Raw genomic sequence first — 72,089 nt, 5'->3', positions numbered from 1 at the left:
TCCTCGTTCGCCAAAATTTTTGAAGTAAGATGCATCGTCTCCCCCAACACCTAATGGTAAAAACTTGAATTATTCAAAAAAAAAAAAAAAGTGATGTTAAAGCAGGAAAAGATTACCTGCACGAGCTTATGAACGTGATGGTTCACCATCTCTTGGGAAGGCACAAGCGAAATCTCTTTCATCTTTTCAGGAGTTAGAAACTCGTTCGCCCGAGCCATGACGGTTTCAACGTCAGCCCAAATGCTGGAACCCATCTTCTCCTTACCCTTATACCCGTTCTTCTGTCTTTTAGGGCTCGAGACCTCCTCAATAGAAACCGCAGGAGAAGCTATCCGCCCTTCATCCAAAGTGGGGGTGGAAGAGCCCCTCTCAGCCATCTCTTTCTCTCTTTCTTTCTCCTTCTCTTTATTAGTAAACTTCAAAGTTCTCTGGCCAATGCTAGGGGCTCATTCTTCTTCCCCCTAATTTTTGCGTACATATCCTTATTAAACTTGCTCGTTATTTCTACACCAAGAAGTAAAGAAAGTCCAAGAGTTAAAATAGGAAAGTAAAGGAGAACAATCATGCATATCAAAGCTACTCACGTTTTCGCTATTCTCGGTCAAGTACTTTAAGGACGTAGAGTGAAAGCTCAGGCCCCAAACAATGATGAGCCAACGTGCGCGGATCAACCAGCTCGTCAAAGTCGTCGATCGTCCTCGCGTATTTAATTGCTTCCTGAACTCTTTCCTCAAACTGGCTCTCAAGTTAAGGACACTCCTTTACTGTATAATAGGGAAAATAATGCGAGGTTAGAAGGACGACCAAAAACAGCCACAATGCTAGAAAGAAGAGACATAAAAGGCAAACGCACTAAGACAAGGGGTCTCCTATCGGCACAGCAACCTAGGGAAATTTACCCAAAAGTCATTGGATAAAGTCTCCCAACCATCACCCGACACAAAAAAATATCTGGACTTCCAATAACGGAAGGACGAAGGAAGGTCAACTACAAGCCGAGATCTCTTATCCCAGGGAACAAGTTCGTAATACCCAAATTCCTTGGACTCTTTTAGGTGATAGAGATGGGTAAACTCGTTGAGAGTAATCATGTCTCCATCCGCTATGGTCGTCTAAATCACCATACAGCTTATGACAATTCTCCAAGAATTCGGCATAAGCTACTCGGGGGCAATATGCAGGTGATTTAGAAGCTCCATAATGAATGGATGAACGGGAAATCTTAGGCCACACAAGAAAGCTGCTTCATAAAAGCAAACCTCACCATGGGCGAAGGCACAAGCCTTTTCGCCTTTCCTGGTAAGACGAACCCTAGTTTCCTCAGGGAACTAAAACCTATCCCTAAATTTGTTAAAGACATCTACCTTTAAGTCACATTTTTCCTTAAGGGCATGAGAAGGACGAGGAGTGGCAACAGAAGTAGAAGGAAGAGTAGATAAAGGGGGAGGAATGGAGGTAGCTGTGTCCATAACAGCCCCGTCTGCAGCCGCGCCAGAAGATGAGCCCCTCCCTTGACCACTCGACCTCATAATAGAGCCTATATTTTCCCTTCTAAGGACCCCACGAATGGATTTGAACCAAGAAAAAGACTGTTGTAACAATGGATACAGGTCACCCAATGCTAAACCTAAGCCATTACCCATTACCACAAAATCCTCAATTTATGGGTACCGATCACCGGAAGAATTTAATAGTCCCCCTAAGCAAGCAAAAAGAAAAGCGATGAAGGGAGAAATATGCCTAAATTCAATGTAATCCACCATTAAGAAAAGATATTGTTAGAACATATGTGTTTTACTTGTTAAGAACATATGTCATTATTTTATGTAATTGGCTAATCCTTTGACAAAACGTACTCAACTTGTAATTGGGCAGTTCTAGATGTTTTTAATACTTCAAGAAAGAAGGTTTCAAGATCAAGTGTTGAAATCATCAAGTTTGTCCAAGAAACAAGCTGAAGAAGTGCACAATCATTAAATCTCGACACCTGCTCGACAGCTTCTCGACACCTTTTATCTGTCAAGGTTTATGAATTTTAGAATTTTGATCTAATTTTCTTTGGATTTGTGAATGTGTCTTTGGGCTTTCTTTTCTTCTAACCCTAAACATATAAAAGGATTGTTTTAAGGGCCGTCATAGTGTTCACAAGTTGCACAAGCATTGAGCATACTTTGTTCAAGCAAATTGGGACCGGAGACAAAGTTTTGACCTAGTTCATCACTATTGAAGAAGTTGCTATATATTTGCACCAAAGGGTTTTGTGACCAAGCATCTTCTTGATCGTCATCGTTGGGATGAATTAAAGAACTTTGCAACCAACAAACTTTCTCTAGTTTGTGATTGAAGGCGCGTACTGGGATCCAGGCAATTGGTTAGTCACGTACTTGGGAACCGTGCATCAAAAGGGAAAACTGTCACTATAGAATAAGTCCAATTGGGTATTGGGGTAAGGGTTCAATTGTAGGTTGGTAAGGTACTTGGGATTCTTGTACTTGTAACTAATAGTGGAGTTTCGGGAGTGGTGACCTGAAAATCACCCGGTATGGTTTTTGCCTTCAAGTCTTCCCCATTCGTAAACAAATCACCGTGTTATTTATTTTCCAATGCATAATTAGTTTATTGGTGATTTATTTGTGCTACCACGTGTTTGCATATTAAATTAATTAATTAATAACTTGGCTAATTAATTAATTTATTCACAAGGGGTCAATTCGTTTTGGCCTATCATATATGCATTTCGAAGAAGGAAAATAAGAATACGAAAAAAAGAAATAAAAAATAGCAAAAAAAGGAAAAGAGCATAAAGGAAGGGATACGCACCTAAAAAAAAAATGAAGAAAATCAAAAAGGCTAGATAGCAGCGGCAGTGAACTTAGAAAAACCAAACATAGAGAAGACAAAGAGAAAAGCTAAGAGTCAAAGAAGCCAAATGTAAAAGGAAGGTAAAGAGATGAAGGGAAAAGAAAAGCAAAGAGTTAAAGTTTGCCTTGGAAATCGCGGGAAACTGAAAAGGCACTCAATGGAAGCAAGACCTCCTCATCGATTAGAACTGGACATGTGGCCACGATGTGTGCCATGCCACCATAGGACAGTTAATGCGAAGAACACATCCCCAAGAGTCATAAAATAAATAAATAAATAAATAAATAACCTTTCACATTCCTAGGACCGTCCGAATTATGGACAACCTTGGAATAGGGGGGAAGCTGATAGTCCCAAAAAATATAATCATCCATATGAGAAGGACAAGGTACAAGGATGACTCCAACGCTAGCACAGTTCGAGAGGATTGCCTGACAACGACTTAACCGTCATCCTTCAATCAAAACAAAACGTTACGAAGATAGCAATGAATTTCAATACCGTTGGAGGTGTATTGTCAACTTAACACCCTGCACGGGCATTATAGATTCTGCAATAATGTTCCCATTATTACAGAACCAACAGCTAGAAGAGAAAGGAAATAGCCTATAAATATCCATAAACAAGAACCGAGAGAGGTACGCATACACACACACACACACAAATCTCACTTAATACGTCTACACTGTTTCCAAGCCATTCTAACTTTGGCATCGGAGGCTCTGTGACTGACGCCACATCGGTGATCACATTATTTGCAGTTTGACGTGTCTCAGGGTTTAGAGCAACTATGGACGACCCCACTCTGGACGAACATCTCTATTAGAGCAACTATGGACGACCCCACTCTGGACGAACATCTCTACTGACGATCAAAGCATCATCATAAACTGTATTTTACTATAAAAAAATAAAAAATAAAAAAATAAAAAAAATAACAAAAAGTAGAAGTATTAATAAACTTGCGTCGGGCTTTTGGCAATTTGGATTCCCTCCCAAAGCAGAACCATTGGGCGAGGAAAATTTTTTTTATAAAAAAAAAAATCACATCCAGATTGCAACCTTTTTTAACTTGGTTGCAAAGGTATTCAATATTGTTGGAGCATCATGCAAACGTCGTGATATTCTTCGCGAAAAACGTAATGCTGAAGTTATAGAAGCATTAAAAAATAATGAAATTTCAACTGGTCGTGGCTTGAATCAAGAAATGAGTCTAAAAAGACCTGGAGATACACGTTGGAGTTCTCATTATGGTGCACTTGTTAATCTTATTCACATGTTTTCTTCTGTAATTGATGTGATTGAAACTATTATAGAAGATGGTTTAGATTCTGATCAGGGAGCAGAAGCAAATATCTTAATTGGTTTACTCCAAACATTTGAATTCGTGTTTGATTTACATTTGATGAAAGGTGTGCTTGGCAAAAGTAATGAGTTGTCATAGGCATTACAACGAAAAGATCAAGATAATTTTGAATGCTATGAAGTTGGTTGACATTTCAAAGCAACGTTTATAGGTCATGAGAGATGATGGGTGGAACACTTTGCTAGAGGGGGTTTCTGCATTTTGTGCAAAAAATAATATTGATGTTCCTGATATGGATGATTTATATCAACCTCAGCCACAACGAAAAGCTCAAAACATGAAAAATTCACATCATTATCAAGTGGAGCTTTTTTATACTGTTATAGATATGCAACTTCAGGAACTTAATAGTCGTTTTGAAAATTCTGAATTATTAATTTGTGTTGTGTGTTTGAACCCAGATAACTTATTTTCAGCATTCAACAAGGAGAAATTGATTCGGCTTGCTCAGTTTTATCCAAGTGATTTTTCAACAATTCAAGTTTCTTTCTTGGATAACCAACTTGAGACATACATCCATGACATGGGGTCCATTGAAGAGTTTTCAGCACTTAAAGGAATTGGACAGCTTGCTGAAAAGATGGTAGAAATGAAAAAGAATGTTTCATATCCATTGGTTTACTCATTAGTGACTTTGGCATTGATCTTACCAGTTGCAACAGCTACTGTTGAAAGAGCTTTTTCAGCAATGAACATAATTAAAAATCGATTACGCAATCAAATAGGAGATCAATGGATGAATGATTGCCTAGTCACATATATTGAGAAAGATATATTCAAGACTATTGAGTATGAAGAAATCATGCAGCGGTTTCAAAATATGAAAAATCGTCGAGGGCAATTGAGTAAAAAAAGCTAGGTGTGAAAAAATAAATTAAAGTTTACATTTTATGTTAGATTCTGTATGACAATTACATTATCATATAGTTGTTTACTTATTTTGTTATTAATATTGATTAATTTTTTTAGATTAATTTTTTACTTCCAATCTTGTCTTTTAATCTTGCCCCCTGGCCTAAATTCCTGGCTCCGCCACTGACTACAGTGATAGTAGGATCTAGTGACTTGAATATATGAGTGCGATATTAATATTTTGTGAATTTTTCTATATCTGTAGCGGGACTTAAATATTTATTTTTTCTCCTATTGGTTAATTGACTTAGCTATTAGAGTTTTCTTGACCAACCATCGGATTGGTTAGGGCTAAACTGGGTTTTTTCTTCCTTAATAGGTTGTCGGCAGGTTGTAAGGATTTCTCATTGTTTGGCTGTATATTGTTGAAGTCCTTCTTGCGATTTTGTTTCTTCTATGAAATTTAACCCACCTACATGTGCAATTTTTTTTTTTTTTTACTTTTATGAATTTCGAAACATGTTTGTTAATTATTATTATTATTATTTTAATTCAAATGACTTATGTTGTTAAGTTGTTTGACTTGGATTTTTCATTGTTAGGGACCCATAATTAAAAGTTTGGTTTTGTTTGTTTTTTTGTTTTGGTCTTGCTAACACCAATTAGTTTTTTAGTTCAAAAAATAGTTGACATGTAATTAAATGATAAATATGACTTTTATTCAATTTGTGAATCATGGGGAACCTAGCTAGCTATAATATTTTATTTTCTTCAAAAGAAAATGAAAATAATTCAAAAACTTTTATTTTGTGTCTTTTCATTAACTAATTGGTCCAAGAAATTAATTTAGAATGATGCCACAAATTCTATAAATTTTACTACATATGACTTATAAACTAATGTATCAATTTATACAACTAAAATGTAATTAAGAAATTTATTTATAAGTTTGGTTAACGGGTGCCCTTAGGACATCTATTAATTGACAGTTTTAGAAAAATTTTAATACCACTTTTATGGAAAAAATAAAAAACTATAAAAAAAAAGTTAGTTTCTTTTTTCTTTTTCCATTAAAATTTTATAAAAAATTTTTCTAAAACTAATGACCTTAGGATACCAATAACTTTTTCCTTTATTTATTATGTTGTTGATGTGGAATTAATCACAATAATTTATTGTCATGTCAGCTAGCAAACATTTTGTAGCAATTTTTTTTTTAATAATCAATGGTTACAACAATTGAGGAGGGAGAATGTGAACCATGACCATACTATAACGCTGAGGTACAAAACTCTTAGCCATTTTTTTAATAAAATTGGTAACTTTGGTGTTATTTATTTATTATATTATTGATATGGCAATAATTATGTTTAATACCACATTAGTTTGTAAACTTTTAACAAAATTAGTTGTATTTTTTAAAATATATTATTAAATTCTAACTAAATAATACTAGTTTGTATAAATATGTTTTTTTGTACTTTTACGCCTATTAAAATATTATTCAGTCCGTGCGAAAGTGACAAATTATTATCCTGGCTCCTTAAAACAAAATGGCAATTGTCCTTAATGACTAACGGACAGATTAATAGCAAGTCTTCGTCCTTTCCTTATTATTTTTTTAGAAGTAATTAATAGCTAGTCTTTGTTTAACCTTTTTAGAGTCAAAGAAAAAGATAAGCATATGGAAACACTGGTCCCCAATTTTTCTATCGTGCACTGTTGCCTGATGTGACTAAACATTATTGCATGGTGATTAGGAGAGAAAGGGTGATTAACAATTTAATAGCAAGTCTTCCTTTAACCTTTTTAGAGTCAAATAAAACGATAAACATGTGGAAACACTGGTCCCCTATCGGCTATCGTGCACTGTTGCCCAATGTTACTAAACATTATTGTTTAGTGATTAGGAGAGAAAGGGTGATTAACGTTTGGGATTGTGACAGATCATGCCAACCTATGGATTAGGATCCGGTGCAATGCCCTAATTTTTCTATCGTGCACTGTTGCCCGATGTGACTAAACATTATTGCATGGTGATTAGGAGAGAAAGGGTGATTAACAAATTAATAGCAAGTCTTCATCTTTTCCTTTTTATTTTTTTTAGAAGAAATTAATAACAAGTCTTCCTTTAACCTTTTTAGAGTCAAATAAAACGATAAACATGTGGAAACACTGGTCCCCTATCGGCTATTGTGCATTGTTGCCCAACGTTACTAAACATTATTGCTTAGTGATTAGGAGAGAAAGGGTGATTGACGTTTGGGATTGTGACAAACCATGCCGGCCTAAGGATTAGGATCCGGTGCAATACCCCAATTTTTCTATCGTGCACTGTTGCCTGATGTGACTAAACATTATTGCATGGTGATTAGGAGAGAAAGGGTGATTGACAAATTAATAGCAAGTCTTCGTCTTTTCCTTTTTTATTTTTTTAGAAGAAATTAATAGCAAGTCTTCCTTTAACCTTTTTAGAGTCAAATAAAACGATAAACATGTGGAAACACTGGTCCCCTATCGGCTATCGTGCACTGTTGCCCAACATTACTAAACATTATTGCTTAGTGATTAGGAGAGAAAGGGTGATTAACTTTTGGGATTGTGATAGACCATGCCGGCCTACAGATTAGGATCCAGTGCAATACTTAGGGTATTGCACCGGGTGCAATTTACCCTCCTCTTTATTACAAAATGTTTTTACATTTCACTTTTTAAACTTTTACTTTTGTTAATTTTTTTCTTAACTTTTTTTAATAATCAATGGTTGAGATTAATAGTTGCAAACCTGATCTCATTCCCTGGCCTACTATATATAAGAGTGCAAGGGAAAGAGTGATGACGTCACGGTGCTGACCTGTGATGATGTTACTAGAGATGACATGGCAAATCCAAAGGCATGAGGCACATGAATGTGGTTGGTGGCACATGGGTGCATATGTTGCGATATTGAACCTTCTGGTGGTGCATGAGGGTGTGTTGAGCTTCGAATTGAGTTAATTCTAGTTGGGTTTTTCTCGGGATTGTCCAATCTATCAATTTATGCCTTTAGTTTGGCAATTTGATGAATAGAAGGACTAGATTTAAGAGTTGCAAAGGCTGTAAAGTTTGGCGGAGGTTTGGTAGTGGTAGCTCACTTCTGACAATGTGTACTGGATGAAGGCAAGGGCAGCAGGAGGACACTGGAGAAGACCACAGGTACCAGAAGGTCAGAGCAATGGCTCTGATACCATGTTAAAGATATAAAGTGAGAAATAGAGACTGAATAGTCTGTATATTGATGTATATTATGTGTATTTGACACCGTACAATGAAGAGCCTTATATAGGCATAGTATGTGTGTGATAGGCCAAGAATATATTGACCCTTTTGGTAAATTAATCAATTAATTAGCCAAGTGAAATTAATTAGATTCAATTACATGCAATAAGCGTGGTAGCACAAACAAATCACCAAATATACTAAATGCAGGGAAAAAATAAATTTGACACTGGTGATTTGTTTACAAATGGGGAAAACCACCAAGGCAAAACCCCACTGGGTGAATTTAAGGTCACCACTCCCGAGAATCCACTATTATCAAAACAAGCGGTTATAAGTAAAGGATTCCCAATACCTTATACCAACCTATAGCTAAACCTTACCCCAATACACAATTGGACTTGTAATGTAGTAACAATCTCTCCTTTGAATGCACGGCTCCAAGTACGTGACTAACCAATCAATGCACGAATCCTAGTACGTAACTAGCACACCAACTTGAGAAAGATGTTGGCTGCAAAGTTCTTCAGTTCATTCAGACAATGAAGATCAAGAAGCTCCCTGGTTACAAAACCCTTGGCGCAAAGACGCAACAGCTTCTTCAAAAGAAAGATGAACTAGGGCAAATTGTCTCTGGTCACCATTTGAGTGAATAATCACTTTGCATCAAGTTGCATCACCTTAGATGGCCCTTAAAATAATCCTTATATATTTCTAGGGTTGTGAGAAAAGAAACCCTACACAAATAGCTTTGATATGCATGAAAAACATATCTGGAAATCTGAATTCCATAATTCTCGATAAATATAGCTTCTGTCGAGGCTGTCGAGAATCACATATTAAATCTCGATAGATACATCTGTCGAATTTTAATGAACAACACTTCTTCACTTGATTTTGGAACAGACTTGCATGGTTTCAATACTAGACTTGAACTCTTGTTCTTTGAAGTATTAAACATATCCTAGATCTACCCAATTATAGGTAAAGTACGTTTTGTCAAAAGATTAGCCAATTCTATATGACATATGTTCTTAACAAGTTCTACATATGTCCTAACAATCTCCCCCTTTGGCAATCCATGACAAAATCACAACAAACAAATGAAGTATGAGAGAAGTCATAAATCACTCAACTCATAATCACTTGTTGAATACAATAAAATCTAATCCTAACACAAACTCTTGAAAAGCTCATGACATGATAGATTTTGACAACTAATATTTCTGAAACACTTTAAATAAAACTCATCAACGCATCTTAGTATGAAACAGAAATAAAAGATTGCATACATAAGATGAAACATGTGTGTAAAGAGAGAAAAGAAACAACACATGGAGAAATAGCTGAAAATGATAACAACATCATCATTATCATCATCATCATCATCATATATATATATATATATGAGTACAATGTTCGCTATCACTAAATGGTCACAAGACCGATATACAAAAAGATAATGTATCTAAAAAGAAAGAAAAGAAAGGATACATAAATCCTCACGACATCCCTCAAAAAAAAATAAACACTCCCCCTATCAAAAAGTCCTATGCTAACTCTCCTCCTAAGTACATGACTACTCTCATACCCAAAACTACTCCCCCTTTTTGTCACGAATGACAAAGGGCAAATCACTAAGAAGTAGTCATCTCCTTATCATTGGAAGAGCTAGCATCCTTATCTGCATCATCATCATCATCACCAGAACCATCATCGGTATCCTCATCCTCAAAAGCCTCGGGAGAAGGAGAGGGAGAAGCAACGAAGCCACCAAGGCGAGCCTGATGTCGTGTAATACGACCCACACGGATGGTCACCTAACTTATCTCATTAGTGAGAGTGTTAAGGTGAGCATCCATATGCTGAAACTATGCCATAATTGCCTCGTGAGTCACACCACCACTCGAAGAAGAGGAAAGAGCAAAGATGGATGGAGCGAAATGGGCTGGAGGAGTTGTCGTCTCGGTCCGTGGCTGCTTTGATTAAATCTAGGCCTCACTCTGTCGAACAGACGCCGCACTGATGGCATTTATGACGGTGAAATGAGCAGACTCGGGATAGGAGACAAAGGCATGACGAATGATTCTTGTGATAGCAGAAAGAAAGATAAGCTTATCATGGGTCGCCGTATCCTTATAGACATCTATAAGGGAGAGTATGAAATGAAAGATAAAGTCTATAGTAAGGTCCTTAATGAGGGAAAGCAAAAATCAAGCACGAGACTTTGTAATGGAGTTATAGTGAGACAAGAGATAGAGAACAAATGTCATCACCATATAAAGGAACCTTGGACATTTACAAAGCCCGAGCATGAGGTGTTTTGACGATCACCCCATGAAAAAGGCGTCTCACAAAAGAGAGACAGAAGTTCGTCTTTGGACACAATCCGTAGACATGGACATCAGGCTTAATCAGGATGCGATACCCTCGGAACATGTAGCACATCAGAGATAAGCTCCGAAGAGACTACTATATGTGTACCTCGAACAGAAGTAATAAATTGAGGCACAGAAGAATCAAAACCACGCATATTGGAGTAAAACTTCTGTATGATCATGGAGGGACAACTCACGGGTATCTCACATAGAGATTCCCAACCCAGACTATGAATGATAGTGGATAGAGTAGTATCGGAAAAATTCAATAGAATCACGTGGCGCTCCGAATGAACACCATGTCTAGAGAAGTTCTCCAAAGAAGTCCTAACGGGCCTTCTCATCACGGAACCTAACATGAAGAGGAGTAGAATCAGAAGATGATGCCCCGGAACGAAGAGGGTTCCTGGATGAAGTGGTTTTGCGCTTGGGTGCCATGCGCAGACTATCCGAAAGAGAGAGAGAGAGGGAGGCAAACAGAAAAGCACCATCAACAAAGAGTACCAAAAATGAGAGAGAAAAGGTACGTATGCATGAATAATGCATGAACATGTGATGTGCAAAGAAAAATTCATCATGGGCTCAGCCCAATCCAATCATACCAGCACATAAGTTTCCAACATATAAACACATATCTAAATGCATGAAACATTATAAAAAAGCAAATGTAATGCAATGCATGAGCATATAACAACATATAAGCAAAACCCAACCTAAAAATTTTATAAAATATTCAAAGATTTTCAAAAACCCCAAAAATTTTAGGAAAACCCAAAACCTAGGTCTAAATGCATGGAATGCATGAAGAATGAAGGAAAGAGAGATCATACCAAAGAAGAAATGATCACACTAGGCCAAAATCCAAGTGGATTTGAGGTTTAGAGAGAGTAGAGAGTGTTTGGGAGGTGAAAGGGAAGGTTTCTATTGAGAGAGATAAGAGAAAAATGAATCTAATTTCGTGCTAGATTTATTTAAAGAAATCACGTCTAGATGGATCGAGGACCTATTGAGATTCTGTCAAGCACTAATTCTCGATAGATAAATTTGTCGAGGTGCAGTCAAGAATCTGTCAATAGCAAAAAAACCTCGATGGATCGAGCAGCTATCAAGAAGCTATCTGCTAAATAGAAACTTTCTCGATGGATCAAGAATCTGTCGAGAAGCTATCGAGACTAATTCCACAAAGCTTCGATGGATCGAAGATGCAATAAGATCTATCGAGAAACGAAGTCCAAGGGTCTCGATAGATAGCTAGCTAGCTGTTGAGATCTGTCAAGAATTTGTCGAACTTGATAGAAAAGGTTTCTCAAAGAGAGGAAAAACATAGAAATGAATGCAATCAAGCAAGCTACTCAACCAAGGATCCAATCAACATATTAAGCTTTTAAAAACATCTCTTAACAAGAAAATGCAAAGCATTTAAGATCCACACACATACATACTCACACATACGCTAAACAAGTCTAATCAATTTTATATTTCAAAAACAAGTCAAGATAATTCAGTGAGCACACATTAACACATGTATCCCTTGTGATGGCCAAATCACATTGTACCTGCACGTGTATCAAAAGTAGTAAAGAATTTTGCGTGTTGTGTGTGAAAATATCACAAGATTGCATAAGTGTCTCATGTTATGACGATTTGAGATATGAGAAAATCAATTTAACTCACATACAATCATAACTACTTGATGGAGACTATCACCTTCGAAGTACATCCAATAACTCCCACAACTCCTAGAAACACACTTGCAACCATGTTTAAAAGCATTTTGATTCTTTTTGCTTTTGTTATTCTTTGCATATTTTTTCTTTTAAGCATATCATGCATGGGCATATAAGAGAGAGAAGAAACCCCCAATTATGTTAAGCTTAAACATCAGAATTTTGTTATATCGAAACACACAGATGTTATTCGTGATTGGCAAACTTTAGTGGTGAGATGGTTATTTATGACTTTCTCTTAGGATTTTTTAGTCATTCCAATAAAAAAAAGTAATATGAGTGTTAAGTATAAGAGATTACTTAATCGTACTCATCACAAACACAAGCCACAAAGCTCACTTGCTCAGTTGTGCATTGAGATGCTCATCTAAGCTACAAAAGATACAAAGTTTAGAAAACTTTGTTTCAATGGCCATCCAAAGTACACAAGTACCAATGTATACAAAACATACATTGTTTTTGTATTTTTCTAATTTTTCAATTTTTTTAATTTTTAATTTTTATGAAAAAAAAAATAAAGCGAAAAAGAAAACAAACAAACAAAAACATGTTAAGCAAAGCATAGCATAAAACTAGATTGACTCAAAACAAGAAAGCGAATCACACAAGTAATGCATAAACAAAAAGAGAGGGAGAGAGAGAAAAAGTGACTAAATCACTTTAAGCATTTTTCCTTCCACATCTTTAAAGAACCTTTCCGTTGAGCGAACCTTTGATCCGGCGGTAAAGGAAAAGAATTGAAACTGTTCAAGTTCGAAAGGAACATGAGGGCCTTAAGAAGATCTCCAAGATGAGCAAAAGAGGATAGAAACTGATTCTGGTTTCCAAATGAGATCATACTGTTGCACTGTTGAGTGGCTAACCACTTGTAGCAATTTGGATGAGTATGCCCTGAAGCTCCACGGTGATGACAGAGATGCTGCTTCTTCTGTTTAAACTTTTGGTTATTACCCTTCTTAGTCCTAGGGTTTCTAGTCTCTTCCTTGTCAAGTTTAAGGGGTGCTTCTAAAATTTATTTGCCTTTGTCTACGTTCTCACTAGCTATATCAATTTTACATTCATTGTTCTCAGAATTAACATTATTAGCAGGTGAGACAAATACAGTAGTAGTAGAAGAAGCAATATTAGGAGAAGAAAAATCATACCCCAAACCGGTTCTATCAGAAGTAGATTTCTGAAAGCTAAGCATCTCATCAAGCTTTGTACTATAAGTCCTCTCCAATTAAGCTCTAACTTGAAACAACTCCGCTTTAAGCTTCTTGGTCTTTTCAGCCAAGAAATTTTTCTCAAACCGCAGTGCTCCAATAGTTTGATTAGCTTCATCAAGCTTTGTGGAAAGCTCTTCTCGATAAAGTTCCACCTCAACTTCTTGGTGGGTAGCCTATATAGTTTCTCATGCTTCTCAGAAACCTTGTACAATTTTTCATAGGTTGTGTGGATGTCATCTTGATTGTCCATTTTCTCAAACTTAGAGTCCATCGAGTCCTCTTCATCATCTACTATTTTTGAAACCCCATCAGTAGGATCAACTATAGTAGTGAAGGCATTCAAGATTCCCTCATCATCATTGTCATTTGAATCATCTTCAGACTCGGTGTCACTCAAGGTACTAGCAAGGGCCTTGCTTTTCCCAATAGTCTTAAGGTAAGTTAGACATTCTTGTTTCATGTGTCCAAAACCTTGACATTCAAAGCATTTTGGTCCGGAGGGAATCGTGTACTAACTGCCTTCCTTAGCATCCTTCTTTCCTCTGTCTTGGTTCTTGAACTAAGACGAACTGGACTGCTTACGGTCTTTAACAAATCCCTTTGCATTGGCATTCTTCATGAACTTTTTGAACTGCCTTGTGATATAGGATTTCATTTTAGAATCTTCATCATCAGAAGACTCATCAGTATCACTGCTTTTGGCCTTCAAAGCAATGCTCTTGCTCTTGCTTGATTTCCCTATCCTAGTTAAACCAATTCATAGGTTTGCAAGTTGCCAACCAACTCTGTTAAAGGAATTTTGTCAATATCCTTCTATTCCTCAATAGCGGTGATCTTGGCATGAAATTTTTCAGGCAGAGACAACCTTGGGTTCGGGAATGGTTTCCCCAAGATTAAAGGCAGAGTTCACTATGTCCTTCAGCTTGACATAGAACTCATCAAACAACTCATTCTCCTTCATCTTAATTTCTTCAAAGCTCGTGGTAAGCCTTTGAATCTTTGAATCCTTGACAGCCTTAGTCCCTTCATAGGTTCTCTGGAGGATAGTCTATGCTTCCTTAGCAGTTTCAGTTGAGGATATCTTCTTCAACTCCTCATTTGTGATCGCACTGAATAAAGCATTAAATGCTCTACTATTGAAGTTTGCTACTTTGATCTTAGCATCATCTCAATCAGTCGGTACTTCCTTTGGCTTGGTCCGGCCTATTTCCACGGCCTGCCACACTTTTTCATCTAAAGACTGCAAGAAAAATCTCAAGCGTACTTTCCAATATGCATAGTTAGTGCCATCAAACAAAGGAAGGATAATAAAAGATTGTCCTCTATCCATGACAAACAGGGGTCAATGGATCACACAGTAAAGATTAATCCTAATCAGAGTGTGCCCGCTCTAATACCACTTGATAGGCCAAAAATGTATTGACCGCTTTGGTAAATTAATCAATTAATTAGCCAAGTGAAATTAATTAGATTCAATTACATGCAAAAAGCGTGGTAGCACAAACAAATCACCAAATATACTAAATGCAGCGGAAATATAAATTTGACATGGGTGATTTGTTTACGAATGGAAAAAACCATTGAGGCAAAACCCCACTGGGTGAATTTAAGGTCACCACTCCCAAGAATCCACTATTACCAAAACAAGCAGTTACAAGTAAGGAATCCTAGTACCTTATACCAACCTACAGTTAAACTCTTACCCCAATACACAATTGTACTTGTAATGTAGTGACAATATCTCCTTTCAATGCACAGCTCCAAGTACAGGACTAACCAATTGATGCACGGATCCTAGTATGTGATTAACACACTAACTTGAGAAAGATGTTGGCTGCAAAGTTCTTCAGTTCATTCACATGATAAAGATCAAGAAGCTCATTGGTTACAAAACCCTCGGCGCAAAGACGCAGCAGCTTTTTCAAGAGAAAGATGAACTAGGGCAAATTGTCTCCGGTCACAATTTAAGTGAATAATCACTTTGCATCAAGTTGCATCACCTTAGACGGCTCTTAAAATAATCCTTATATATGTCTAGGGTAGTGAGAAAAGAAACCCTACACAAATAGCTTGCATATGCATGAAAAACAGATCTAGAAATTTGAATTTCGTAATTCTCGAAAGATACAGCTTCTGTCGAGAGCTGTCGAGAATCACATATTAAATCTCGATAGATACATCTATTGAGCTATCTATCGAGGTTTAATGAACAACACTTCTTCGCTTGATTCTTGGACAGACTTGCATGACTTCAATACTATACTTGAACTCTTGTTATTTGAAGTATTAAACACATCCTAGATCTACTGAATTACAAGTAAAGTGCATTTTGTCAAAGGATTAGCTAATTCTATATGACATATGTTCTTAACAAGTTCTACATATGTCTTAACAGTGTGAAGTACAAGTAATATAAGTATACTACAAGTACAATATAATGGGCCAAGTACAAGCAATATGGGTGTACTACAAGCACGATATATACGTAATTTGAGACAGGAGAGAGGATAAAATGTCATTAGTGAGGAAGATTTCATTGTATAACTTGATGATTCTAGATAGTTGACAACTTGATGATTTTGATTATGTCTGTTTCAACTAAAATTGAATTTTGGAAATAGTTTTTGCATTGACAACTAAAATTATTGGTTATATGAAAATTATTTTTCAATTCATTGTAAAATAAAGGCACTTTTGGTAGAAATATATTTTACAATTTCATTTATAGTCCTTTCATTTTTTGCCTTATCCAAAACTCATCAAGCAAATCTTCGGCCCCAACCCCATTTTCAACCATCTAACTACCATCCACCACTAATGTACTTGGAAGATGAGATAATGCAAGAAAGTAGTAGAAAATATGTTTTTTAAAACATTTTCATGGAATGTGAGTCACATTTTATGAAAGGATCGTTTCCCCTTCAATCAAAAGACAATGACAAAGGTCCCTATAATCCTGACCAAATTTAGTAAATTAACTAGAAGTCTTCGTTTCACATTGTTGCAGCTGCAGCCAGGAGGACCAAGCCTTCCTTTATTCACATATTAATATTTAATGAAACAAACTGAGATAGAGAGGTGGGACTTGGAGCAAATTTCATTTGTGAGAGAGACAACATGGTACATATTGTAAGGTTGAATTTTATCAACCATCTTGTTTGTAAGGTTGAATTTAATCAACCATCTAATTGGCTTTATTCCGTGACCAATTTGCTTGTAATTTAGCACTTAGTAACCCTGTATTTAGGTGGAAAAATTGTAAGGGTAGTGTGTGAGAAGATGTGAAGAAAAGCTCAAGAGTGTGCAAGAAAAACAGAGATTCGCGGCTAGGACTCGCGGGTGTGTCGCGACTGGTAAGCCGCCAAACTCTGGCACGTGAGAGGCACACTGGGAAGCTGAAGGGTCGCGCCAGCTGTCACGCTACAGGACAAAAGTTCCAGGCTGGCCAGGCCGTTACGTCGCTACTGGAACTCGCGACTTGGACAAGCCGCGAGGTCAAGCCGCGAGTTAACCCTGTTTGGCAAAAACTGACGTTTTGCATTCCCTTCTCACCCTACTATATATACACCCTTATACCCACTAAATTGAGAGAGCTTCCAGAGAGAATTTTGTGAGAGAAACCCTAAAGAAAAACAAGATTGTCTCATCCCCAATCTTTACCTTAAAGACTCTACAAATTCCTCTACTCTCTCCCTCTCTATTGTTATACCCTTGAGAGGTTCTTAGCCAAATCCTATTCTCACCATACCCATATCCGTGAGAAGGTTTATTTGGTGCTTTGGGAAGCAGTTAGGAAGGAACTAATCTAATTGGTTGATGCTATGGGCTATAGCGGAATCCGGGAAGCTAAAGAAGAAATAGGTTCGGCGTAACCTCGTTGGAGCAAGAAGCTTGGAGGGTTTAGGTACTTGGGTAGATTAGGCTTGGAGGGTCTTCTGCTGTTCATGTATCCCAACTACATTCTTTAGTGGATTATTTGACCGCTTGGAGGGCGGCGGAGAGGTTTTTCGCCAAGGACTTCGGTTTCCTCTTCGATAACACATCGTGTGTTGTCCATGTGTTTGCATCTTCCTTCCCTTTATCTTTGTCTTATATTTACTACTGTGGATGTGTTTATATTTGGCTTAGATTGTTTATCAATTCTGTGTTTAGTTTATATTCATGTTCCGCACGTTAATCGTTTGATATTAAGCTTGAATTGGTAATTTTGTAATTTGGGGTCTAAACGTTCAAGGGTGTTTCATACCCATATTGAACTTTCATTGTTGGCTTTATTCCGTGCCAATTTGCCTGTAATTTAGCACTTAGTAACCCTATATTTAGGTGGGATTCATGTAAGGGTAGTATGTGAGAGAGTGTGAAGAATTGCTCAACAATGTGCAAAGAAGCAGGGACTCGCGGCTGACTTGTAACTTGCAAGCCGCCAACTACTGCACACGTGAGAAGCATGCGGGGAGGTGAAGGGCCACACCAGCTGTCGCACTATAGGACAAAAGTCCTAGGCTGGCTAGGCCGTTAGCTCGCGACTTAGACTAGTCGCAAGGCCAAGCCGCCAACTTGCCCTGTTTGGGAAAAACTGTCTCTTCGTATTCCAAACACACACCACTATATATAAACCCTTATACCTACGAAATGTAGAGAGCTTCTAGAGAGAATTTTGAGAGAGAAACCCTAGAGAAAATACAGATTGCTTCATCCCCAATCTTCACTAAAAGACTCTTCAAATTCCTCTACTCTCTTCCTCTCCATTAATACATCCTTGAGAGGTTATTGACCAAATCCTTTTCTCACCACACCCACGTCTGTGAGAAGGTCTTTTGGTGCTAAGGGAAGCAGTTTGGAAGGAACCAATGGTCATTGGTTGATGCTATGGGTTATAGCGGAATCCAGTAAGCTAAAGAAGAAAAAGATTCGGCGCAACCTCGTTGGAGCAGGAAGGTTGGAGGGCTTAGGTACCTGGATAGATTAGGCTTGGAGGGTCTATTGCTATTCATATATCCCAACTACATTTTCTAATGGATTATTGACCGCTTGGAGGGCGGCGGAGAGGTTTTACGCCGAGGGCTTCGGTTTCCTCTTCGATAACACATCGTGTGTTGTCCTTGTGTTTGCATCTCTCTTCCATTATCTTTGCCATTTATTTTCTATTGTGGATGTGATTATAATTGGCTTAGATTGTTTATCAATTCTGTGTTTGGCTTATGTTCATGTTCCGCACATTAATTGTTTGATAATAATCTTGAATTGATAATTTGTATTTTGGGGTCTAAACGTTCCAGGGTGTTTTACACACATATTAAACTTTCACATATAAAAATGTTTTACAAATGTATTTGAAAATATGATCTACCATTTTACTATTTTAGTTCAGCCTAGAATGAAATGTGTGATATCCATTGGGACTTGGTAGGAAAATTACTGCAAAAAAAATTTTCATATTTTTTTTTTTAGATAAGATCTAATTTTAATTTATAATATTTGCTCTATAACAATTGCTCTTTATTATTTGGCCAAAAAGATGTGGTTCAAACCTCAAATATTTTATTTGGCAATAAGAGATTCCAATTGAACTAAATAAAGTTCACACCTCTACATGGTGGTTGAAAAGACAATTTGCTTATACTTTTAATCATATAGCATTTTTTAATGTTCATGTAATTTTTATAAATAATACACGTAGATAATTAGAATCATCACTTAAATGGATTTGAGGAGATACCTCGAAACCAGTTTAAAGGAAAACTTTAACCTATTTAAAAGGCTAACTAGAATCATGAAGGATTCTCTTGAATACAAAAATGAATAATTTTAATATAGTCTATCACATAAAAAAGAAAAAAAAAATAGTTGAAAATTTTACTGGTACAAAAATTTCGGTTTTGTAAGCTTAGGACCAACTTATAGGCTATATAAACTTAATTCATAAGTAAAAATATCCCTAATGAGAACATATATATATATATATATATATAGTAAAAACTCAGAAAAAATTCAATTAGATTTTAAGTTTTGTAAGCTTAGGACCAACTTATAGGCTATATAAACTTAATTCATAAGTAAAAATATCCCTAATGAGAACATATATATATATATATATATATAGTAAAAACTCAGAAAAAATTCAATTAGATTTTAATTAGATTCTCAATTTTGCGCCATGTGTCCTATTTAATTTTTTTTTTTGTGCAAAGTGAGTTATTGAGTATAAAAATTGAAAAGTCCAACGTGTCCATTTATTTTTGTAATTTTTTTGGCAAGTGAATTATTGGGTGAAAAAACCGAAGAGTCTAAATCCAATTAAATTCTAAATCATATTTTAGAAAGGTATGGTTTAAAAAAAGTGTATGCTAATAGTATTTATAATTTGAATATCTTCTAAAAAAAATCTATAATTGTGATGGTTTTTAATTGTATTTGTGCATATGCACAAAACTACACATTAGTTCACTGAATAGGGACCTATCAAAGTCACACTCCATTAATAAGATAGCCAAGATTGATTAGGCTTTAAACAAGCTTAGTCCAACCAATTTGTAAAAGTTTAGAATTATTCATTTTATTTTATTTCAAACATGAGTGAGTTTGTGCTCATCAGCAATTAGATTATATTTTTAAATTTTGTTAATTTTCGTTTTGAACGAGTTCGAGCATGTTCACAAGCTTCTTAATTGATTTTTTTTTTTTTTTTTTTGGTGAAGCATGCAAGAAGTTAAAGGGTCAATACAGCTAGATCACTATAGAACAAAAAGTACAGTCTGGCCAGTCTTGTAACTAGCGACTGGAACTCACAACTCAGTTTAGTTGCCAAGTTGAGTCGCCAAGACACCCTGTTTTGCTGAAAACTGTCTTTTCACATTCCATCTCACACCTTACTAAATATACCTTTATACCCACGAAATGTAGAATAGAGAAGAGAGCTTCTAGAGAGAATTTTGAGAGATAAACCCTGGAGAAAAACGAGATTGATTAATTCACAATCTTATACATTTGATTCTCTAAATTCCTTTACTCTCACCCTTTCCATTGTTATATCCAAGAGAGGTCTATAATCCAAACCTTACCACACCCAATTTAAGTTGTGAGAAGGCATTGGAGCTTGGGAAGTAATTCAAGGAAGACCAATTTACATTGGTTGATGCAATGGGCTGATTGCGGGATCCGATAAGCTAGAGAATACAAGGTTAGGCGTAACTCTATCGGAGCAAGAAGCTTGGAGGGCTTAGGTGCATTGGGTAGATTAGGCTTGGAGGGTCTATTGCTTTTCATGTATCCCAACTGATTTTCTAGTTGATCATTTTACCACTTGGAGGGCGGCGGAGAGGTTTTTGCCAAGTTGTTCGGTTTCCTCTTTGATAACAGTGCCGGTGTTATCTTGTGTTTGCTTCTCTTTATCCCTTACTCTTTGCTTTTAATTACTGCTGTGCTGTGATTAAAATATGGCTTAGAGTAGTTGGCTTATTTGAGTATTGCTTATATTTCATATTCTGCACATACATAGTTTGAATATAAGCTTGCTTTGGAAATTTTGAATTTGGGGTCTAAACATTCACTAGTGTTTTTTACACACTAAGTGAGCTTTCAAAGGTATTCGGCCGAAGAGCTAGTGCACCTAGGGAAGCATGTATGTGGAACATTTCACCCAATACATAACACTAATCACAAGGGAATAACCTTAGCAACTGTCTCAGAAGGAAGAAATATGGGTCCATATATCGATTATCAGATAACGTTTTAATGTGTTAGAAGGAAGAAACATGGGTCCATTTATCGGATTATCAAATAACATGCCTAAACAGTAGACCATTGACATATCTCCACTATGATTCTAAAAAGGTAATTGAACTCGTGGCAAAGCACGGCCCACCCCTATCATTACATACTCATTATTGCACTAGGATAAAAGAAAAACAACCCCATTGTTTGAGTGGTTTAGAAAAATTATTGAGATAGATATATACACAAAGAGAAAGAAATAGTGTTGTAGAGACAATTTTGGGATCCTCCATTGTTGCATGTGTGTATTAGGAGAAGAATGCTGTTGGGTTTATGCATGTTGAACCATTGTTCTCAACTAATCCTCCACCCCCAATCATCTTTATTAGTCATGCAATCACCATCCCCCACTAACTTGCTTGGAAGATGAGACAATGCAAAAAAGTAGTAAAAAATATGTTTTCTATAACATTTTTAAGAACTCAACCAAACAAATAAAAATATTTTTCTTTTCTCAAAAAATAAAAATATTTTTTTGAGCATTTTCAAAACCACACAAAATATTTTCTTTCAAAAAAAATATTTTAACATATTTTCCCTCCAACCAAACACAGTTTTATGTTCACAAAAACAAAGAAGTCAATCCTTGCAATTGCAAAATATTGATGTGTGGCCCCTTATCTTATCTCTTTTAAGACATGTATCGCTCCTTTCATAGAACGTAAGTCACGTTTTGTGAAAGGAGCATTTCCCCTTCGATCAAATGACAATGACAAAGGTCCCTTAATTTGTAACCAAAATTGGAAGTCTTCGTTTCAAATTGTTGTAGTTGTAGTCAGTAGGACCGAGTTTTTGTTTCTTCATATGCATTTGAAAATGTGATCTACCATTTTTCTATTATTTTTCAGGCTAGAATGAAATGTGTGAAATCGGTTGGCAGGAAAATTCTTTCAACCAGATAGAGGTTTTATTTATTTATTTATATATTTTTTTTAAATAGATAAGATAGAATTTCAACTTATAATGCACGTTCCATTATGATTGTTCTCTATCATTAGGTCAAGAAGGTGGGATTAGAAAAATATATATCTTATTTGATGACAAAAGGTTTTACTAGTTAAACTAAATAGAGCCTACCCCTCTATGTGGTGGTTGAAAAGACAATCTGCGTGTTTTTTTAGTCATATAACATTTTTTTAATATTCATGTGACTTGTTTAAATAATACATGTAGAAGAATTTTAATTTTTTTTAATATTCATATGACTTGTTTAATATTCATGTGAAGGAAAAATTTAATCTAGAGTCATGAAGGATTCTCTCGAATACACAAAAGAAGAATTTAACTATAAAATCTATCATATGAAAAGAAAAAAAAAAGTTGAAAATTTTATTAATATGAAAATTTCAATTTTCGTTTTTAAGATTATGACCAACTTATATGTTATATAAACTTAATTCATAAGTAAAAATATTCCTAAGAATATATATCTTAAATATACTACAATATAAGAACCTTATTTTAACTTAAATAAAAACAAAAAACAATTAAAAATGGGTAAACAAAACCTAGAAATCCATAAAATTTTTAGTAAAAATATGTTTTCTATAACATTTTTAGGAACTCAATCAATCAAATGAAAATATTTTTTGGAACATTTTCAGAAACAGACAAAATATTTTTTTAAAAAAAATATATTTTTACATGCTTTCCATCCAACCAAACACAGTTTTATGTTCACAAAAACAAAGAAGTCAGTCCTTGCAATTGTAAAATTTTGACGCGTGGCCCCTTATCTTATCTCTTTCAAGAGATGAGGTGAGGGTTTGGATACAACTTAAACCTGCATCTGCGTTTCCTCAAAGCGCGTTTTTCTCCTTTTTTTTTTTATTTTGCCCGCATTTGTTGACTTTCAGCAACAATATTTACTGTTCATGAACAGTGTATGCACTGTTTACGCATTAAAAATATTGAAAATGGGTCTCACGACACTATTTATACATTTAAAAATTATTTTACTACAGTGTTTTCAGCAACAATAAGTTGTATCCAAACGGACCCGAAGCCTCCTTTCATTGAAAGTAAAAAAGTCACGTTTTGTGAAAGTAGTGTTTCCCCATCATTCCAACAAAAATGACAAAAGGTCCCTTAATTGATGAAACAAACTGACATGCTAGCATTTAATGAAACAAATTGACACATAGAGGTGGGAGCAAATTTCATTAATTTGTGAGGGAGACTACATGGTACATAACTACATGTATAAAAGTTTTACATATGTATTTGAAAATGTGAGCTACCATTCTACTATTTTAGTTCAGCCAAAAAAGAAATGTGTGAAATCAGTTAGCAGGAAAATTCCTCCAACTAGATAGAGTTTTTTTTTTTTTCTTTTTTTAAAATAGATAAGATAAAATTTCAACCTATAATGCATGTTTTTTTTACCATCAGGTCAGGAAGGTGGGGTTTGAACCCTATATCTCTTATTTGATGACAAAAGGCTTTACTAATTGAACTAAATGGAGCCTACCCCTCTATCTATGTGGTGGTTGAAAAGAGAATTTGCATGTACTTTTAGTCATATAACATTTTTTTTAATATTCATGTGATTTGTTTAAATAATACACATAGAATAATTTTAATATTTTTTTAATATTCATGTGACTTGTTTAGTATTCATGTGAAGGAAAAATTTGACCTTTAGAGTCATGAAGGATTCTCTTGAATACTCAAAAGAAGAATTTTACTATAAAATCTATCATATGAAAAAATAATAGTTGAAACATTAATTGATACAAAAATTTCAATTTTCATTTTTAAGCTTATGACCAACTTATATGTTATATAAACTTAATGGGTAAACTATGTATTTTGTCCCTATCATTTTCACCATATTTGAATTTGGTCATTAACCTTTCAATTGTGTCAATTTGATCCCTAAATTTTCAATGTCATGTCAATTTAGTCCCTTCCATTATCTCTTGGACAGAAATTACTGACATGGCAAACAGCCAAAATAAAAAAACTAGTTTATTGCCACATTGACGTCGTGAAAGTTTGAAAAAAACACACACGATGCTCTCTTTGATGGACAGAAAACAAACTGTTAGCTCCTGGGTAGTAAACCTCAAATTCATGAGGGGTTCCTTGAATCCACAATGTGATAAATCAGGAATTAATCCACCAGGGCCCACCCCTATCATTACATACTCATTACTACATTAGGATAAAATAAAAACAACCCCATTGTTTGAGTGGTTCAGAAAAATTATTGAGAGAGATATATACACAAAGAGAAAGAATAGTGTAATAGAGACAATTTTGGGACCCTCCATTATTGCACGTGTGTATTAGGAGAAGAATGTTGTTGGGTTTATGCATGTTGAACCATTGTTGTCAACTAATCCACCACCCCCAATCATCATTATTAGTCACGCAATGACCATCCCCCACTAACTTGCTTGGAAGATGAGACAATGCAGGAAGTAGTAAAAAATATGTTTTCTATAACATTTTTAAGAACTCAACCAAATAAATAAAAATATTTTTTGGAGCATTTTCAAAACTGCACAAGATATTTTCTTTAAAAAAAAAAAATATTTTAACATGTTTTCCATCCAACCAAACACAATTTTATGTTCACAAAAACAAAGAAGTCAATCCTTGCAATTGCAAAATATTGATGCATGGCTCCTTATCATATCTCTTTTAAGAGATGAATCACTCCGTTCATAGAACGTAAGTCACGTTTTTTGAAAGGAGCGTTTCCCCTTCGATCAAACGACAATGACAATGGTCCCTTAATTCATGACCAAATTGTTGCAGTTGTAGTCAGTAGGACCAAGTCTTTGTTTCTTCATATGTATTTGAAAATGTGATCTACCATTTTTCTATTATTGTTTAGGCTAAAATGAAATGTGTGAAATCAGTTGGCAGGAAAATTCCTTCAACTAAATTTTATTATTATTATTATTATTATTATTATTATTATTATTATTATTATTATTATATATATATATATTTTAACAGATAAGATAGAATTTCAACTTATAATGCACATTCCATGATGATTATTCTCTATCATCAAGTCAAGAAGGCGGGGTTCGAAACATAAATTTCTTATTTAACGACAAAAGGTTTTACCAGTTAAACTAAATAAAGCCCACCCCTCTATGTGGTGATTGAAAAGACAATCTGCATGTTCTTTTAGTCGTATAACATTTTTTTTAATATTCATGTGACTTGTTTGAATAAAACATGTAGAAGAATTTTAATATTTTTTTAATATTCATGTGAAGGAAAAATTTAATCTAGAGTCATGAAGGATTCTCTCGAATACACAAAAGAAGAATTTAACTATAAAATCTATCATATGAAAAGAAAAAAAAAGTTGAAAATTTTATTGATATGAAAATTTTAATTTTAATTTTTAAGATTATGACCAACTTATATGTTATATAAACTTAATTCATAAGTAAAAATATTCCTAAGAATATATATCTTAAATATACTACAATATAAGAACCTTATTTTAACTTAAATAAAAACTAAAAACAATTAAAAATGGGTAAATAAAACCTAAAAATCCATAAAAGTTTTAGTAAAAATATTTTTTCTATAACATTTTTAAGAACTCAATAAATCAAAAGAAAATTTTTTTTGCAGCATTTTCAGAAACACACAAAATATTTTCTTTAAAAAAAATATTTTTACATGCCTTCCATCCAACCAAACAGAGTTTTATGTTCACAAAAACAAAGAAGTCAATCCTTGCAATTGTAAAATATTGACATGTGGCCCCTTATCTTATCTCTTTCAAGAGATGAAGCCTCCTTTCATAGAAAGTAAAAAGTCATGTTTTGTGAAAGGAGTGTTTTCCCTTCATTCAAACGAAAATGACAAAGGTCCTTTAATTGATGAAACAAGCTGACATGCTAGCATTTAATGAAACAAATTGACATAGAGAGGTGGGAGCAAATTTCATTACTTTGTGAGGGAGACTACATGGTACATAACTAATAACTATATATATATATATATATATATATAAGTTTTACATATGTATTTGAAAATGTGATCTACGATTTTACTATTTTAGTCCATCCTCCCACCATTTTCTATCCTCTTATTATTCCACTCCTCCAACTAAATGGACCCTAAAAGTTATGTAATAAATAGAATATTTATACATAATCTTTTATCCATTAGCCTAAAAACAAACATGAAATTTGGCCTCAAACTTTTCTCTCCCAAAAAGTTGATGCTATCTTTCAGCCAGAACTATAAATTTTAACAACCCCATGGACAAGGATCTCAACTACCGTGACTATGATAGACTTGTATTCACGTTAAATTCTGCAATAAAGAATACACCTAACTTCCATTATCCCTTTTCCTCCAAAACAGGGGGAAAAAAAAATCCATTATCCCAACTAATGCTATTTACGATATTGGGTCCACCATTTTCCATATGCATCTCTTATAAGATTAGTTGGGTGTTGTTGATTAAAGTTTGCCTTGTGGGAACAAAATCATTTTTACAGAATCTGACGAGATAAAGATAAAATAAATTTATGGGCAAGAATGAGAAAAATATGATGTAATATTGTCCTATACAAAACAAGCTTATTGCCAAAAAATATTTACTCTATAAATAATATTGATGAACTCTACATTTAACCATTAAACGAGGATATAACATTGGTGATCAACAAAATAGAGGCAAATTATCAAGAAAATCTACAAATGATGAAAAAATATCAAGTCTTACAAGCAAAGGAATTAATGCTTGAAGAGGTTATAGAGCAGAAGATCAAGTGAATTGTATCGTACAAATAGATTAAACTACTGTATTTTAAATATCAAGAAATAATTATCTAATTTTTAAAATTAATTGTAAAAAAATATCATCTTATATTCCTATCCTTAACTAAGATATACTTGAACATTTTTAAATAATCTTATAGGTAAAATTGTTGAAACATTTTACATTAATTTATTTCTTTTATTATTAAAATTATTATTACATCATCACGGTTTGACTTTGGTTTTGGTGGAACTCCGATTTAATTTCAAAGACCTTGAACCTCTTCCTTTTTTGGTTCATTAAACAATTCAGTTTTAAAAACATGGCTGCCATGTCATTTGAAAAGGTGACCTTATTTCTCTGTTGGGTACATAAGTTAAAAAAAAAAAATTTAACCATATTATTTGGGATCATAAGTGTTCGATATTAAAACTTTAGGTACTAAAATCACTCATTTGAAACATCATCTACCAAAATCAATATTGAACTTCTCCCTTTTTATTTTTGTTTTTTAAACAGTTTAGATTTCAAAAGCATGGCTGCCATGTCATTAAAAAAGGTCATCTTATTGCTCTGTTGGCCACATACATAAAAAATAAAATAAAATAAAATTAACCAGATTATTTGGGATCATAAATGTTCGATATTGAAAATTTAGATGCTAAAATCAATCATTTGAAACAACAGGTACCAAAATTGCTTATTATGTAAACTTTAATAAGATTCAATCGTGTTTAAGGCCAAAATTTTAATTTTTTTACATTTTATTTTTAATTAAAATAAATTTATCCAAACGCAATCAATCAGATAATAGGAAGTGGATCTTATAATAGGATATGTAATATGATTTGTTGTGTTGTATATGTATTCTTAGGAAAGTCGGTCCTAGAAAAGGCAAGATTTTGAGGTGTGACCTTCTTTTCATCTCTTTTTGGTTTGCCAGCTAGATGAGAGCTACACTTTCTAAAGGAAAATGCTAAAGCAATTAATTGCTTGTATTCGGTAAAACGACTTGCCTAAGTCGATCTGACATGACCAAAGTGAATTACATGGTGATCATCAAAGAGAGTGAGAGAGTAAATTTTTTTTTTTTTTTTTTTTTTTGGTAAGACGATAAAATTTCAACTTATAGTGTCCGTTTTACGATTGCGCACTTTATTATCAAGTCAAAACACTATTTGATTTTAGGGACAAAAGGGGCTTCTGCCCTTTTCAGGAAAATTAAATAAGAAAATGCCCCCCTTCTCAAACTAATTAGGGAAATGTCCATCTTTTGAAAATCGAGTTTCTAAAAATCGATTTAGGCCCTATAGCGGCGTTTTTAGGGAGCCTATAGTGACGTTTTAAAGACCTACAGTGATGTTTTTAAACTCGACTTCAATAAAATCGAGTTATAGGCAATGAAATCAACCTATAGCGTTTTTTTTTACCTATAACTCGATTTCTTTAAAGTCGAGTTAAAAAACGCCACTATAGATCCTTAAAACGTCACTATAGGCTCCCTAAAAACGACGCTATAGAGCTTTAGAAAATTTTTTTTTTTCTAACTCGATTTTTAAAAACTCTATTTTCAAAAGAGGGGTATTTCCCTATTTAGTTTGAGAAGGGGGGCATTTTCCTATTTAATTTGCCCAAAAAGGGCAGAAGCCCCTTTTGTCCTTGATTTTAGGTGTAGATAAGGTTTAAACCACATATTTTGTTTTCAATGACAACAAAACCTTACTAATTGAGTTAACGGAAACTCACAAAGCAAATGTCATTTTTGAGAGTTACTCAATTTTATGTCATGATAGTAGACATGAATAAAAATATTATAATAAAGTACATTTTTAGTCCATGGGGATGCGTTTGTTTTATCCCTTTACATTTCAAACTTTTTCATTTCTACTCTTCATGTTCGACTCCATTTTCATATTTGTCTTGCCATCCATTTGTTTTAGTAATCTAACCATTAAGTGTCATTCATGTTAAAATAATTAATATATCACTAGACGTAAAATGCTGTGAAATCCAAGAATTCCATTGTTGTAGGAGTGAACACACACACACACAAACAGAAAAAGAAAAAACGATAATATGAACTGTTAGATTACTAACAGAAATGGATTTAAGAGGCAGTATAAAATTGAAATTAAACACACAATGTCAAAATGAAAATTTGAAACATAAAGGACCAAAATGAAAGCAACATCAAACTCGATGGAGCAAAAGTGTACTTTAGTCGAAAATCTTATATGTATTTAAGAGAGAATTACCAAACTGAAGAGCTGAAGACTAGAGAGCAAAAATCCACTTGTTTTCTCTATCTTTTACCTCCCCAATTGTCAATTAAAACCATCACACAGAAATAATCCTTCAATATTTTTTGTGTTGTTTGGTGCTTGGAAATCATTAGAGAATAATCTCAAATCTTCAAGTGGTCTTAAAGTGACCAAGGAGACTTGAATGTGCGGTTGATGGCTTAACTTGTGGATCGAGCGGCTATCAAGAAGAAATGATTCTAGGAATTAGTTGCTAGCTAGAATAACTTAAGTATGTAGTCATTACTTAGTTTAAGGTGTTTTGTAGGTAATACATATTGCTACTATTCTTGATTAGCGATTTTTTTTTTTTTGGTTTGGAATTGTAAGCTTACATAAATAGTCATTACTTAGTTTAAGGGGATTTGTAGGTAATATCATGATTTTAAAATTGGAACGGTCAAAGAATTGAAAATGGGTAAAGTTTTCGGTTTTTACCAATTGAACCGCCGGTTTTATGGTTGAACCATCGTTTTTTCCAATTTTTACTAGAACAATTCCATGTTCGGTTCCCGATTGAACCAAGAAAATCGATCAATCCGGTCCGATTCTTAAACCATGGGTAATATGTATTGCATCTATTCCTGATTAGTGGATTTTTTTTTGGGTGTTATAGCCATTAGAGAGTTTTTTTCTACTTGGTTCTTCAGTTTTTCTTTTTGTGAACACTTTTTTGGTTCTCATGGGTGCTTGATTGTTGATTGGGATTGTTATGTTGTTTATCTATCTATGCATATATCAATTGGTTAATTATATTAGCAATCAGACTTAAATTCTATAAATATTTTAAAATGGACGTAAGTCATAAAATCAAGTTCTGAATTCTTCTATTACTTTTCTTAGCATATGCCCATTGATTGTAGTTTATATCCAACAAGAATCAAAGAGACTGACTGTGTGTTGTCATTTTGATTCATTTATAATACTCTAATGTAGAAATGAATGGCAAATTCAAATTCTATGCAAACACCTCAAACATCTCAATAGTCTATAGTGGGTAAAAAGTGGCTGGTCACTGCTAATGCCACTTGCTGACATCATCTGCTTACAACATTGATGATATCACATGCCAGCGATACTATAGTTGTTCTATAATCTCAAATTTATTCACAACCTCTTTGTAACAATTATGAGTGATTATTTACCACTTACACAAAGACTTATAATTTTTATGGGACAAAATTTGGTTTTTGATTCCATCACTCTGTGTGAATAAGATGTAAGTAAATCATTCTATTAAAAAAAAAAGGAAAAAAAAAAAAAGAAAATAGGAAGAAGAAGAAGAAAAAGAACACAATAGTGCAAGTCTTCATTTTACACCATAACAATAATACTACGTATTATTCACAAACCTTCCATAAATTTTGCTTTCGCAAATCAATTGTAAATTTAAAGCTGGAAAAGGTGAGAATTAAGCTGGTATGTTCTTTCGTAAATTTGTGTGAATGACGTCATCATAGCATGGTGTGTTCTGTGCTTATTTTCCCGAGAGATAGAGGAAAAAGAAAAAAGAAAGATTTTCTCTGTTTCCAGTCATGCCCATTTAATTTATTTAATGATATAGATTAAATTTGACAAATTTAAAAGTATATAGACTATCATACCATTCAAAATTTTAGGATAAATTTCATTCACATCCTCGGGGGTTTGGGTTAATATCAACTAGATTCAAGACTTTTCAAAACTAATCAATTTGATTCCTAAAACTAATTTAGTCCCTAAAACAGTTAAGGAAAAAAAAAACTAATTGTTTAAGAACTAAGTTGGCTTTAAAGACCAAATTGGCTAGTTTTGAAAAGTCTTAAACTTAGTTAGCATTAGCCGAAACCTCAAGATATGTTAGTGGAATTTACCCAAAATTTTAAAATGACGTGATAATTTGTACATTTCTAGATTTAAAAAGTCAATTATTTTAGAAACACACTATTTGTCCCAATTTGCTAAAGTAGTTGTGAGTGGTGAACCACTCACACATTAACCCACTACTTTTTGATTTGTCCTTATACTATGTCTTCAAAAATAAAATCTGAACCACTTGAAATGGTTGGGGGGGTGGGGTGTGGGGAGGGGAGGGAGTTTACACTATAAATAGGAGCACAAAAGATATTGAGGAACCATCAAGTGCACAATATATTTTCTTTTATAATTGAGTTTTAGTTATGAGCGGAGAGAAAATGAATTAAAGCTTGCTTCAACAACCACCATCTCTAGCCAACTGTTCTGTCCCTTGGAATTAACAAGCATTCTCTTCAAAAGAAAATTCGCAGGTTCTTTAGTCCATCCTTTCTCTTTATTTTTGTTCTTCAATATAAAGTTTGCCAAAAATTGAGCATTTACTAATTTAATTGAGTTCATATTCGGTAACGTGTACTTCGGAATTTTACTAAAAATTTACCTTATAAGTTGGGTTCTAAATGTTTGTATACTATGTCTGCGACACTGTCCACCACCACAATAGAACTTAACCGAGGAACAATAAACCACCACACACTGCCGCAAATAAGTCAAGACCTGCTCTTCTCTCTTATGACCCCGTATGTAGACCTAGCAAAATAGGTCAAGCCTTTAGTAATAAAGTTAAACTTATTTTTAATTGACTCATTTTCAATAAATGTTTGTATAATAAATTTTTATTAAATTTTTATGTTGTAGATGAAAATACAAATGATATCACTTGTCAATTTGACAAGTAGTTCTCATACATAAAATGTTTTCACCATTGGATCTACTACTAACATTAGGTAGTTTCTTTTCTTTTTCTTTTTTTCCATTTTTTTTCATAAGTTCATTTTATATTTTCCTCCAATTTTTTGTTCTTTACCTAACATGTTATTGTTGTTCTTAGAGATATATATATATATATATAGTATAAGGAAGGGCAATGGCAATGGTCCTTAATGAATGACTAATGAACAAATTAATAGCAATTTTTTTTTTTAACAAGAAGAAATTAATTCCAAGTCTAACACTTACTTTTAGAGGTGATATTAATCTTTTTTTTTTTTTTTAAATTTCATGTACAACATGTATAAGTTTTTTTTTTTCTTCTTTTGTGAAATTTGTTAGTTTGTTTAGACCCTGTAAACTTAGATTGTTTAACCTAATTAATTAACCAAGTTGATACTTATGTTTATTATTTAGATCTAAGTTAAACACATAAAATCATATCACTTAATTCAAAAAATTAAAGAAAACTAGCAATATGATTACCAAAGAAAACCAATGAAACTAACAATTTCAAGGTAAAAACTTGAGGAGGATTTAACCTAATCTATCCTCAAGACAACAAATTCACTATGATAGAATGGAAGCTTTACAATAGATTTTTCCCTAAATGTAAAGCTACCTCTTGTAGTACTTACTCATATGACCACATGCAGCTTTGAATCTATGGACTCTTCTATTTGAATTTGTCACACACAAACACTCACGTTTATGACTTTGAGATCCCATTCAAAGTTTTAAATCATCAGCTATGTATGATCTTGTAGTGGCAACTTCATACCTACCAATTCTAATAATGTGTAGATGGAATTCTAGTAGTGACTTTGAAAGATGAAGACACAGTATCTTTTAGATCTCACAAGAGCACCTCCAAAGTCTCTTCAAAATGTGCCTTAAGATTTCCTTTAAATACTAGGAGAATTAGATATGAAACCCTAATCACTAATGGGCTTAACGAGCTATTGGGCTTTAATTAAATTCTGTAGAAACACATCTTGATCAATCGAACCTGTTCTCTCGATCAATTGAACTTGGCGAGTTTCCAATTTCCTGAACTTGCAGCTTTCTTGTTCTTGTGTTTTGACTTGTAACACCTTAAGCATTGTCCAAAAAAACCTATAGACATAGGAATCTATATCTAGACAAATTTATATTCACAGTTTGCAAATTGTTCTAAACTTTTAGAACCTAACAAAATTAATTATCAAAGTAATAGACCATCAGAACTGATTATTGGATTCTAAACTATTAGGTTTTAGATCCCTATAAACTAAATTGTTTAACCTAATTAATAAACCATGTGAATACTTAGGTTTATTATTCAGATCTAGGTTAAAACAAAACAATCATATCATGCAAAGCAGCGGAATAGTAAATAACATAACGATATGATGACCTAAGAAAAAACTTGGGGAAGATTTAACCTAAATATTATACAAACCGGTAAAAAACCTAGAGAAGATTTAACCTAGATATCTTCAAGGTAAAAAGAAAATCTATTAGAAAGAATTGAAGTTTACAATAAGACTTAGACTACTAACCATCCTATTAGACTACTAACCATCCTATTGCTACTACACATAGAACATACTTAGGTTTATTATTAATAAATCATATCAAATACTAATAAATAATAAATATTTTGTATATATTTCTCAAACATTGGTTATTCAATAAATAGGGAACTACCATAGTCACATTCCATTGTTTAAATAAAATTTTGTTGACACTAATGTGAATGCTCTTATAGATTGATGTATCACTTTATAAAACACAACTAAAAAGTAATTAAGAAATTTATTTATGTGTCCGGTTAACAGGTGCTCTTAGAGCATTTGTTAATAGACAATTTTAGAAAAGTTTTAATACAACTTTTACGAGAAATAAATATATATATATATATATATATTGAAAAAGTTAGTTTCTTTTTTTATTTTCCCATAAAAGGTTTCTAAAAATATTTTCTAAACTGATGTCCTTAAAACATTCGTTTACTTTTCCATTTATTTATTATGTTGTTGATGTAAAATTAATCACATTGATTTATTGTCTCGTTAGCTTGTAAACATTATGTAGCAATTTAAAAAAAATAAAAAAAAATCAATAGTTACAACAATAAGGAAGGGCAATGGCAATGGTCCTTAATGAATGACTAATGAACAAATTAATAGCAAGTTTTTTTTTTTTAGATAAAAGATGGAAAAGGGGATAGGATGTAGGGATGTTTAAATTAACCTTATATATATATATATATATGTTCCTTAAATAAATAGGGAAGAGATTTGGAGCCAAACCGTTTATTTTTAATCTCAAAAATTGGGGAAGAGTAGAGGTTTCACTTATATTAAAAAATATATATTAAATTGTCGATTTTACACTTATAATTGAGCATAAAGAGTTATATATACTTCTCTTATCATTTTCTTTCTTTCCCATTTTATTTTATTTTATTTTTGAAAAACAAGCACGCACGCACACACTGAGGAAAATGAATGAGATTCTAACAAAAAGACATAACATAAAAAAGATGCATACTTGTCCCATTTTAATTTTTAAAACATCTAAATATAAGAGATAGATATTTATTCTCCTACCCTCTAGTAATTAATTTCTAAAACATCCAAACAAGGGAAGAGATAACCATTCATCTCCCCTTTTCTCTCATCTTCTCTACTTTCTAGTTGCTCTAGAGTTCAAACTTTCAAACATACTATTAATTAATAAAAAAATATTTTAAATGAGTAATTACTTGATATTTTTGAAACAATATTCCTCAACAATAATAGGTTTGATAAGAGATATTCTAATATGATCTACGTACAACTTATGAAAGAGAAGAAGAGATTGGTAGGTAGTGGAGAAAAAGGAGATGAAATTCAAATCAAAGAAATGGGGCAACACATATTCCCTATTATTATGAATATAGAATAATAGTTTTATTGAAGAAAGAGAAGTGCTACTATGTTACAACATCACTAATGAACATATAAATATTATCTCGACTGAAAAAAAATAAAAATAAAATAAAAATAAACCATGTACCATGGCCATATATGAAAACATATGTGGATACTTTTTCTTTTCTTTTCATTTACTATATAGATATAATAGAAATTTAATTTATTGTGACTACTCCTTGATAATTAGTTTTTTGTATAGGCGGGGTTTGAATCTCAAATCTCTTATTCAACGACAAGAACTTTACTAGTTAAGCTTATCGGAACCCACTAGATGCTTTTCTTTAAATGTTCATAAACCATTTATATTCATGATAAGAAACAACCAAATTTATATTAATGTCTTTAGCAAACAAACAAACATTTAACCTAATTTCGAGTTTGATTATTTGTCGAGTTATGCTTATACAAAATAATGTATTTATGAATAAGTTAGTTTGCATGAAGCTTCATTTTAATTATATATATATATATATATATATGAGACAATCAATTTCTTTTTTCTTTATTTTTTCCCCTTCTATACAAAATTTCTTTTATGGGTTTGTATTATGGGTTTTGCTACCAAATAAAGCAAAGGATGAGGTACTACTGTTGCCAACCTTTAGATTTTGCAATACTAATACAATTATTACATACATACAAACAGTTGGTGCATGTGCCTGTGTTTTCCCTCTTTGGTGCTGAGTAAGAAGAAGGACTACCAAGGGTCAATCATGAGATTTATGAGAATCTAGGTTTGAAATTTCTAACAAACATTTTCAAGCCATCTCAAAGGATCATTCTAGTAATTACCAGGTGCAGTGGTGTAGGGAGAGGACCCAAAACCACCCCTCTCCCCCCATGCCACCCCACTTTTTTAAAATATATTTTATTTTGTCTAATTTTCCTTAATGGCCTCTCATATTTTTAAAATTTTGTACAAATATTAATTTGAAGTACAATAACTCTTTTTTATTTTAATATTTATTATTTTACGGTTTTTACCATATATAACTCATTAATTCTCTGTACTTTTTAAAAGCAAATTCCTTTTCATTTTGTCTTTAAATAAATATTGAGGATACAAGAATGCATTGATTTTTTTTTTTCATTTTCCATTAAAAAAAATGATACTATGATTTTTAAAATTAAAATTTTAGTATAGGTTATATTTTTTCATCCATAAAAAAAGTAAAATATTTTTTATATTTAATTATTATTATATATGTTAAGGCATATAAAAGTAATATTTATTAATTAATGCATTTGAATTAATTTATTTGATACATTTCATGTTTTCTAAAACTATTATTATACGTTAATGTGTAATCTCTAATTTATTCAACACAAAATTATTTAAAATATTCAAAGTATCAATTATAATTAATTTAAAGGATAACTATACAACTTAGTGAAAAACAAAAATTCTCTTAAATTGTATAAAATTAACTTGATCAAATTTTTATATATACATAAAAATAATATATATATATATATATATATATCTGTGTGTGTGTGTATATACACACTCAATCATGTAATAGACACGTTTTAAGTATAATTGATATGTGCGGGTATAAATTATAGATATATTTTGCTTGGCCCTACTGGAAAATATTGTTGCCTTGTTGGCTTCGCCACCAATCTAGTATATGTGAGACAAGGAATTACACTCATTTGAGAGAATAGTGAGGTGCTTAAATCTCAAAGGGCTCTATGTACTCTTGTTAGAAGAAGAAGAAGCTCTATGTAGGGTGGGAGAGGGTCGATCATTCACAAAAAACACCTACCTCTGAATATTACTTCTCCTTTTTTGTTGGGTGGGTGTCTTTACAATCCTCAGATTTATTATCCCTCTTCCTTTTTCTTTTCTTTTGTCTCTTATCTCCTCTTGTGTAAAGCTTTCTAGGTTTTCCTTATTTGGTCAGATTTCCTTATTCCCTCTTTAAACTCTTTTTCCCCCTTTTTCAAACACCTTTTTGGATTATTGAGAACCATTTGAGTTAAAAAGATGATTAAGATTTATTTTGTCTAATGGCATTCAAATTAATTATTCACAAAACCTACATTTATTACATCTTTATGAAGTCTTTTAGGTCATTGCTCAAAAAGCCAAGGGTTTCTTTGTTCTTTTACCTTTCTTAGTTTTTTCCTTTCTCTCTCGCATCAAAAGCTTTCAGTGTTATGTCCTATTTTGTTTAAGAAATCCTTTCTCACACGAACAAGGTTTAGTTACAAACCTAATTGGAGGAGAGGTGCCATCCACCTTCTTCCCTTTTTTTTTTTTTTTTTAAAAATAGAAAAAAAAAAAAATGAAGGCGGGAGAGGGTCAATCATCCATAAAAAACACCTACCTCTTAATATACTTCGGGTCCTTTTATGTTGGGTTGGGTGTCTTTACAATCCTCAGATTTATTGTCCCTCTTCCTTTTTCTTTTCTTTTTGACTCTTATCTCCTCTTGTGTAAAGCTTTCTAGGTTTTGCTTATTTGATCAAATTTCCTTATTCCCTCTTTAAACTCTTTTTCCCCCTTTTTCAAACACCTTTTTGGATTGTTGAGAACCATTTGAGTTAAAAAGATGATTAAGATTTATTTTGTCTAATGGTATTCAAGTTAATTATTCACAAAACCTACCTTTATTACATCTTTATGAAGTCTTTTAGGTCATTGCTCAGAAAGCCAAGGGTTTCTTTGTTCTTTTACCTTTCTTAGTTTCTTCCTTTTTCTCTCGCATCAAAAGCTTTCAGTGTTATGTCCTATTTTGTTTAAGAAATCCTTTCTCACACAGAAAAGGTTAAGTTACAAACCCGATTGGAGGAGAGGTGACATCCACCCTTTTTTTCTTTTTCTTTTTCTTTTATTTTTATTTTTTTATACAAGATAGAAATTTTACTTTAGCCAATTTAAATATATATGTTTGAAGCTCCCTCTTAGAGACTTGAACCTTGGCCCTTGCCCTCCACACCCTATAAACACTTATACTTATAGAGTGACCATCGCACTAAGAGTGTGTAGTGGTGACATCCTCATAAATCAAACAAGTGTCTTGTCATATGAATCTCACATGATGACCTTAAGTCATTTAATGGACCCATTATGGTATGTTATGAGAGGCTTGGTTGAGTGGGTTTTAGCTAGATATGTGTGGTGGTTGATTATTTGACTGGCAATTGGTGGCTAATTAGGTAAGGGAGTAATCGGATTTTGTGTGGGTCATTCTAGTCATGGGTCAAATTGGATGTAGTAGATGTCTTTGAAAAATGATATTCATTCAGTAATGTGGTGACACTATGGAGGTGAAGGGAGTGGGGATAGGGAATGGCAAAGAAAGACAAGGGATCAGGAGTGCCAATGGAGTGAGAGAAAGCAGTCGAGGGTTGAGAGAGAGAGAGAGAGAGAGAGGGAAGGGAGAGTAACGAATTAAGTTTTGAATGGGTTCGTTAAATGACTTAAGAAGGTTGGGTGAGATGGCATGTACTCCAACTTGGTTAATTTGTAATTAAACTTTGTTCTTGTTACCATTTCAATTTTTTTTTTTTTTCTGTGCATATTAATGTATGAATGTATGTGCAACAAGTTTTTGCCTATTGAGAGGTGAGACTTGCCCCTACTAGTTAATGTTGTTTTTGCGGCTAGAAAGAAAAGAGCCGGATAGGCGGAAAACCAAAGAAATCATAATGTGTTTTTTGAGAAAAAACACATTATGATTTCTTTGGTTGAATTTGTTCGTTTCGGCGATAATATTTTCTAAAAAAATGAGTTATTTTCTAAAAAGTATTTTCAATAAAACTATCTCATTTTCCAATATTTGGTAGCAACCTTAAATGAGTTGGAAAAACAATCTCGTAACTTCCTTTATTTAAGTTGTTGTGAGATAGAGTCATTTTCCAAAAAAATTAGTGGAAAACAATCTTTAAAAATAAGCCACTCTTTTCTTATTTACCAAAGATAATTTTTCTTTTACTCATTTTTTTTACACTATCAAATACTGGAAAATATGGAAAACTGTCTTTACACAAGATTTTCTATTGAAACAAAGTTAATTGATTTTGAAAGATTTTAGGACTCAGTTACATTAGTGGGCTCAAGACAATTCACATATCATAATGTTGTAATTATTACTAAATTGGACAAAATCGGGATACAAACCAATTTGTAGCAAAAGACTACAACTCCATTAAATATATTTTTATTATATGTAAATTTTGACAAATTCAAATTTGAATTACATTTTCTTTTTATATTCTCTATCATTACAAAATTTTATCAATAGTTATGTCATCAATCAAATGTTGAAAGTTTAACTTTTTATAGTTTTATTATGTATAAAAAAAGTTTATAGATCAAGTAATAAATAAAATTTGATTTGCGCTAATTTGGACTTGCATGCTAAGAATATAAAGAACATGCATACAATCTAACAATTTGATTTTCAAATTATGTAGCCTATGTTAATCTTTTTAGTGGGAGTTGTAATCATTGATTATAACCAAGTTTCTAATGAAACTTTCTCTTGAAATACTTTATTCACAATTGTGATGCCTAAGTGTTAGTGTTTAATGAATATCACATTCAACACTTGTTGATTTCTTTGGTTGACTAAAATCAATGAATATTAATCGTCCTTGAATTTATTCTTATCATAGGATTCTCCTAATAAGTTAACCTTAGTTCCAATATACATTATATTTTAGGTTCATTGTAAAATAACAATTCAAAAAAAAAAATAGATATATATATATATATAGCTACTAAGAGTTTTTTTTTTTTTTTTTTTAAGACATAAATCACAGGCCGAATTATGTAAATCCTTCCCTTTCTCTCAAAATCCTTTTATCTTTATACACACACACACACACAATAAGCACAATTAATAAATCAACTAAAAATTTTACACTTTTTTAAGGAGGATTCATTATCCACTTAATCTTGATTGTTAAAATAAATTGTTGTTGTTGTTATATATATATATATATATAGATGCACAATTAAGGTTAGGTTTAAGACATTAAATTTTTGTTTATTGTTTTCTTAAAAAATATTCAATTGTCTATTTATTTATCTTTCAATCTTGCCCCAGTGTTCGGATGATTATGCGATAATTTCAAAAGAAAAAACCTAATAAAAGTCCTGATGAAGATATGTATATAGGGTTGGGTTGGGGCCTGGAGCCTGGAGCAAGTAATGCCTCATGGATTAAATTCTGGAAGGATTGTATTCTAGTGCTAATGATTGTTGTTTATCTATCACAGGAAAAAGGAAGCTAACGATTGAAAAACATGGCCATGCCTATTTGTGAAAAAAATGATACTATCATTGACGTTAGGGAGCCTAACTGGGACCCCAAGTGTTGCATCTACAGTGTCCCCAAAAGACTTCGTAATGTAAATAAAAAAGCCTACACTCCAAAGTTAATTTCAATAGGCCCTGTTCATCACAACAATTGCGAACTAAAGGACATGCAAGAGCTGAAAAAAGAATATTTAGAGGTGTTCTTTCGGCGGACTGGCAAATCCCGGGAGGATTTTGAAAAAATCATTAACAAAAATGAAGTTGATATCTGCGGTTGTTATGCGAAAGTGATTTCTCTACCCAAAGAGAAAGATTTCGTGAATATGATTCTATTGGATTCCATCTTTATCATTGAGCTCTTCTTGAGGAATTATGAGGATCCAAAAGATGAAAAGGATTATATTTTAACTAAACCATGCCTAAAAGATGGCATAATGCAAGACTTGATATTACTTGAGAATCAGCTTCCATTTTTTATTCTCGACCGCTTATATGATCTAAGTGGGTTTACAGGCATTCCTAAGGGCTTTCTTACGCTTGCCTGTAAATACTTTTTTGATCGCAAGAAATTGCCCGATGACAAGGAATTATCCACTGATGAGATGAAAGGCGTAAAACATTTCACTGATTTGCACAGACGTTTCTACCATCCACCCGAATATGGAATTGGAGATCATAATACTGATCAGCAACCACATAGTGCAACAAAGCTGGACAACGCAGGACTGATATTCGAGAAGTGGGAACCTCCTGGTCAGAAGCAGAAGAAATATTCATTAGAAGAAAAAAGACGTTTACTAGACATACAATTCGAGCCTAACTCGGCCTGTTGTCGGTGCATCAATTGCTCATGGCCCACAGTTTGCTTGAAAAAATTTCCATGCTTGAAGCAATTTCAAATTCGCTTGGTAATCCCAGAGTTTGTGGTACATGACCGAATTGAAGAAATTTTTCGAAACCTCATGGCCCTAGAGCAGTGTCATTATCCAGATGAAGCTTACATATGCAATTATATCAAACTATTGGATTTTCTTATCAACAGGGAGGAAGACGTTGAGTTGCTTGTTGACAAAAAGATTATTGTTAACTCATTGGGCAGCAACCTTGCAGTTGCCAAAATGATTAACAACCTTTGCCGTGAAATTGTGGGAACAAAATCCTATTACAGTAAAGTCACTGAAGACCTTGATAAGTACTACAATAGCAGTTGGAACAAAAATATGGCATCCTTGAGAAATGTATATTTCCGGGATATTTGGAGAAGCACGGCAACTGTTGCTGGGTTCGTGGTCCTGCTCGTCACTATCTTGAATTTCCTTAGACCTTTTGTGTTCACGAATATCTAACTTTCTTTTCATTGTGATATTTTAATATGTATTAGAAGTTTGGCATTGCTAGCTAGTAGTTGTATTCGAAATCCAGCTTGTTATATCCTTTCCTTTTCTAAAAAATATGAAGCATATTTGTATCCTCTGTTCCCTAATAAAAGAGTGACATCCATTTCCGTTTCAATTTATATAACACCATGTTGTATTATTACATTATTAATTGCATTCTTTATAGTGCTGGTAATAAATAAATTTAATATAGACTCGGTATAAAGGCCCTTGTATTTAACCCTCCCATAATTCAGTGTCACGCCAGAGTTTTTTCAAACACATAAATCACAATCCATTAAAACCCTTTTTTCTTTCTTTCTTTTTTTCGATTTCGAGAAGAAAAAACCATGCTCTTGAACCCATGTATTCCAAAGGGCAATGCCTTAGATGCAATACATTAGGGGCAATATATTATATTTTTTAATTAAATTCAAACACCTGGTTGTATTGACCAATAAAATACAAATAGTGTTATTATTATTAAATTCAAAGGTAAAATGCAATTACTCCCTAAACTTTTATAGGGCTGCACTTGTTGGGAAATTGCCTCAGATTCTTATTGTGACTTGGAAAACTAATTGGGTTTTCTACTTGAAAAAAAGAAATATTAATTTGGTTATTTTTTGGGTTTTCTTTGTGTGGAAGGAAAGGCTATTCCTCAAAATAGAACATAAGGTTATGTTTTGTAACAATTTTTGTTTTCTATTTTCAAAAACTTGTTTTTGGGAATATAAAGAAAAAACAATTTTCTTGTATTTTTAAAATCAAAAACATGTTTGGTTAGTTGAAATTAAAAAATAGTTTTTTTTGAAAAAAAAATAGAAAATACTAAAATATATTGTTACTAGGATTTGAATTTTAATACGAACTCATTGAATGAGACAGATTCATTAAAGTAAATGCATATTTTCATTGACTTTTGAAAATTAGAAACTGAAAACAGCCTTTTGCATGTTTTCAGTTTCCTTCATAAATTGAGTTTTGAAAACAGTTTTTATTTTTTGTCCATTTTGGGTTGCCAAACAACTTTTTTAGTTTCAAAAATAGAAAATTGTTTTTGTAAACAAAAAATAAGGGGGAAAAGCCATTATCAAACATACCCTAAGCTTCTTCCTTGTCAAAGACATAATGTATTTCTGCTTGTCTACCATGTTTAGGAATTAAAGTCTTATAAATAGATAGTGTAGCAAATGATTTGAAAACTTTGGTCCAAGGGACCTCCCCTGTGGGGAGAGGAGACAATCTTAAAATTGAGCATGAAATCAAAAGAAAGGTAGATAAATTTTAGGTTTTCTCTAGGGAAATATTTTTGGGGTGCTACAACCATAAAAATTGTTGTATCCAAGGTGAGTGATTCTTAAGTGAGTTCTATTATTTTCTAAAGAGAAGGTGCATTGTATTTGGTGTAGATCTCAAGTTAGGCATAATCTTGAGAAGATATTGTAATTTATTTTATAATAGTGAATTTATTTGGAATTTGTCCCATGATTTTCCTTTTGAGAATAAATGATTTTCCTAATTCTATGATTATGTGTGTGATTGACATCTTGACACAGTAATTGTTGTGATAAAGTTTTTGATTGATTAAAATTATTAGTTGAATTTATTAATTCAAGTAAGACTAAATTAGGATTCAACAAGTGGTATCAAAGTTTAGTTGATTTATTGGATTATTTCTTGTGTGAATTATGAGATATCTAGGACCGGTAGGTCCTAATGGAATTTGAGAGAATATTATATTCGGTACAAGTTTGCAAGAGTATGGATTAAGCTACATAAGTAGTGATTTTTTTTTGAGGAAAAGTTTGCTTTGATTAAGTTGGAGCTATCTCAAAAGGAAAAAAAAGGTGATAGAATTTGAGTTAGAGTAGAGATTTTTGTGAAATGCCTTAAATTCCTATTGTGACTTGAAAAGTTAATTGGTTTTTTTGTTAAAGAAAGAAAAACTAAATTGGTTTTTTTTTTTTTTTTATATTATTTATTTATTTTTACTTTATTTTATATCATTTTTGTTTAACTATCATATTACAATAGTAAAATAATTACTAAAAATTGATACAATAGTACAATAATTACTAAAAATTGACCCATCGAAAGATAAAAATTCATATAAGTTCAAACTTTAAAATATAGAATATACAAAGAAATCCTGAAATTAAACCTTGTTTTAAACTTAAACAACTAGAATTATGACAAGATCTATATTAGTCTTCCTCGGAGTCACCCTTCAAGCTGTTTTGACCTCCTTGTCATTGTTTGAGTTGTCCTCTTCATCTCTGCTATTACCATCCTTAAAAAAAATAAAAATAAAAAAATAAATAAAGCATTAAACATGAGTTAAAATGAAACAGTTAAAGTGAATTTGTATTTGTATTAATGCTTCAATAAATAAGTATACATATTTCTATATCAAATCTAATCATATAATAATATATCATAAACAACAATAATAACTTTTTTTTAAAAATTTAACAACGATAATAGCTTAATTTGATTACTTAAACCACTATCAAAATTAAATATAAATTAAAAAAATATAACAATTCTGGATTTATGTGCAACAGCCAACAAGGTCTTCTACACAATCCAAAGCTTGAAGTCAGGAAAAATATATCTTGGCCCTTGAAGTTAACAAAAGTGAAACTTCAAGTCCTAGCCACCGGTTACAACAGATTCACCCAATGCAAACCTTGGCCAATACTATTAATTATCAAATTGCTATTTTTGTGAATCAAAGTGAATTGGTAGCTAGCTGGCTATTTGCAAATCTCCGTACGAATCTCGCATGCAAATCAAAAGCAGGCCAAAAAGGTTATCAGAGAATCAATGCCATCACTCATCAGATCAGACCCAGAATCCCAGGCAAGGTTGAAGCTTGTAAGCAACTAGCCAAGTACTGGAATTCTGGGTCTCTCAAGGAACACAGTACAAAATAATTCATTTCAAAACCGTTTACATAGTTCAGAACAAACAGGCCGTTTTCTGTGAATTTCCCTTCCAAATTTTTGTTATAATGCAACTTTAGTAACATTTTAAAGCTTATTTAAAACCAAAAAAAAAACGCTAATTGCATAGAAATATTGTTTCTATTCAAATCCTCACCCATCTCTAAATTAGCTAGAATGAACAATATGCATTGTGCTATGACAAAACAATTACAATAAGACTGTCCAAATTAGCAATTGATTGTGCCAATTACAATATTCATATTCCTAAAAACAACGATAATACCATAGTAAAAACTAATGTGTGACATATTTGAATTCAATTTTGATGTTTTACCCCACTGATTATGAAAACAGCTACAAAAGTTATTCAATTGTCTAAGACACACGCAACCTATTTTACCAAAGTTGACAAACTTCCATCAATTACAACTTGCCACCCCAACATATTATCGAAAGAATGTAATTTTTTACTGTAAACTTAAATTTATGTAAACTAACTTTATTTCAACTCTAATCACCTCAAGCATTCATATTTCTACTGATAACAACTTATCAACTCAACAATATTATTAAGGGTTTTACTAATGTGTGAAATGTGTTACTGCTCAAAATGGTAATAATGTGGTTTAAGTCACCATAGTGACATTAAACGTTAATTGTGTACAAGTCATAGTCCAGTCTTTTTTTTTTTTTTTTTTGGTAGAAATGATGATTTTATAAACTAAGAAACAGGAACCGGCGCAATACAGCGCTCATACAAAACTCCAGCAGCGTCAAGCCTTAACAACAGAGCAATGTCTGCTGGAGGAGAATCAAAAACAACAAAATCAGATGAAAGCATAGCTCCCCTCCTAGCTAGTGCATCTGCACAATTATTCGCTTCTCTAAAATAGTGCTTAATTTGAACTCTAGGGATTCTAGACATACCTTTCCTGCAATCAGCTACAATATTATTATTTCCATTCGGGCTATGATTGGTATTTTTTACCGTATCAACAACAAGCATTGCATCCAATTCTATTATCACCACAGGAAGATTCAGCTCTAGGCATAATTGGATGCCATCTCTCAAAGCCCACAATTCAGCAGCAACGCTCGTTGTGTTGCCAATAGCTCTTGCGTATCCCCTTACCCAACTGCCCTCAACATTCCTAATGATACCTCCTCCACCCGCACGCCTCGGATTGCCCATTGAAGACCCATCTGAGTTAAGTTTGAACCATTGAGCCGGGGGCGGTATCCATTTCACCTGAATCGTGGTTTTCACCCTGGCAACCTTGCCATTCACACCCAAACAAGCAAATTCAGCTGCCTTAGCAATCACCCCGTCTTTATTCAGCTTTGGGGGATTAGACTCTCCGAAAATAACATTGTTTCTGTGCAGCCAAATGCTTCAAACACCAAATGGAAAGATAACATTCCAAGGGATTCTCAAATGAGAAGACGCATGAGAGTTGCAGTTGCTATGCAGCCAATCCACCAGGTTAGAAACATAGAAAGATCCTAAAACAGCTGGAGGAGAAAGGGAATCCCAAACCTGACAAGCCATAGAGCAGTCCCTTAGCATGTGAATAATAGATTTAGAACCACAATTGCACATGGGGCATAGCTGAGAGATATTCATACCTCTGGCAACAAGAATATCTCTGACAGGAATACTGAGGTGACAACATTGCCAAAGAAAACACCTAATTTTTGGAAGAGTAGGAATCCTCCAAATCCAATGACCAGTGTTCACATCAAAGGAGTTGCTTTGATCCTCAAGACAAGCAAGCTTGTAGGAATCCTTCAAAACAAATTCCCCACTTGGGGACAAAGACCAAGAGATACGATCTGCACTAGATGTTAACAGCGGCATTGGGTTAGCTTTAATCTCCTGAAAAAGGGTTGGAGGAAAAACAAAGGAGATGCACCCCAAATCCCATCGGCCCTGCTTGAACACATCTTTGAGTTGGAGGTGTTCTTCATCTCTGTTAAAAGGGCCAGCGATGAGCTCCCGCAAAATCCCTTTATTGAGCCACTTATTGTACTAGAATGACAACTTGCTCTCATAGCCTACAATCCATTTTGTGCCTTTTTTAAAAATGGTTTCCCCTTCCTTAATACCTTTCCAAATGGTAAAGCAGCCTTTAATTCTTCCCCAATTGACCTGGTTCCCAAAGTTCCTCCTACGATTGATGTATTTGTGAGTCAACACCCAAGCCCATAAGGAGTCCTTTTCATAATGCATTCGCCAGTTCAGCTTAGCAAGCAAGGCAATATTTTTCTCCTTGGCTGCCTGCAATCCATGACCTCCATCCTTCTTTGGTTTTGTCACCTTCTTCCAGCTTACCATATGCATTTTCTTTTTATTCTCAGACGACCCCCATAAGAAATCTCGGTTAATCTTGTCCACACACCTGATGATTTTTGGGGGAAGGACAGCACATTGCATGGTGTAGGTGGGAATGGCTGCGGTAACAGATTGTGTGAGCACAAGCCTTCCAGCAAAGGAGAGCAAGTGTGCTTTCCAGCCAGCTAAACGACTTTGAACTCGCTCAACAACGAAGCCAAAATCATGAGGGTCCGAGGTATGCTTAATAGGAAATCCTAAATACCTCCCTAAAGCTGTGGTGGAACGGAACCCAAGCGTGCTGCATAAATCCTCTCAAGTTTCTCTAGAGATATTGGGGGAAAAGAAGACTCGGGATTTTTCTTCACTTACCTTCTGCCCAGAAAGCGCACAAAAGGTCTCTAAGGCATCCTTGATTGCAACACAATTGCAATCATACCCAATAATAGGAACACTATGAAGCACATGATTCACAAACAAACAAATAAAACAAACATGAATAAACTCAAAGCAGTAATCAAAACGTGACATACCGATCTGCATTATACGAAGATGACCTCTTCAAATTTGGAACCTCCACATCTTTCTTATATCTGAAAGCTTATTCAAAGATGCTATAACCATATATAAAACCCATTAAAAATAAAATATAAACCATAAATTAGATATTGAAAAAAAATAATAATAATCACTCTAGCTAGTCAGACACCAAGAAGGAAGGGGTTAGAGGAAAAACCCTGTGGTGTGGTGTGTGCTATGCAAACCCATCAAAGCACGATCCCAGCAAACCCATACCCACCACCATGGCAACCCTCTACCACCACCATGAACCTGACCACCCATACCCATGGCCAAAACCCATCACCAAAACTACTAGACCATCAACCCCACGCCGATCTCACAAGCAAACCACCAGACACACAGCCAAAACAACCCATACCCATGGCCAAAACCCATCACCAAAACTACTAGACCATCAGCCCCACGCTAGTCTCGCCAGCAACCCGTTAGACCCACGCCGATCTTGCAAGAAAATCACCAGACCCATGCCCAAAATGACACATACCCACGACCAAAACCCATCACCAAAACTACTAGACCATCAGCCCCATGCCGATCTCGCAAGCAACCTTATAGACCCACGCCAATCTCGCAAGCAAATCATCAGACCCACAGCCAAAACCCATCACCAAAACTACCAGACCATCAGATCCTCGCCGATCTTGCAAGCAAACCACTAGATCCACACAAATATCACCACAAAAAATCACCCAAAAAAACACCAGTACCACCGTGAGATAGAGAGTGAGGACTGAATGAGAGAGACTCTCTCTCTCTCTCTCTCTCTCTCTCTCTCTCTCTCTCTCTCTCTCTCAGGCTTGGTCAGAGATGAGCTATGGAGAGAGAGAAAGGGGATGAGAGACTGTGAAGAGAGATATTTTGGAATTAAAATACATTAGATGTTTTTTTTTTTTTGAAGCAATACATTAGAATTTTTAGAACGATGGCACTATGGCAAAATTTTTTACAAGTTTACATGTTTAGCATTCCGACTGCTGAGCTCCTTTGGTCCTCACATGCTAAATTTTCCTTACATTTGACATATACTATATTAATTGTGAATGCTCTTATTTATTATTATATTTTTAACTTATAGATATGCCAAGTTTTGGGAATAGATGCATATATATATATATATATATTATATTAAGGTAAAGATATCATTTACCTTTCTCCAATATATATATATCATTTGCCTCATGATATATATACATAGGCAATTGTAGATGTACACGAGTTAAATTTGCCAAAGAAATAGATATACAACATGTTTATTTAGAAGGGACTATCTTTCAAAATAATTTATGGTTTGAAGTATTTAAAGTCCATCTTATTTATACTTTTATTTTTAGAAGAAATATTATTTATACTTTTTTCTATGAGAGAGCATCAATCTTATTTATACTTTTTTTTTTTAGCATTAATCTTATTACCAAGTATTTGCGAGAGTTTTATTTTGCCATCACAAATAAGATTTTTTGAGAGGGCTTTTTGGGTCCGTCACAAATTCTTGGTCGCTAATAGGCATTTTTTTTTTGTCGTATTAGGAATTAAAGTCTTATAAGTAGATAGTGTAGTAAATGATTTGATAACTTTGGCCCCAAGGATAGAGGACCTCCCTTGTGGGGAGAGGAGAAAATCTTAAAATTGAGCATGAAACCAAAAGAAAGGTAGATAAAATTTAGATTTTCTCTAGGGAAATATTTTTGGGGTGCTACAACCATAAAAATTGTTGTATCCAAGGCGAGTGATTCTTAAGTGAGTTCTATTATTTTGTAAAGAGAAGGTGCATTGTATTTGGCATAGATCTCAAGTTATGCATAATCTTGAGAAGATATTGTAATTTGTTTTATAATAGTGAATTTATTTAGAGTTTGTCCCATGATTTTTCCTTTTGAGAATAAATCATTTTCCTAAATCTATGATTATGTGTGTGATTGACATCTTGACAGAATAATTGTTGTGATAAAGTTTTTGATTGATTAAAATTGTTAGTTGATTTTCTTAATTCAAGTAAGACTAGATTAGGATTCAACAAGTGGTATCAGAGTTTAGTTGATTTTTGGATTATTTCTTGTATGAATTATGAGATATATAGGATTGGTAGGTCCTGATGGAATTTGAGAGAAGATAATATTTGGTACAAGTTTGCAGTCCAAGTGTACATGAGTATGGGTTAAGCTATATAAGTGGTGATTTTTTTTTTCAAGAAAAGGCTTTCTTTGATTAAGTTGGAGCTTTCTAAAAAGGAAAAAAAATGTTGATAGAATTTGAGATAAAGTAGAGGTTTTTGTGAAATGCCTTAAATTCCTATTTTGACTTGAAAAGTTAATTGGTTTTTTTATTAAAGAAAGAAAAACGAAATTGGTTATTTTCTTTTTTTGGTTTCCTTGGTGTGGAGAAAAAGGCTATTCCTTAGAATAGAAAAAAAAAGACTATTCCTTATCAAATAAGTTATGAAATAGGAAGTCTTACAAATAGACAATGATGCAAAGGATGTTTTGGCCCAGGAGTTCTTTCCTTAAAATTGAGGGTGAAATGAAGAGAGAGGGAAAGGTGGAAAAAGAAAAACACAAAACTACGTTATTTTAGAGAGAGCTGACTAAATTAAACGAATTTGAAATTACACAACAGAATTGAAATTTAGACAAAATTAGATAGTGCAATTTTTAATCGATAGGGTTGATGGGTTTTAGGTACTTTTGTGAGTTAATGGGCTGGTTGTTTTATAATGTAGATGGTGTCATTATCATACCCACACATTAATTCATCTATGTAAAGCCCATTAACACCCGGTTGAAAACCCAACAAAAAGACAGACCCCATCCCCCAACAGGTACAAAGCCCAAGTAAAGCCCATACAAAGAAAGGGAAATCAAAGAATGTACAACACAGAATTTAGATAGATTGAAAAGAAAGTGGGAAGAGCAAGACTGCAACTGTAAGAGCTAAAGCTGGAGAGGCCAAAGTTGAAGTTGGATCGCAGATGGAGGAGAACGAAGGCGGCGGTGCCGGTGGTGGTGGTGGTGGTGTTGGTGTGACTGGGACTGGAAACTACAGCCACATCTGGTGGGCCCTAGCTAGTGCTGCCCAGTTGGGGTGGGCCATATCTTCCTTCAAAAGAGGCCACGCCGGCGACTCCCACTTCATGCCTTTCAAAGCCTTCTCCGTCGCCTCCCTCTTCGTCGGCGCCACCGCCACCGCCGCCGTTTCCGTCCTTCACGTTTCCGGCATCCACAAGGTCAGCTTCTCTCTCTCTCTGGCATTTTAGGGGCTTTTTAGTCTTTCCAATATCAAGTCAAGGCTGTGAAATAGTGTCGAACAACTTAAGTACATAATTCATGTACTATTTATGAGAAAAAAAGAACAACATAAACTATATTTTTTTTTTTTTTTTTTTTTTTAATTTGATTGTTGTTGTTGTTTTTTTTTTTATGAACTGATTGTTATTGTTGTTGTTGTTGTTGTGTTGTTGCCGGAATTTGCTGCCGAAAAATAGCATTTTCCTAATAGAACCAAACACATGAAAATATTTTCCACAACAATTTTCATAATTCAACCAAACACTTAAAAATATTTTCCTTTTTCGGAAAATAGCATTTCCGGAAAATATGTATTTTCCGGAAAATGTTTTACACAAAACAAACACAGCCTAAGTAATGAAATAGGAAGTCTTACAAATAGACAATGATGCAAAGGATGTTTTGCCCAGAAGTTCTTTCCTTAAAATTGAGGGTGAAATGAAGAGAGAGGGAAAGGTGGAAAAAGAAAAACACAAGACTACATTGTTTTAGAGAGAGCTGACTGAATTAAACGAATTTGAAATTACACAACATAATTGAAATTTAGGCAAAATTAGATAGTTCAATTTTTAATCGGTGGGGTTGATGGGTTTTAGGTACTTTTGTGAGTTAATGGGCTGGTTTTTTTTTTTTTTTTTGTGCTGAATTAATGGGCTGGTTGTTTTACAATGTAGATGGTGTCATTATCATACCCACACATTAATTCATCTATGTAAAAAGCCCATTAACACCCGGTTGAAAACCCAACAAAAAGAGAGACCCCATCCCCCAACATGTATAAAGCCCAAGTTAAGCCCATACAAAGAAAGGGGAAATCAAAGAATGTACAACAAATTTTAGATAGACTGAAAAGAGAGGGGCAGAGCAAGACTCTGCAACTGCAAGAGCTAAAGCTGGAGAGGGCAAAGTCGAAGTTGGATCGCAGATGGAGGAGAACGAAGGCGGCGGTGCCGGTGGTGGTGGGACTGGGACTAGGACCTACGGCCACATCTGGTGGGCCCTAGCTAGTGCTGCCCAGTTGGGGTGGGCCATATCTTCCTTCAAAAGAGGCCACGCCGGCGACTCTCACTTCATGCCTTTCAAAGCCTTCTCCGTCGCCTCCCTCTTCGTCGGCGCCACCGCCACCGCCGCCATTTCCGTCCTCCACGTCTCCGGCATCCACAAGGCCCGCTTCTCTCTCTCTGGCATTTTAGGGGCTTTTTAGTCTTTTCAATATCAAGTCAAGGCTGTGAAATAGTGTTGAACAACTTAAGTAAATAATTCAAACACAAGGCTGCAGATTTATGAGAAAAAAAAATCATAGGAAACTGCAACATAAACCATTTTCATTACGAACAACTAAGGAGTATTGGTCGTTGCTTAAACTGTGTGTCTTTTTTTTGTAGTTCATCTGACATGATTGAATATGTTATCTGCAGATTTACTTTGCTACTTGTGTAAGATGGGTCTTAAACAATCTTCGATGTGTCTCCTTCAAAATTCATATGATAGAAACCCGGATTAGGCTGCTTCGGAGTCCTTAGGTAATTCAATGATAGGTTTCGTAAAAAGGCAAAACTTAGGAACAGTTACTTTTGTGCACCACATTAGGTTCCTCAATTAAATTCAAACACAAGGCAGTATTGACTAATGAAGCATAACTAGTGTAATGTGTTTTAATTTAATTGGGAAACATAATGTACCTAAGTTTTACCCTTCACAAAATCTTTTTATATCTATTTTGAAATGGTTTGTTTGCTACGGCGTCAATTATTTAAATCGAACTAAAATGGTGATAGTCAACGTTTGTTTAAATGTTGCTAACATGACGAAATTTAGTTCACTTATTTCAATATTGATGGATAGGATTTCAGAAATTTTATGGTGGAGTTCCCTAAAGAACTCTAGAGGATGGATCCGTAGAAACACAGCCTGAGAACGAAATTAAATGAACTTATCTGTTCATTTGTCAACACTGTTAAATTTGAGTATGTTGATCATTGAATAAATTGAAAGAGGAAAAAGAAAAAAATTTGACGTGATTTTGGTCTTCTGTTAGTTGCAAAAAGTGTTTATCAATAACTTCTAGGGTTCTAGTTCTATTACAGGCTTTAGTTAAAAAAGGTTGGCAGTGCTTCCTGGTGGTAACTTGCCCATGCCATGATAAGCATTGAACAAAACAGATATTCTTTCCTCATATTTTCTGGAAATATAATTTCTTTGTTTAGTGTCTACCTATTGTTTGATATTTAGTTGTTAACCAGTATCTGGTGATGATGGTAACAGAATGAGTCATCTAATTCGTTATTGGAAGTTGAGTTGAGTCCTTTCCCCCAACTTGATTTTTTTTCAAATATGAGTGATTTTAGCTGGGGTGTACTGAGAGCATTAATGCTTGAAAAGTTTTCCAACACATGTGAGCTCTATTTTACCTTTATTGGTTCTGAATTTTGAACCTCCTAACTGGAATATAAAAACTGAGCTATACTTCGTTTACTTGGAAGGGATTGTGTTTCAATTATTCTTGGCTTCATTGCTTTGAGTTAAATTTATCAGCTATGATAATTGATCAATAAATCATTGTCCATCTTTTCCACCTCATTATCACTAATTATATAGGGATTATGAAACTTAGGTCACTTGTTATTTGACTGTTTGTAATGGATAATAATTTTTCATTTGACAATGTTTGAAGATCTTATTGCTAATCACTAAAAAAGAGTAAAAGGGAGGGAGGGACTAACAATAATAATTAATCGCCAGTGAGATCTAGCTCAAGTGGAACCTCCTTGTAAGAGCAAGGTGGAGGGTAGCTTGTTGGTGTAAGACCTACCAAGCGAGTATGTAACTTACCAATAAAAAGTAATAATAACCAATATTTTTTTTTATCATCATCATCATCATCATCATCATTATTATTATTATTATTATTATATCCATGTTTACTTCCACACCTAGTGGGCTTTGAACCCAGTTACCGTTTGAACTAGAGCTCATTGGCATAATAATTCATCTCTCACTATACCTAAAAGTAAAAGAACTTTTTTCAAGCAAGTGTTTGGTTTATTTATTAATTATTGTTTCCTTTGCCGCCCTTTGTGTTTGTGTCAACTGTCCACTTGTGTCTATGCATGTCTGAAGTTTCTTCTTTTCATTTATGGGATGGAGAGTGGCATTTATAAAGATGTATAAGTGTTTCTATTCTCATATATGAACTTTTAAAGGTAGAAAAGTCAACATAATTATCCTTTTGAATTGTATTTTGAACCATTGAAAATATGCTCAATGTTGCATATCTTATGTAGGTGGAAGACCTCTTGGAAGTGGGTGCAAATATAAGGACTGGACTTGGAGTTCGTCCTAGAGCACGAGATGAATAAGTTACTTCTCATATACATAAATTGGAATATTTTTGTTATTTTTTAGGCACTCAGTTTTATTTCCGAGAATGATTGTAGCTTTGTCTGGCCATCTTCTTTGAAGATAATTGTCTATATTTTTTAATGAAAACAAATCCATTTACAAAGAATGGATATCATGCACGCGTAAAAGCACACTCATGGTTACACTTTTCTGTTTCTTTTCAAAGAGAAGCTAGCAGAAGATTTTTCTATTAATAAGAACAGTCCTTGCTTCTCTCAAACCAGAAGTAATATGTTGTGTGCTCTTTGTCCATGATGAACAAATGGGTGAGAAATCTCCTGTATGCTTGAGTTTCCTTTTCTTTTTCTTAGATAATCCATGACAAGAAGCTTGTTACCACTTATTGCATTGAGTTAATATCTGGATATAAATTATATAAGGATTTACTGTAAAACCATATGGTTACACCCTCCAATAATGTTTGCGCAGGATAAAAAAAATTAGGATTTAGATGACAGCGAGGGTAGAAGTGTGTTTGGAGGTAAGTACTGAAAAAGTAGCATGTCGATTCGAATGAATTATCTTTTCCGCGTAGGTGAATCTTATTTTTTTTCAAATATGAGTGATTTTAGCTGGGGTGTACTGAGAGCATTAATGCTTGAAAAGTTTTCCAACACATGTGAGCTCTATTTTACCTTTATTGGTTCTGAATTTTGAACCTCCTAACTGGAATTATGCCCTCTTGGCTGTATATAAAAACTGAGCTATACTTCGTTGGTGTGTCATTACTTGGAAGGGATTGTGTTTCAATTATATCTTGGCTCCATTGCATTGAGTTAAATTTTGGGTGTAAAAAGATGTTCTCTTTCTTTTTGCAGATGTTAGAGATAATCTTTTAAAATTTTATTTCTTTTATCTCTTCTCTTTTTCTTCTTCCAACCTCCCGGCAGTTAAGTCAAGTACTTTTGCCTCTTTTTGTCACCCTAAATTTCTACTTTTTCTATTCTCATCTCCAAACATACTTCAAACCCTCTATGATGTCACCTAAAATCCTAATTTTTTATTCTATACTAAGCTGATATTTTTTTGGCAGACATATTGCTACTATGAGTTCAACAATTTATCAGCTATGATAATTGATCAGTAAATCATTGTGCATCTTTTCCACCTCATTGTCACTAATTATATAGGGATTATGAAACTTACTTCACTTGTTGTTTGGCTGTTTGTAATGGATAATAATTTTTCATTTGACAATATTTGAAGATCTTATTGCTAATCACTAGAAAAGAGTAAAAGGGAGGGGGGACTAACAATAACTCAAATGGAACCTCCTTGTAAGAACAAGGTGGAGGGTAAACTTGTTGGTGTAAGACCTACCAAGTGAGTATGTAACTCAGCAATAAAATAAATAAATAAATAACCAATATTTTATTATTATTATTATTATTATATCCATGTTTACTCCCGCACGTAGTAGGCTTTGAACCCAGTTACAGTTTGAACTAGAGCACATTGGCATAATAATTAATCTCTCACTGTACCTAAAAGTGAAGAACTTTTCTCAAGCAAGTGTTTTGGTTTATTTATTAATTATTGTTTCCTTTGCCACCCTTTGTGTTTGTGTCAGCTGTAAGCTGTCAGCTTGTGTCTATGCATGTCTAAAGTTTCTTCTTTTCATTTATGGGATGGAGAGTGGCATTTATAAAGAAATATAAGTGTTTCTATTCTCATATATAACCTTTTAAAGGTAGCAAAGTCAACTTGATTAACCTTTTGAATTGTATTTTGAACCATTGAAAATATGCTCAATGTTGCATATCTTATATAGGTGGAAGACCTCCTGGAAGTGGGTGCAAATATAAGAACTGGACTTGGAGTTCATCCTAGGGCACGAGATGAATAAGGTACCTCTCATATACATAAATTTGGAATATTTTTGTTATTTTTTAGACACTGAGTTTTATTTCTGAGAATGATTGTAACTTTGTCTGGCCATCTTCTTTGAAGATCATTGTCTATATTTTTTAATGAAAACAAATCCATTTACAGAGAATGAATATCATGCATGCGTAAAAGCACACTCATGGTTACACTTTTCTGTTTCTTTACAAAGAGAAGCTAGCAGAAGATTTTTCTATTATTAAGAACTTGCTTCTCTCAAACCAGAAGTAATATGTTGTGTGCTCTTTGTCCATGATGAACAAATGGGTGAGAAATTTCCTGTTTGCTTGAGTTTCCTTTTTCTTAGATAATCCATGATAAGAAGCTTGCTACCACTGATTACATTGAGTTAATATCTGGATTTAAATTCTATAAGGATTTAGTGTAAAACCATATGGTTACACCCTCCAATAATGTTTGCGCAGGATAAAAAAATTAGGATTAAGGTGACAGCGAGAGTAGAAGTATGTTTGGAGGTAAGTACTAAAAAAGTAGCATGTCGATTCAAATGAATCATCTTTTCCACGTAGGTAAATCTTTGCCTACTCGGAAAGAGGATAGCAAGTTACAATCAGCCTTCTAATTCTGTCTGCACAACAGATGGGTTGGAAGTTGGGAAGGCCATCAGTGCAGGGTGGGACTCTTTGTATAGTTTTGTTGGATATAAAGTAGGGATGGTTTTGGCATGATGCTTGGAGTGGTATTAGTCATTTGGTTTTTTATTTCTTAAGCTATTCTAGCTAGTTGCAAATAAAGATGCTATGATGTTTGAAATTTGAATATATGGAGGTGATTAATGGTGGGGTGCATTGGAATCCATTTGAGGCCTGTTCAAAATTGGATTAATTTCTTTGTGGTGGTGTTCTCAGCTTGGATCAGTATGGTTATGGAGGACAAGGTGTTTTAGAAATTAAATAAAAATGGTTGTTTTAGTACTCATTTGTATTATGAGGCATTATAAAGGAACTAATACGTTTTGGGAATGTACCAGTGCTCAGAAATGTTGGTTAGAATCAGGGGTGTTGAAAAAGGTCTTGTTGGGTTGGCATATGCCTTTCATTGAACTGGTGGGAAAAGTGTTGCAAACACTTCACACACTGGATCCGAAGACATTTTTCATGGCTATGTGGATGTAATAGAAATGCTCAATGGAGAATAGAGACAAATCAGCGGGCACAAGCTCCGTTCCATTGAAATGGAAGCCACCACCACCTCATCATTTTAAGATGAACATGGCACTGAGTGAGCTTTGGGATTGTTATTATAGACAGCAATGGAGCAGTTATGGTGGCTTGCAGAGACCAGCTTCCTCTCTGGGTGATCAACTATGGATGGCAGCCTACTTATCACTGAAAGCCTTGAACTTCAGTCAAGATATTAGAATTGTGGACCTGGTTGATGGTTATCGAGTTTGCAAATAGCTCCTTGCACTGCTAACTCAAAGGAACCTTGCCTATTGGAGATTTCAGATTTGGTGGAACCTATTCAATCTTTTTGTTGCATTGATCAATACTCTAGCATAGTTGAATTCAATTGGGAAATCTAAAAGACTAATTTTGTCAGAGATTAAGAGCGCCTATGAGGGTGATTTTATTTATGTGGACTTGTTCTTTTGGAAAGTTACGATAGAAAATTTTATGAAGTGAGTATGTTGATCCATCGTTGCTTTGAGAAAACACAGTGGTAGCATCCAACTAGTGACCCATTTGACAAGAGTTCTAAACTTGACTTCCCCCAAAATCATAGTTAACCATCAATGTACTATGGCGAATAATAATTAAAAAAACAAACAATATGTAATTAGAATAGCAAATACGAAAATTTTAGATAGAATTTTTACCAAGGCATTGTTATGAGGCTGATGTAAATGCTCTTGCATAGGTCCTACATCTTCTTCTAACTATGGCAATGGTGCACATTCATTCACGTTGGAATTTATCATGTGGTGCTGAATTTAAGTGTCAAGGGTATCTTTCATGAGGCACTTGGTCCTGCTTTGGTGGATTTTGAGCGGATAAGTATCAAAATGCTTTCTGAGTGGAGGATAATAAGTACTTTAATATCTATTTACAAGAACAAGGGAGATTCAAAACTGTACAAATTACTGTGAAATTAAACTTCTGAGCCATGCTATAAAACTTTGGAAAAAAAGTGATCGAGTATAGGTTAAGACATGAAGCAACAATATTGGAGAATCAATTTAGTCTTATGCCAAAACAAACTACCCATGAAGCTATTTTCTTATTTAGATGTTTAATGGAAATATACATAGAGCCTTGTAAAAATTTTAATACGGTTTTCATTGATTTAGAGAAAGCAACGATAGGATCCTTAAAAGGGTTAAGTGGTGGGTTTTGGAAAAGAAAGGAGTTCATCTGAAGTATATTAAGTTGATTAAGGATCTAAATGATGAAGTTGTAATTAGTGTGGGAACAACAGGAAGAATCACAAGTGAATTTCCTATCACTATATGTTCGTATCAAGTAGGGCTGTAAATGAGCCAAGACGATCATGAACAACTAGGGCTTGGCTCGGTAAAAAGCTTGTTCATATTTGTTTATTTATAAATAAGCCAAGCTTGAGCCTTAGTTTTAGGCTCGTTTAATAAGCAAGTCAAGCCCAAGCAAAAAAATTTGTTCACGAACAAGCTCGTGAGCTATTAGGCTTGATACACAACAATTCAAGCATAGACTCATTTATAAGTTTATATGTGTTAGCTAAATATACTCATTACACATATTTTAATAATGACATGGTCAACATAAGACCATTATCTATATTACCTTAATTTTTTTCCTTCTAATTGATCAAAAACCACTTTAGACTCTAGTTACATTTAAAAATAAATAAATAATTAAGTAGGCAACATATGATCCTTCACTATCAATCATCTAAAGTAAAGTTATGAAATATGTTAGTATTTTCTCATTCATAATAGTTACAAATAAGTATTTTTCTAGTCCTTCACCATCTAACGTGAATGTAAAAATTGTATTTTGAAAAATTATTGAAGCTGTAGACAAGGAATGATGAATGAATTAATTTAATTATGTAAATTATTAATTTGAATAATGGCTAATCATAAGTAAGGCTAGATGCATGATAAAATGAGTATACTATTTTTTTTTTCTTTTTTCTTAATTTTAGAAATATAAGCATTTAATAATGTAATTTTTTAGATCTCAAGCTCAAAAACTTGACCTGAGCTCGAGTTTGAGCTTGATATTAAGCTCGAGTTTGACTTGACTAATTAATCAAGCCAAGCTAAGCCAAGCTCAAGCTTTTCGGCTTTCCCATGAGCTCAAGCTCAAACACTATTTTTAGGCTTGTCACAAGCTCAAGCTTTTGATTTTTCCCGATAAGCTAAGCTTGAACATGTACTACTCGACAAAGCTCGGCTCGTTTACATCCCTAGACTATGAAGGATCAACATTAAATCCATGTCGCTTTTAATAGTGATGGATGAGCTCACTAAGTCAATTTAATAGGAAGCCCCTTGGTGTATGCCTTTTGCTTATGATATAGTTTTATTGGATAAAATTAGAAGTGAAGTTAATGCCATATTAGAATTTTGGCGAAGTGCTCTAGAATTTAAAGGCTTTTGATAAGACTTGATGGTTAAGAGATACCAAAGAGCGACAATATCTTAGATCAATAATTCATAAATACATAGAGATTGATGGGGATTTGAATTATAGGATAAGAACAGGGTGGATGAAATGGAGAACTATCTCAAAAGTTTTGTACAATCGTAGAATACCTATTAAGTTGAAGGGAAATTTTTATAAGACTACTATATGACTAGCTTTGCTTTATGGTTTTGAATATTGGACTATTAAGAAGTAACATATTCATAAAACTTACCTCTGCCCTTGTCGTCTGACCTTAGCTTATTTGACTTGATTTGTTTATTATTAGTCTTGACTTCACAATAACAAGTCAGTCAATCTTAGTAATGGCAAGATTTTGACTTGTTGCACTCTATCTCAGTGTTGTTCTCTACCCAACTCATAAGATGTGAGTGACATCGTAAATTAATCTTTTCTTTAGTAAACAACAATTTCAATGGTCCTTCTTATGAACCAATCTATAGCAAGTTTTCGTTTTACAATGAAATTCTAAAACCACGCCAAACAGTGGTCTGATAGTAGGAATTCCTCACGACTTATCACATTGCAAGTTTGACGTTGTAGGTTCAATTAGTGGTATGTCTCACCTAGTGTTGGGGTGGTCCAATGCCATGCACAACAGGGTTTAAATGGGCCGGAAGTAAGGAAAACACCTACAAATTTCATTTTCAATAGAATAATAAAAATATATTAAAATTTTCATTAGTGAGGGAGATTCCATTGTACATCTTCATGGTTCTTGATAGTTGAGATGTACATAAAAATCTTATTTATTTGAAAATGAAAGTGTTAGTTATTTAAACTAATTGTGACTTTTTTTTTCTTTTTTAGAAATATAGTTTGAACTTATGGCGTACACTCCTAATGATTGTTCGTTATCATTAGATAGTTTTTGGTGTTGGTAGTTCATTTATTCTACGAATAGAGACTTTACTAGATGAGTTAATTAAAACCCACAATTGTTTTTTTTTTTTTTTTTTTATAAGAACTAGAACTCACATTTAATTGTGACTTGTGTTCACGAAAACAAGATGCCAATCCTAGCAATTGCATAATATTGACGCGTGGCACCTTATCTTAATCTTATCTCTCTCTCATTTTTCTTTTTCTTTTTTTGGTGGCGATCTCATAGAATGCACGAATTCATTTTCATGTAAAAGATGAAGCGCTCCTTTCATAGAACTTGATTCATGTTTTGTGAGTGGAGCATTTCGCCGTTTCCCCTTTGTAGAATTGAGTGAGTATAGTGACACCACAATTTTCATGTTTTTTTCTTTTTTTTTTCAGCCAAAAAAAAAAAATGACAATGGTCCTATAATCGATGACCAAATCAACTAGAAGTCTTCATTTCACATGGTTGCAATTGCAACTTGTAGGCGTAGCCAGTAGGATCGAGTAAGTTTAATATCACAATCACAATCACAATTTTACTATAATTTGTTCAAATGATAACTTGTTCGTAGTAAAATTGTGGATCTGCATGAATTTTTTTTTTTCTCACTTTTTACAACTCGCCACATAAATGAATTGTGGTCAAAATTGTCAAAATTATTGTGGTAATAGACTTACTCAAGTAGGAAAAGTCTTTGTTTCTTCACATGTTAGCGTTTAATGAAACAAACCGAGACAGAGTGGTAGGAGCAAATTTCATTTGTGAGGGATACTACATGGTACATATAAAAAAAGTTTTACATACGTATTTGAAAATGTGATCTACCATTTTTGTTTAGCGCAGAATGGAAATTGTGAAATAATTATATTTAAATAGAAAAAATTAACTAACAAATTGGATTGGAGGAAAGTTCCTCTGGTAGTTTTATTATTATTATTTTTTATTTTAGGAATGCTACATGGTAATTGAAAAGACAATCCGTGAGAACTTTTATTTGCATGGTATTTTCAAATGATACGTGATTTATTTAAATAATATACATAATTAATCTTATAAATCTTCATTTAAATGGGTTTGAGGGGATTTCTCAAAACCAATTTGAAGTCTATTTAAAAAGGCCAACTAGAGAGCCATAAAGGATTCTCTTGAATTGTGGTGATTGACTTCCCACCACTCCTTTAATGCCAACAGCTGCAAACTCCGGCCTCCATCCTGAATCTCGATCTGCTCTAAGTATTTTTCTCCTTCAACTTCAAAACTTAACATTGATTTTGATATGATTTTTCTCTCCCCACTGTTACAAGCTATTTGGTACTAGTGTTTAAACAACAATAACACATTTGACACGTATTTCTATAATACTCAAACACGTATTTTCATAATACTGAAAATTAAACAACGATACTAGAAATCTCTAACCAAAGTTTGTGAATCTGTCATATGTGATTTTTTTTTTTTTTTTTTTTTTTTTTTTTTTTTTTTTTTTTTTTTTTTTTTTTTTTAAGCAGTAAAATTGTGGATCTGCATGAACTTTTTTTTTTTTTTTTTTTTTCACTTTTTACAACTCGCCACATAGACAAATTGTGGTCAAAATTATTATGGTAATAGACTTACTCAAGTAGGAAAAATCTTGTTTCTTCACATGTTAGCGTTTAATGAAACAAACCGAGACAAAATGGTGGGAGCAAATTTTATTTGTGAGGGATACTACATGGTACATATAAAAAAATTTTACATACGTAATTGAAAATGTTATCTACCATTTTAGTTTAGCGCAGAATGGAAATTGTGAAATAATTATATTTAAATATAAAAAATTAACTAAAAAATTGGATTGGAGGAAAGTTTCTCTGGTAGTTTTTTATTTATTTATTTATTTTATTTTAGGAATGCTACATGGTAATTGAAAAGACAATCTGCAAGTACTTTTATTTGCATGAAATTTTCAAATGATACGTGATTTATTTAAATAATACACATTATTAATCTTAAAAATCATCATCTAAATGGGTTTGAGGGGATTTCTTAAAACGAATTTGAAGTCTATTTAAAAAGGCCAACTAGAGAGTCATAAAGGATTCTCTTGAATTGGGGTGCTTGACCTGCCCACCACTCCTCTGATGCCGACAGCTGCAGACTCTAGCCTCCATCCTGAATCCCGATCTACTCTAAGTATTTTTTCTCTACTTCAACTTCAAAGCTTAACTTTGATTTTGATATGATTTTTCTCTCTCCACTGTTACAAGGCTGTTTGGTACTAGTGTTTAAACAACAATTTTTAGTGTTTAAACAACAATAACACTTCGGGCACATATTTTTATAACACTCAAACGCGTATTTTCACAACACTGAAAATTGAACAACGATACTAGAAATCTCCAACCAAAGTTTGTGAATCTGTCATATGTGATTGTGGTGTTTTTTTTTTTTTTTTTTCTTAGGGGGATTGTGAATTAAATTTAAATATGTGAATCTGCGTTTGGGAGTCTTTGTATTGTTTTTTTTTTTTGCAGCTACTAAATTTCTGAGATAGTGAGAAGTGAGTTGTGAATAAAGTTATAATACACAGAGAGAAAGTTTGTAGAGAATATTTGTTGGAAAAGTAGAATAGCAGTGCATTATAATTTCACAGTAGTGGGGTACGTAATAATGATAGTTTGACAAAGATAGAGAGACAAAGACAAAAATACACAGTATAAAAAAGTCAAACAAATTTAACAAAATTAAGTTGCGACTTGCCCACATAGCTAACTCATAATTTTATAACCAATATTTTTAAATTAGCTAAATGGAAAATGATTTTTTTCACATTCTCTTTGATGTTATACACTGAATGAGACATAGTTTTCACATTTAGTTTGGATTCAATTATAGATAATTTCGAAGATTTAAAAGAGCGTCAAATTCCCTTTTTCGTAAATAATGTATCAAGAAATAACAGTGTTTTGTGTCTTTTGTCTTAATAACGTGATATTAAGAAACATTGATTTGTGTATTTGTCTTGATTGATAGTTTTATTAATACTATATAGATGCTTATTTAAGATTTTTTTTTTTTTTTTTCACTTATCGCCAGCACCCTAGCTTGAAATTCAGGGTCTGTCCCTACTTGAATACACACAAGAAGAACTTTATTATAAAATCTATCCTCTGAAAAGAAAAGAAAAATAGTTGGAATTTTTATTGATACAAAAATTTCAGTTTTCTTTTGTAAGCTTAGGACCAACTTATAGGTTATACAAACATGCTTCATAAGTGAAAAATATTCTTAAAAATAGATATCCTAAATATAATAACCTTATTTTGACTTAAAAGAAATTTCAGTTTTATTTTGTAAGCTTAGGACCAACTTATAGGTTATACAAACTGGCTTCATAAGTGAAAATATTCTTAAGAATATATATCCTAAATATATTAACCTTATTTTGACTTAAAAGAAAAACTAAATACAATTAAAAATGAGTAAACCAAACCCTAAATATCCATAAAGTGTATATAAATATCAAATATTAATAAATAATAAAAATTTTGTATATATTTCTCAAACATTGGTTATTCAATGAATAGGGAACCACACCATAGTCACACCCCATTAATAAGATAGCCATGATTGAATTCTATAACCAAACTTAGTCCATCCAAGTATAAAAGTTCAAAATTGTTCATTTCATTCTATTTTGAACATAATTCAAGTTTATGCTTGTCACCAAACTTTAATGTATATTCTCAAATTGAAATAGAGTGTCAACCACAATTGATAATAGATTTTAAAATTAGTTTTCAAGATTGTAAATATCTTACATGTTTTTATTCTTTGTCAAATTAGTTATCCAATATGGCATTTGTGATTTTGTTTTATGTTGTGGGACGTTGATATTGTGTAGAAATGAAACTTGTATATTTGTTTTACTTATACTTTGTGCTATTTTTTTTTTTGGTTAGTAATGTTGGGATTTGTATAATTTTAAAATTATTGAATAAGTATTAATTTGTTTAGCTATATGAATGATGAATTCAAAGTAATGTATTTTTACATCAAGTAATTTATTGCGTGACTTTCCAAATGGCAAACACATATTGTTTTCTTAAATAAAAAGAATTTTATGTGAAAAATACAGGTCAACCTGACCCGACCTAACTTGTAACCCGATTGACCTGACTCATTTCTAACCCACTTAAAATGACCTTTTTTACCCACAACTTGATTGACCTAACTCGAACCTAATCCAACTTGCCCGTTTGTCACGTTTATTAGTTGTGAAGAGAGGCCCACCCTAGCTGGGCCCATCGAATCCAAAATCAAGCTAAGGGTCAATGCGCCTAAGTGCATTTGCCGAGGAGAATATAACCTAATTTGGTGTCTGTTTAGGAATAGCTTATTTAGCTAAAATTGAAAACTTTTTGCTAAAAACACTGTAAATAAAGGTAAAAGTTAGCTGAAATAGTACAATGAGACCCATGAATAGTACCAAAAAGTGTAGTGAGACTCATAAATAGTAGTAAAAATAAGCTAAATAGTAAAATAAGCTAGCAAAGATAATCAATGCCAAACGCAAACTTGATCCGCTGTGATGAATATGTCTAAGGTATTCGGCTGAAGAGCTAGTGCACCTAGGGAAGCATGTATGCGGAACATGTCACCCAATACATAACACTTATCACAAGGGAATTGAATAACCTTAGTAACTATTTCAGAAAGAAGAGACATGGGTCCATTTATCGGATTTTATCAGATAACGTGCTTAAACAGTAGACCATTGCCATATCTCCACTGGTTCAGAAAAATTATTGAGAGAGATATATACACAAAGAGAAAGAAATAGTGTAATAGAGACAATTTTGGGATCCTCCATTGTTGCATGTGTGTACATATTAGGAGAAGAATGATGTTGGGTTTATGCTTGTTGAACCATTGTTCTCAACTAATCCTCCACCCCCAATCATCATTATTAGTCACGCAATCACCATGCCCCACTAACTTGCTTGGAAGATGAGACAATGCAAAAAAGTAGTAAAAAATATGTTTTCTATAACATTTTTAAGAACTCAACTAAACAAATAAAAATATTTTCAGAGCATTTTCAAAACCGCACAAAATATTTTAACATGTTTTCCAACCAACCAAACACAGTTTTATGTTCGCAAAAACAAAGAAGTCAATCCTTGCAATTGCAAAATATTGATGCGTGGCCCCTTATCTTATCTCTTTTAAGACATGAATCGCTCACTTCATAGAACGTAAGTCACATTTTATGAAAGGAGTGTTTCCCCTTCGATCAAACGACAATGACACAGGTCCCTTTTCATAACCAAAACTGAAAGTCCTCGTTTCAAATTGTTGCAGTTGTAGTCAGTAGGACCATGTCTTTTTTTCTTTATATATATTTGAAAATGTGATCTACCATTTTTCTATTATTGTTCAGGCTAGAATGAAATGTGTGAAATTCGTTGGCAGGAAAATTCCTTCAACCAGATAGAGGTTTTATTTATTTATTTTTTTTAATAGATAAGATAGAATTTCAACTTATAATGCACGTTCCATGATGATTGTTCTCTATCATTAGGTCAAGAAGGTGGGATTCGAAACAAAGATCTCTTATTTGATAACAAAAGATTTTATCAGTTAAACTAAATAGGACCCACCCCTCTATGTGGTGGTTGAAAAGACAATCTGCATGTTCTTTTAGTCATATAACATTTTTTTAATATTTATGTGACTTGTTTAAATAATACATGTCGAAGAATTTTAATATTTTTTTTAATATTCATATGACTTGTTTAATATTCATGTGAAGGAAAAATTTAATCTAGAGTCATGAAGGATTCTCTCGAATACACAAATGAAGAATTTAACTATAAAATCTATCATATGAAAAGAAAAGAAAAAAAGTTGAAAATTTTATTGATATGAAAATTTCAATTTTCGTTTTTAAGATTATGACCAACTTATATGTTATATTAACTTAATTCATAAGTAAAAATATTCCTAAGAATATATATCTTAAATATACTGCAATATAAGAACCTTATTTTAACTTAAATAAAAACTAAAAAACAATTAAAAATGGGTAAACAAAACCTAAAAATCCATAATATTTTTAGTAAAAATATGTTTTCTATAACATTTTTAGTAACTTAGTCAATCAAATGAAAATATTTTTGGAGCTTTTTCAGAAACACACAAAATATTTTCTTTAAAAAAAATATTTTTACTTGCTTTCGATCCAACCAAACATAATTTTATGTTCACAAAAACAAAGAAGTCAATCTTTGCAATTGTAAAATATTGACACGTGGCCCCTTATCTTATCTCTTTCAAGAGATGAAGCCTCCTTTCATAGAAAGTAAAAAGTCCAATTTTGTGAAAGGAGCATTTCCCCTTCATTCCAACAAAAATGACAAAAGGTCCCTTAATTGATGAAACAAACTGACATGCTAGCATTTAATGAAACAAATTGACACAGAGAGGTGGAATTTCATTAATTTGTGAGGGAGGCTACATGGTACATAACTACATGTATAAAAGTTTTACATATGGATTTGAAAATGTGATCTACCATTTTATTATTTTAGTTCAGCTCAAAAAGAAATGTGTGAAATCAGTTAGTAAGAAAATTCCTCCAACCAGATAGAGTTTTTTTTTTTTTTTTTTTTTAATTAACAAAAAAGATAAAGTTTCAACCTATAATGCATGTTTTTTATCATCAGGTTAAGAAGGCGGAGTTTGAACCCTATATCTCATATTTGATGACAAGAGGCTTTACTAATTGAACTAAATGGAGCCTACCCCTCTATCTATGTGGTGATTGAAAAGAGAATTTGCGTGTGCTTTTAGTCATATAAAATTTTTTTAATATTCATGTGACTTTTTTAAATAATACATGTAGAAGAATTTTTTTTTTTTTTTAATATTCATATGACTTGTTTAATATACATGTGAAGGAAAAATTTAATCTAGAGTCATGAAGGATTCTCTCAAATACACAAAAGAAGAATTTAACTATAAAATCTATCATATGAAAAGAAAAAAAAAATTTGAAAATTTTATTGATATGAAAATTTCAATTTTCGTTTTTAAGATTATGACCAACTTATATGTTATATTAACTTAATTCATACGTAAAAATATTCCTAAGAATATACATCTTAAATATACTACAATTTTAAGATTATGACCAACTTATATGTTATATTAACTTAATTCATAAGTAAAAATATTCCTAAGAATATACATCTTAAATATACTACAATATAAGAACCTTATTTCAACTTAAATAAAAACTAAAAAACAATTAAAAATGGGTAAACAAAACCTAAAAATCCATAAATTTTTTAATTAAAGTATGTTTTCTATAACATTTTTAGGAACTCAATCAATCAAATGAAAATATTTTTTGGAGCTTTTCAGAAATACAAAATATTTTCTTTAAAAAAAATATTTTTACATGCTTTCCATCCAACAAAACAGAGTTTTATGTTTACAAAAACAAAGAAGTCAATCTTTGCAATTGCAAAATATTGACACGTGGCCCCTTATCTTATCTCTTTCAAGAGATGAAGCCTCCTTTCATAGAAAGTAAAAAGTCACGTTTTGTGAAAGGAGCGTTTCCCCTTCATTCCAACAAAAATGACAAAAGGTCCTTTAATTGATGAAATAAATTGACATGCTAGCATTTCATGAAACAAATTGACATAGAGAGGTGGGAGCAAATTTCACTAATTTGTGAGGGAGACTACATGGTACATAACTACATGTATAAAAGTTTTACATATGGATTTGAAAATGTGATCTACCATTTTAATTACTATTTTAGTTCAGCTCAAAAAGAAATGTGTGAAATCGATTAGCAGGAAAATTCCTCCAACCAGATAGAGGTATTTTTTTTTTTTTTTTTTAAATTAACAGATAAGATAAAGTTTTAACCTATAATGTATGTTTTTTATCATTAGGTCAAGAAGGCGGAGTTTGAACCCTATATCTCATATTTGATGACAAGAGGCTTTACTAATTGAACTAAATGGAGCCTACCCTTCTATCTATGTGGTGGTTGAAAAGAGAATTTGCGTGTGCTTTTAGTCATATAACATTTTTTTAATATTCATGTGACTTGTTTAAATAATACACATAGGATAATTTTAATATTTTTTTTAATATTCATTTGACTTGTTTAATATTCATGTGAAGGAAAAATTTGACCTAGAGTCATGAAGGATTCTCTTGAATACTCAAAAGAAGAATTTTACTATAAAATCTATCTTACGAAAGGAAAAAAAAAAATAGTTGAAAAATTTATTGATACAAAAATTTCAATTTTCATTTTTAAGCTTATGACCAACTTATATGTTATATAAACTTAAAGGGTAAACTATGTATTTTGTCCCTATCATTTACACCATATTTGAATTTAGTCCTTAACCTTTCAATTGTGTTAATTTGGTCCCTAAAATTTCATTTTCATATCAATTTAGCCCCTTCCATTATCTCTTGGACAAAAATTGCTGACATGGCAAACAACCAAAATAAAAAACTAGTTTATTGCCACATTGATGTCGTGAAAGTTTGAAAAAAGTACACACGATGCTCTCTTTGGTGGATAGAAAATAAACTGTTAGTTCCTAGGTAGTAAACCTCAAATTCATGAGGGGTTTCTTGAATCCACAAAGTGATAAATCAGGAATTAATCCACCAAAGAAAAATACACAAAGTCTATATTTTATAAATCTTAAAACTGAATTTCCCTAGAGGCTACAATTTGTTTAAAAAGTAAAATAAACCCTAGGGCGGCCAGGGCAATGCCCAGAAACTCTAATTCGTACTAATCATGTAATTAGGTGGCAAAATAGTGATTTTTGCCAAAAATATAAAAATTGAGATAATTGCGGAAATTGAAAATACTGTCTCTAAGAGACGTCTTAAAATAGATGGGAACTTATTTTAACTTTTAAACTAAAAGTTATTAAGGAAAAAAAATATTATTATAAATAGCAAAATTATTGTTTTCGGGGCCTTACGAAGAAATTTGCCTAAATTTAGGCAACACTCGAGTTAACTCGTATCTGGATCAGAATGCCGTTTCCCTTCAATCTACCGAATTTCATGTAATTCTGACATTGTCGCCCTAATGGCCTCTACTAGCACCCCTCCTTTGATCTTATGTTGTGACTTCCAATGCCCCTATTGCTCCAGGAAGGCATGTGCTGTCTGTTCTACATCACATATCAACGAAAACTAAAATTTTATTTTAGCTGTTAGCTACATCAATAATTTCCATCCAAAAGATAACAGCAGAGAATAAATTGACATGGTAATGAAAGGTTAAGAACCAAATTAACATAATTGAAAGGTTAGAGACTAAATTAAAATACGATGTAAAAAATAAGGACCAAAAATGTATTTTACCCAAACTTAATTCATAAGTAAAAATATTCCTAAGAATATATATCCTAAATATACTACTATATAAGAATCTTATTTTAACTTAAATAAAAACTAAAAACAATTAAATATGAGTAAACAAAACCTAAAAATCCATAAAATGTTTATAAATATCAAATATTAATAAATAATAAACATTTTGTATGTATTTTTCAAACATTGGTTATTCAATAAATAGGGAATTACCATAGTCACATTCCATTGTTTAACTAAAATTTTGTTGAAACTGATGTGAATGCTTTTCTAAACTAATGTATCACTTTATAAAACACAACTAAAAAGTAATTAAGAAATTTATTTATGTATCCGGTTAACGGCTACTCTCAGGGCATTTGTTAATTGACAATTTTAGGAAAGTTTTAATACAACTTTTACGAGAAATATAAAAAAATATTGAAAAAGTTAGTTTCTTTTTTATTTTCCCATAAAAAGTTTCTAAAAATATTTTCTAAACTAATGTTCTTAAAACATTCGTTAATTTTTCTATTTATTTATTATGTTGCTGATGTAAAATTAATCACATTAATTTATTGTCTTGTTAGCTTGTAAACATTATGTAGCAATTTAAAAAAAGTAAAAAAAAAATCAATAGTTACAACAATAAGGAAGGGCAATGGCAATGGTCCTTAATGAATGACTAATGAACAAATTAATAGCAAGTTTTTCTTTTTTTTTTTTTTAATAGATAAAAGATAGAATCTCTCTCTCTCTCTCGGCCTTCTTTAGAGTAAAATAAAACAATACATATATGGCAACGCTGGTCCCCCATCGTATGTGCACTGTTTTGGCCTTTTCTAGAGTAAAATAAAACAATACATATATGGCAACATTGGTCCCCTATCGTGCACTGTTGCCCGATGTGACTAAACATTACTACAGCTGATTTGGAGAGAAAAGGAAATTAGTGTTTGGGATTGGGACAGTCTGGACGAACCACACCTGCTATATATAAGAGTGCAACCGAAAGAGATTAGGGCACATAATCAACAAAAAGAGAGACTACAAATGAGTGTGATGGTATTTTAGAGGAGGTATCTCAAGAAATACAAGCATTTCTTTCCAGTGAAGTTTGCAGGTTCTTACCTTCTCATTTCAGTACTTACTATATATTCTTTTGGAAAAGATTTATTTAGAGAGAAACCACGTTTTTTATATATTTTTATTGAATGTGAATTTTAAAAATTTAATTGTTAGAGTACATATTTTTATTATATTCTCCATACTTGTAAAATTTCAATAAGAACAAGATTAAATATCAATAGTTATATTATCAATCAAATATTTAAATTTCAAAAATAAGTTATTGATCAAATAGTAAATAACATTCGATTTGAACAAAATTTGGCATGCATGTTAAAAAAATAAAGTAAATGCAATCAAATGGTTAGGCTTTTAAAAGTTATATCTAATAAAAACATTTATAAGGAGTTTGAAGGGTTTTTATCTAAACTAGTTAAGAGAAAAATCTTGTCATATTCTTTTTTGGAAAATTTGATGTGTTGGGAATTGGGATAGAGGCAAGGGGATAGGATGTAGGGATGTTTAAATTAACCTTATATATATATATATATATATATCCTTAAATAAATAGGGAAGAGATTTGGACCCAAACCCTTTATTTTTAATCTCAAAAATTGGGGAAGAGTAGAGGTTTCACTTATATTAAAAAAAAAATATTAAATTGTTGATTTTACACTTATAATTGAACATAAAAGAGTTACTTCTCTTACCATTTTCTTTCTTTCCCATTTTATTTTATTTTATTTTTGAAAAACAAGCACGCACACACACACTGAGGAAAAGGAATGAGATTCTAACATGAAGACATAACATAAAAAAGATGCATACTTGTCCCATTTTAATTTTTAAAACATCTAAATATAGGACATAGATATTTAT

At 32.9% G+C, this 72,089-nt stretch overlaps 2 protein-coding genes and 1 long non-coding RNA gene across 4 annotated transcripts; all 3 read left to right on the top strand.

The window, feature by feature from the left end:
• The first annotated feature begins 40,413 nt into the window (after positions 1-40,413).
• Positions 40,414-41,772, top strand: LOC112003778 (UPF0481 protein At3g47200). The gene has a single exon (XM_065767253.1). It carries the CDS (start codon positions 40,414-40,416, stop codon positions 41,770-41,772), a length of 1,359 nt encoding a protein of 452 aa, XP_065623325.1.
• Positions 41,773-50,532: 8,760 nt separating this feature from the next.
• LOC112003776 (uncharacterized) lies at positions 50,533-57,893 on the top strand. Of its 2 annotated transcripts, none has more exons than XM_065767258.1 (3): positions 50,533-50,887; positions 56,122-56,197; positions 57,226-57,893. In XM_065767258.1, the coding sequence occupies exons 1-2, from the start codon at positions 50,633-50,635 to the stop codon at positions 56,194-56,196; spliced, it is 330 nt and encodes a 109-aa protein (XP_065623330.1). In that variant the 5' UTR covers positions 50,533-50,632; the 3' UTR covers position 56,197; positions 57,226-57,893. The 2 variants fall into 2 exon arrangements, with proteins under 2 accessions (XP_065623330.1, XP_065623329.1); XM_065767257.1 differs by having other exon boundaries at positions 56,660-57,893.
• LOC136064869 (uncharacterized) lies at positions 51,771-54,613 on the top strand. The gene is made up of 3 exons (XR_010626523.1): positions 51,771-52,113; positions 52,367-52,471; positions 54,233-54,613. It is a non-coding gene; the product is annotated as an uncharacterized LOC136064869 (long non-coding RNA).
• Positions 57,894-72,089: the final 14,196 nt, after the last annotated feature.

The sequence above is a fragment of the Quercus suber genome, unplaced genomic scaffold (genome assembly GCF_002906115.3).
Source record: "Quercus suber isolate HL8 unplaced genomic scaffold, Cork oak 2.0 scaffold_786, whole genome shotgun sequence".
NCBI lineage: Eukaryota > Viridiplantae > Streptophyta > Magnoliopsida > Fagales > Fagaceae > Quercus > Quercus suber.
This window is presented reverse-complemented; position numbering and strand designations above follow the sequence as displayed.

Coding starts and splice junctions, on each gene's coding strand:
- LOC112003778 (XM_065767253.1), top strand. CDS start 40,414: ATGGCCATGCCTATTTGTGAAAAAAATGATACTATCATTGACGTTAGG.
- LOC112003776 (XM_065767258.1), top strand. CDS start 50,633: ATGGAGGAGAACGAAGGCGGCGGTGCCGGTGGTGGTGGTGGTGGTGTT. Junction 50,888..56,121: donor ACGTTTCCGGCATCCACAAG/GTCAGCTTCTCT, acceptor TATCTTATATAG/GTGGAAGACCTCCTGGAAGT.